Source organism: Hyla sarda, chromosome 5, assembly GCF_029499605.1.
Source record: "Hyla sarda isolate aHylSar1 chromosome 5, aHylSar1.hap1, whole genome shotgun sequence".
Taxonomy (NCBI): domain Eukaryota; kingdom Metazoa; phylum Chordata; class Amphibia; order Anura; family Hylidae; genus Hyla; species Hyla sarda.
In genome coordinates this window covers 38405940-38478028 of record NC_079193.1, presented here as the reverse complement: position 1 = coordinate 38478028, position 72089 = coordinate 38405940, and the positions used below count along the sequence as shown (strand labels likewise).

Sequence of the window (72089 nt, the reverse complement as noted above, 5' to 3'; positions counted from 1 at the left end):
AATGGACAGATTTATTGATGGGGCTCATAATAAGTGGGACAAAGTCCAGCTGAGAATGTTAGCGGTCCAAAACCCCAACATGCTTTCAAAAGACTGGCTATCCAAGTGATTGAGTTCGGGACTGAGTTAGAGGAAGCTTGTACACCCCTTACACCCGTTCAAGAGCCACTAGGGGCAGTAGCCAGACCTATACTACCACCGTCACCAGCCCCGGTGTCCTCTACTTTACAGAGTGTTAGGCAGGACATTGAACAACTGACTAAGGCTGTGAAGGAGCTTGCCACCCGGGCCGCTCCTCTTGACCGTGAACCACTCCTGCCTAGAAAACCTACCCTTGATCCTGCTCCCTGCAATTTAAATTGCCGCAATCCTCCATCCAATAGACCCTTGGGGACTCAAATACCCTTTTGCACTTATTGTAATAAGTCAGGACATTGGAAAATGCAGTGCTGGGATTTAAACAGATTTCCCCTGAGGTCGCGGACCGGTCCTCAGGAAAATAGTCATCAGGTCCAATCCATACCTAAGTCAGGACTCTCACTTTATGTCGCCTCCTGCCCCTATGTAAAGGTTATTGTAGAAGGTGTACCATTGATAGATACAGGGTCACAAGTGTCTATGTGGTAGCCCTTGGGGGGGGGGGGTGTATGGTAGTGGTGGTATGGTATCGGTATATGAGGGGTTAATGTTAAAGGGGTTGTGCGCTGCCCTGCAGTTCGGAGCTCCGCTCACAGCGTCCAGAAGTTCATTACTCCGAACGCTGTGTGCGGGCTTCCGTGTTTGCAGCCGCCGGGCATGACGTCACGCCTTACCCCTTTGTGACGTCTCGCCCACCCCCTCGTGACGTCACGCCCGCCCCCTCTACCAAAGTCTATGGGAAGGGGGCGTGACAGTGGTCGCGCCCCCTTCCCATAGACTTTCGTTGAGGGTGCGGGCGAGACGTCACGAGGGGGCGGGCGAGACGTCACGAAGGGGTAAGGCGTGACGTCATGCCCGGCGGCTGCGAACACGGAAGCCCGCACACAGCGTTCGGAGTAATGAACTTCCGAACGCTGTGACGCAGCTCCGAACTGCAGGGCAGCGCACAACCCCTTTAACCCTATAGTTCGTGATGCCAGGCTGAGGGCTGGTATGCTGAGGCAATGCTTCGGCCTATCGTCGCCCTTCCCAGTAACGATAGGTGCATGAAATGACTGAAGGTCCACAAGGAGATTGAACTTGAACAACTTTACTTAAGTGCTTGCGATACATCCAAGGCACAGTAACAGTCTCGTACAAACAGTCCTTATATTGCTCAGTGACTGAAAGTTGTTGCGGACCTTGAGCTATTTAGAAAGTCTCTGAATTTAGGGTAGATATTTGCAGATCCGTCCGGATTTAGGGGTTATATTAGGTCCGGTGATGCTGCAGAGTGTCTGGAAATTGATACACTCTATATTCTGAATTACTCAGCCGTTGCCACAAGGCTCGGGCCTAACTCACTGCGATACCTGCTGCGCAGATCCTTCTCGTTTGACAGCCCAGGAACAAGAGAGAGAAAAGATGGCCGCCGCTCCCTTATATGGGCAGGGGGCGGGGTGAATCCGATTGGTCCGAACATCTGTCACTCACCATTACACAGAGTGATGGGATTGCATACGTCACAGGGCCTCCAAAGGTCCTTAAGCAAAATACCATAGAGTTTACCTAGTCACGTGACCCGCAGGTCCTGCAACACCATGGAACCGGTAATTAACCATTTATCTACATATATAATACTATATTTACATTACCCTTACATAAATTACTAGGCTATTAGTTGGAATAGAGGCGACAAGGGGTAGGCTACACAACAGGGATTCCCTACGTCCTAGGGACTCTGGCTATGGGGACCCACACATACATAGGTACCGGATAAGATGCGGTACCGGGACACCACATCTACTAACCCTAAAAGTGTTTTCTATCAACATTGGAATGCTAGTTTATTGTGTGAGCCTGATGATGTTAACTTCAGAGTAGTTGCGGATAATGGGCAACCAGTCCACAGACATGGATACTGGGAGCCAACTATTCAACTGGGAGCACATGTACTTACCGGGCAGGGAGTGACTGTAACTAATGTGACAGATAAAGGTTCTGCTGAGTTTATATTGGGGATGAATATTATGAAAAATTGTTTCACTGAAGTGTTAGATGCCTTGTATGCCTCTCTTCTCCATATGTCCCCTTCAGACCAGCGGGCTATTCAGCGCCACTTGAGAGTTCTACAGGCGGGGCAGAAGTTTGCCAACAAGCAAGGTGAAATCTGCAGAGTACCAGTTCAAGACATCAGGTCGGTGACCTTACAACCCAACACTGAGACCATCATCTGGTGTCGTACATGTCCTGGTGTCAGGAATAGGGGCTATCAAGCCCTGCTGGAACCTATGCAATTGGAAGATCATCCTCTTGTTTGAGCTGCGAGAAGTCTCATCACTGTCACCAACGGGAGAGTCCCCGTGCGGTTAGTAAACCTGTCTGATTCTGCTACTGTCTTACCCAAATACACTCCAGTAGCCCAGCTGTTCCTCCTAGAGTCGGAGGACACTGTGACAGAACGTTTGGTGGCTCGACAGCGTGCAGCTCTAGTGGCCGAAGGATACGGTGTGAGCCCTCCAGAGCCCTGGTGGACGCAACTCCAGGTTGGGGACGACACTACCCCAAGGGACCAAGTCAATGGAATCATTAATGTTGCCAAGAGGCACCATGAGGCTTTCAGCAAGCACCCCACAGACCTCGGGCAGACTTCAATGATCCAGCACGGTATCCTCACAGGTGACAGTTCACCTATCAAGGAAAGACACCGTCCGGTCGGGCCAGGCATGTATCAGACTGTCAAGAAGATGCTGGCTGACACGAAAGAGGCAGACGTGATCCAAGAGAGTCAGAGCCCCTGGGCGGCGCCACTTGTCCTGGTCAAGAAAAAGGACGGAACCATCCGCTTCTGTGTCGACTACAGGAAATTTAACAATGTCACACACAAGGACGCTTATCCTTTGCCAAGGATCGAGGAGTCACTCACCCCCCTCGGGTCGGCTGCTTACTTCTCCACCCTAGACTTAACCACATGGCCGTGGAGGATCAGGAGAAGACCGCCTTCGTGATGCCTATGGGACTGATTGAGTTTAATAGTATGCTGTTTGGGCTATGTAATGCCCCTGCTACGTTTCAGCGCTTGATGAAAAGGTGCCTGGGCCATCTGAATTTTCAAAGTGTCCTATTGTACCTGTACGATGTCATTATGTATTCCAAGTCCTACCAGGAACACCTCAGTCATCTGTCATATGTCTTCCAAGTCCTGATCAAGCATGGGCTGAAGATCAAACCATCAAAGTGTCACTTGCTTAAACCTCAGGGTAACTACTTGGGTCATGTTGTCAGCACCGAGGGAGTCCAATCCAGTCCTGAAAAGGTGGAAGTTGTCAAGAACTGGCCTACCCCGCGCACTGTGAAAGATGTACGGAGCTTCCTGGGATTTGCAGGCTACTATCACCGCTTCATTCCCCACTAACCTCTTCACAGGTTTTCATAAATCTCCCTCATTGTCTGTGCGGAATTACGCTTACATTTAGTTACGCAAAGCTGGCAGTGAAATTTTTGTGGAATTGCAGAAATCCGGCTATGGTTCGGCGGAATTTCAGTGTACTCAAAACACAGAAGTCTGTCAAAATTCCTGGCCCCACAGAGTTCAATGGGATTCCACTCGCAATTGCGCAAAATTGAAAGGCAGGTCTTATATGTGGAATTTCCATAGGGGGAATCGCCGCTGTGGAAATTCCGCTGTGTGAATGGTACAGTGTAATCCCATTGAAGTCAAAGGGCAGTATATTTCAGAAATTCCGCTGTGTGAACATAGCCTGAGAAAACCATAAACTTTCCTCACCCTCTAGAAGGTGATGGGGAATTCCTATTTATATAAGTTGGTTAGATGCATAAATGCAAAATAAATAGATCAATTGTTTTGAGGGATTTATTTTTTAAATAATATTTTGAAATTAAAAATTTTACAATTTTATTAAAGGGGTACTGCAGTCAAAATTACCTTATCCCCAACCCACAGGATAGGGGATAAGTAGATGATTGTGGGGGTTCGAATCGCTGGGACCCCCTGAGATCTCAGAAAGGGGAGTGAGGAGCGTGTGCGGTAGACGGTACACTCCATTGACTTCTAAGGGAGCTCCGAAGAGACCTGAGTCCAGCACTCAGCAATCACCGGTACTCCCATAAAAAATTAATGGAGCGTGTGGCATTTACCGGTAGATGACACACGCTCCTCACTGAACGAGACGGGGTCCAGTCCCAAAGAACGCAGGGGGGGGGGGGGGGGGGGGGTCCCAGCAGTGAGACTTTTTAACCTGTTCGACAATTATGCTACTTTTTAATAACGCTCTATACAGTTAGTTTGTAAGCTCTTTTTTATTTGGTGGTGATTAATGCCCTTTTGGGTGCAGTTTCATAAATTAATGAATAGTGTTGCTTGCGAATATTCGCAATGCAAATTTTATTTGCGAATATCGCATATATAGCACTATATATTCGCAATTTCGAATATTCAGTTTTTTTTTCACAGTACACATCACAGTGATCATCCCTCTCTGCTTCCAGCTTGTGTGGTGTAAAGAAGGCTCTAATACTACCGAGACAGGCGTGCGAATTTTCGCATATGCAAAAATTTGCATATGCTAATTTTTGTAAGTGCTCATTTTCACATATGTGAATTTTACGAAATATTACGAATATGCAAATATTAGGAATATGCAAATATTACGAATATGACGAATATTCGTCCATATGTTACTGAAATATCGCGAATTCGAATATTGCCTATGCCGCTCAACACTATTCATGACCACTGCAAAAAGTCAACTCATAACACGGCTACCACAGCAAAAAACACCGTAAATGAAAAGTCACACAAAAAGTCCCAAAAATTGCACTGCGCCAAAAATATTGCGACAAATTTACCCTGTGTTATACAGTGCGCTCCCACCAGACACACCGGCCGTGAGCGCATCTCCCCGTTCATCTCAGTAGTGAGTGCCAACCCGTCACTCACCTCCGTCCTCTGCCTCTGTTCCTCAGCTCCGGCGTGCGTGCCCCCGCCTCTGAAATTTAAAGGGCCAATGCGCCTGTAATTAGCCTCCACACCTGCACCACTATTATAAGTTCAAGCACCTCCCCTCATACCCCTGCCAGATCTTTGTTTGCCTCAGTGCCTTAGACAAAGTGTTATTCTGTGTTCCTTGCCGTGTGCCAGACCTTGCATTCCGCGACCCGACCGTGTTCCTAGCCGCCTGCCTATTGACCTTCTTCTACCTTCCTGACTACACTACTGTGCTGCCTGCCCTGACCTCCTGCCATCCAGACTACGTCCTGTCTCATCCACTCTGTGCCTCACTTCACCTCAGCCTCCTGTGTGGTTGAGTCGTGCCAGGGGTAGCGACCTGGGTGCCCCTGCAGCAGCAGACTCTGGTGAAAACCAGCGGCACCTCAGACTCTGCTCCCTGTCATGGCCCGCATCATCTACCACACAGGTCCAGCAGATCTACTACCTCTCCAGCTCCAGACTACTGTGGTCCAGCGGATCTACTGCCTCTCGATTTCCCGTCCACTGCGGTGAGTCTAACAGTAAAATCCGGCCATGAATCCCGCTGAGGTACCTCTGCCAGAGGTTTCAGATCTTCCCTCCTTTGTGGTCCGTCAGTCGCAGCAGTTAGCCCATCAGGCGCAGCAAGTAAGTCAACTGACTGTCATGATGCAGCAACCGTAACCTGCTTCAGCCTCTCCACATGTTTCTACAGCTCCTTCCAGATTAAAGCTTTGTCTACCCCTTCCCACGAAGTTTGACAGAGATCCAAAGTTGTGTAGAGGTTTTGTGGCTCATGGCGGATCAGTTCCCGACGGAAAGAGCGAAGTTGGTGTTTGTGGTCAGCCTCTTGTCCTGAAAGGCCCTAGCCTCTCTGGGATTGAAGTGATCCGATTTCCTCTAATCTCACAGCCTTCTTAGCTGAATTCCGCAGAGTTTTTGAAAAACCTGTACTTGCCTCCACTGCCGAGATGGCTCTTCTGAACCTGAGCCAAAAGACTTCCTCTGTAGGAGACTATGCTGTCCGGTTTTGCACCCTCGCTTCGGAATTGGCGTGGAACGACGAAGTCTTGTGTGCTACATTTAAAAAGGACTGTCCAGCAGAATAAAAGATGCTCTTGCTGCACGTGATCCTCTGACCAACCTGTGTGAACGAATCCATTTAGCCACACGTATTGATGTGCATTTTGCCGTACTGAAAGAGAACCTGCCCAAACACGGAGTTTTTCTCGCTCGGCACCCGTGTTCCAACGTCCACCTCTACAGCCTTCTTTGCCTCTTGCCGAAGAGGCTATGCAGGTGGATCGTACTCACCTAACGCAGCTGGAAAGATCCCAATGATGCAATGGGAATTTGTGCCTATACCGTGCCAGACCGGAGCGCTTTCTCAAAGACTGTTCTACACGTCCTCAGGGTCCGGGAAACACTCGCACCTAGGACATGTACCTTGAATATCTCTGTTCAAGTCCACGCTTCTGTTCAGACTTCATTCTTCTTGGACTCCGGTTCCGCTGGCAACTTCATTGATGCCTCTCTCGTACATAAATATTGTTTTCCTGTTAATCGGCTTATCAAGATTTTGTTCTTCACTTCTGTCAATGGACAAAATCTGAACTGTAAAGTGCTATTTCGTACAGAGCCCCTTATCTTGCAAGTAGGAGCCTTGCATATGGAAAAGATTGAGTTCTATGTGCTTCCTCACTGTACTTCTCAGATACTTCTCGGTCTTCCTTGGCTCCAACGTCATTCTCCTCAACTTGACTGGAAATCTGGATAAATCACTCTGGGGACAGAGCTGTCTGGGGACAGAGCTGTCAAAATCATTGTCTTGTGCCGGTCCAGCCTAAAGTTGTTTTTTCTTCCTTTTCTCCTATGCCAGGTCTGGCTTCCCCTTATCAAAATTATACAGATGTCTTCTGCGAAAAGCAGGCCGGATCTTACTGTTAGACTCACCGCAGTCAACGGGAAATCGAGAGGTAGCAGATCCGCTGGACCACGGTAGTCTGGAGCTGGAGAGGTAGTAGATCAGCTGGACCTGTGTGGTAGATGACACGGGCCTTGCCAGGGAGCGGGGTCTAAGGTGCTGCTGGTTTTTACCAGAGCCCACCGCAAAGGGATGGACTTGCTACGGCAGGTGGCACCCAGGTCGCTACCCCTGGCACCACTCGACCACACAGGCGGCTGAGGTGAAGCGAGGCACAGAAGGGATGAGACAGGACGTAGTCTGGATGGTAGGAGGTCAGGGCAGGTGGCACTGGAGCATAGTCAGGAAGGTAGCAGAAGGTCAATAGGCAGGCGGCTAGGATCACGGTCGGGTCACAGAATGCAAGGTCTGGTACTTGGCAAGGAACACAGAATAACGCTTTCTCTAAGGCACCGAGGCAAACAAAGACCCGGCAGGGGTATGAGGGAGGTGCTTGAACTTATAACAGTGGTACAGGTGTGGAGGCTAATTACAGGCCCTTTAAATTTCAGAGCTCCAGCATGCGCGTGCCTTAGGAGGTGGGGGCATGTGCGCCGGAGCTGAGAAAAAGAGGCAGAGGACGGAGGTGGGTAATGGGCTGGTACTCGCATGCGGCGCGTCCTGCTATGCGAATCCCAGCCTCGTCGACTGCTGAGATGAACGGGGAGATGCGCTCATGGCCAGTGTGTTCGGCCGGAGTGCACTGTATAACACCCAGTAAAAGGCTTCATAAATACCCCCAAAAAACTCTACAAAAACCTTTCGAACATGGCGCCATTCAGTTGAACTCCTTTGACCAGTGGGGGTCCCAGTGCTCGTACCTCACCATTCAGCTAGCTATCCCTTATAACTTAATCTTAGGTACACATGTGAAGTCAGAAAGAGGTTAATCTTCGCTTGCACCCATGTTGAAGTCTATTTTGGGTGGCAATGCTCTATAAGCTTCCCCAATGTTGCTTCCATAAACCTAATATTTTGATGATTTTGGCAAAGAGGTTCATATACAATATCCCTGTTGCCTATCGTGTGTGGTTTGGAGCGATCTGCGGTTGCTTATTGACTCTGCATACAAATCCTGGGCCATGTTATTTATCTTTCCAGTCACCCTCAACCTTAAGAATAGGCCTGGATCTCCCGCTCAGCCTCTGATGTAGAGCGATGAAGGCTTCTGTGTGAAGTCGTCTTTGTTCCTGAGTGTGCCCGGCATCTGACTCACACCATGTCCCAGTCAACTCTTCACTTTCTAAGCCTGAGCTGCTATCACGGTCAACTTTTGTTTATACAATCACAGTATTTACCTTGGTGTCCTGGGTGTCTAGTGGGACTCGGGCGACGTAGATCAAAAATTCCTCAACTGACTTTGAACTTCAAAGACTGAAAATAAAAAGTGTGGAAAATGGTTCTGATGACGGTAATGGATGGATGGCGAAAGGAAAAGCAGCTGCACTGAGTTACGGTTATAAACGAGAGAGTTAGATATGAGATTTATAACAATTACATGGCCACCTGCCATAGGTTTCATCTGCGCTTTGAAGTTAGAGGGTGATACATTTCACATGTGAAGATATGTAGGAGATACTGGAAACCACAGCGCAGGCCTTTCATTGATGATAGTCAAAGTTTTGCTGACCAAAAATGAGCCATAGTAAAGAAGGCCTCATTCACTCAGAAATAGTAACCATAGTAGGGCCCCCATAAAAGTCTGGGAAAACTGCAAACGCCTCTGGTGGTGGATGATCTCCCCACAAGTCTAACATGCTCTCACCTTCTTTACCCTAACTTCATTTGTTGAGGGAGAGTCGGGAAGCCCCCATACACATTAAATAGTTGACTGATCCCACCAAATCGACCTTACAGTCATGGCCGTAAATGTTGGCACCCCTGAAAATGAAGTATTTCTCACAGGAGAAGATTGTAGTAACAATTTTTTTCCAATTCACATGTTTATTCCCTTTGTGTGTATTGGAACTAAACCAAAAAGGGAGGAAAAAAAAGCAAATTGGACATAATGTCACCAAACTCCAAAAATGGGCTGGACAAAATTATTGGCGCCCTTTACTTAATATTTGGTTGCACGCCCTTTGGAAAAAATTACTGAAATAATTTGCTTCCTATAACCATCAATAAGCTTCTTACACCTCTCAGCCCGAATGTTGGACCACTGTTCGTTTGCAAACTGCTCCAGGTCTCTCTTATTGGAAGGCGCCTTTTCCCAACAGCAATTTTAAGATCTCTCCAAAGGTGTTCAATGGGATTTACATCTGGACTCATTGCTGCCACTTCAGAACTCTCCAGCGCTTTGTTGCCGTCCATTTCTGGGTGCTATTTGATGTATGTTTGGGGACATTGTCCTGCTGGAATACCCAAGGTCTCGGACGCAAACCCAGCTTTCTGACACTGGGCTGTACAGTGCGACCCAAAATCTGTTGGTAATCCTCAGATTTCATGATGCATTGTACACATTCAAGGCACCCAGCGCCAGAGCAACAAAACAATCCCAAAACATCATTGAACCTCCACCATATTTCTCTGTAGGTACTGTATTCTTTTCTTTGTAGGCCTCATCCCATTTTCGGTAAACAGTAGAATGATGTGCTTTACTAAAAAGCTCTATCTCGGTCTCATCTGTCCACAAGACATTTTCCCAGAAGTTTTTTTTGGCTTACTCAAGTTCATTTTTGGTAAATGTAGTCTTGCTTCTTTATGTCTCTGTGTCAGCAGTGGGGTCCTCCTGGGTCTCCTGCCATAGCGTTTCATTTCATTTAAATATCGATGGATAGTTCACGGCGACACTGATGCTCCCCCTAGCCTGCAGGACAGCTTGAATATCTTTGGAACTTGTTTGGGGCTGCTTATCCATCATCCGCACTATCCTGCGTTGACACCTTGCATCAATTTTTCTCTTTCGTCCATGCCCAGGGAGATTAGCTATAGAGCCATGGGTTGCAAACTTCTTGATAATGTTGCGCACTGTGGATAAAGGCAAATCTAGATCTCTGGAGATGGACTTGTAACCTTGAGATTGTTTATATTTTTCCACAATTTCAGTTCTCAAGTCCTCAGACAGTTCTCTTCTCCTCTTTCTGTTGTCCATGCTTAGTGTGGCACACACAGACACACAATGCAAAGACTAAGTGAACTCTTCTCCTTTTTATCTGCTTTCAGGTGTGATTTTTATATTGCCCACACCTGTTACTTGCCCCAGGTGAGTTTAACTCCTTGGGGACGGAGCCCATTATAACCCTAGGGACGGGAGCATTTTTTGAAATTCTGACCACTGTCACTTTAAGCATTAATAACTCTGGGATGCTTTTACCTTTCATTCTGATTCCGAGATAGTTTTTTCATGACATATTCTACTTCATGTTAGTGGTAAATTTTTGTTTATACTTGCATCATTTCTTGGTGAAAAATTCCAAAATTTCATGAAAAAATTTAAAATGTTGCATTTTTCTAACTTTGAAGCTCTCTGCTTGTAAGGAAAACAGACATTCCAAATAAATGATATATTGATTCACAAATACAATATGTCTACTTTATGTTTTCATCATAAAGTTGACATGTTTTTACTTTTGGAAGACATCAGAGGGCTTCAAAGTTCAGCAGCAATTTTCCAATTTTTCACAAAATTTTCAAAATCATAATTTTTAAGGGACCAGTTCAGTTTTGAAGTGGATTTGAAGGGCCTTAATATTAGAAATACCCCATAAATGACCCCATGATAAAAACTGCACCCCTCAAAGTATTCAAAATGACATTCAGAAAGTTTGTTAACCCTTTAGGTGTTTCACAGGAATAGCAGCAAAGTAAAGGAGAAAATTCAAAATCTTAATTTTTCACACTCGCATGTTCTTGTAGACCTAGTTTTTGAATTTTTACAAGGGGTAATAGGGGAAAAAGCCCCCCAAAATTTGTAACCCAATTTCTCTCGAGTAAGGAAATACCTCATATATGTATGTAAAGTGTTCGGTGGGCGCAGTAGAGGCCACAGAGGGGAAGGAGCGACAGTGGGATTTTGGAGAGTGAATTTTTCTAAAATTGTTTTTGGGGGGCATGTCACATTTAGGAAGCCCCTATGGTGCCAGAACAGCAAAAAAAATAACACATGGCATACTATTTTGGAAACTACACCCCTCAAGGCTCGTAACAATGGGTCCAGTGAGCCTTAACACCCCACAGGTGTTTAACGACTTTTCGTTAAAGTCGGGTGTGTAAATGAAAAAAAAAATGTTTTCACTAAAGTGCATTTTTCCCCCCCCAAATTTACAATTTTTGTAAACGGTAATGGGAGAAAATGACCCCCAAAATTTGTAGTGCAATTTCTCCCGAGTATGGAAATACCCCATATGTGGCCCTAAACTGTTGCCTTAAAATTTGACAGGGCTCTGAAGTGAGAGAGCGCCATGCGCATTTGAGGCCTGAATAAGGAATTTGCAATAGGGGTGGATCCGGTTACCTACAGTAAAACCCTACAGCAGTGTTTCCCAAACAGGGTGCCTCCAACTGTTGCAAGACTCCCAGCCTACCAGGACAGTCTATGGCTGTCCGGCAATACTGGGAGCTTTGGTTTTGCAACAGCTGGAGGCTCTGTTTAGGATACACTGCCGTATGAGACATTTTTCATTTTTAGGGGGGGGGGGGACGTTCAAGGGGGTGTATATGTAGTGTTTTACTTTTTATTATTTGTTAGTGTAGTGTAGTGTAGTGTTTTTAGGGTACATTCACACAGGCGGGGGTTCACAGTAAGTCTTCCGCTGGGAGTTTGAGCTGCGGCGGAAAATTTGCCGCAGCTCAAACTTGTAGAAGGAAACCCACTGTAAACCTGCCCGTGTGAATGTACCCTGTACATTTACATGAGGGGGGGGGGGGCGCCCCAAACCTTCAGCTGTGGCAAAATGACAACTTCCAGAATGCACTGACAGACCGTACATGCTGGGAGTTGTAGTTTTACAACAGCTGTAGGCACACTGGTGGGGTACCACTGAGTTAGAAAACAGACTCTAGCTCAGTGATTCCAACCAATGTGCCTCCAGCTATTGCAAAACTACAACTCCCAGCATGTACGGTCTGTCAGTGCATTCTGGGAGTTGTAGCTGGAGGCACATGGGTTGGAAACACTGAGTTAGGAAACAGACTCTAGCTCAGTGTTTCCCAATCAGTGTGCCTACAGCTGTTGCAAAACTACAATTCCCAGCATGGCCAGACAGTCAGGGATGCTGGGCGTGTAGTTCTGCAATATCTGGCCCTTCATATGTTGCAGAACTACAACTCCCAGCATGCCTGGACAGTCTGGGCATGCTTGGAGTTGTAGTTATGAAACAACTGGGGAAGAACAGTTTGGAGACTGCTAAGTAGTGGTCTCCATACTGTGGCCCTCCAGATGTTGCAAAACTACAACTCCAAGCATGCCCAGACTGTGCAAGCATGCTGGGAGTTGTAGTTCTGCAACATATGAATGGCCAGATATTGCAGAACTACACGCCCAGCATCCCTGACTGTCTGGCCATGCTGGGAGTTGTAGTTTTGCAACATCTGGAGGGCTACAGTTTGGAGACCACCTTATAGTGGTCTCCAAACTGTGCCACTTCAGATGTTGCAAAACTACAACTCCCAGCATGCCCAGACAGTCAGTGCATGCTGAAAGTTGTAGTTTTGCAACATCTGGAGGACCACAGTTTAGAGACCACTGTACAGTGGTCTCCAAACTTTGAGCCTCCAGATGTTGCAAAACTACAACTCCCAGCATGCCCAGGCAGCCTTTGGCTGTGTTAGCATGCTGGGAGTTGTAGTTTTGCAGCTTTTAGAAGGTCACAGAGAAGATCACTTACAGTGATCTTCACTGCAGCCTTCTGCACGCCGCACTTTCCGGCCACTCCAACTGCTGTCGCCGCCGCTGGTCCAGGATGCCTCCACCGGTCCGGGTAAGCCGGACCATGCTCCCCCCTCGCCTCACGTGTCCCCCCCGCTCTGCCCTGACTTCCGATCGGTGGGCAGAGCGGGGGAAATGAACTCTAACCCCCCCCCCCGGCCCCCTCCTGCCATTGGTAGTCAGCCTGACCGACCAATGGCAGGGGATAGGAGGGGGTGGCAACACTGCCAGCTCGCTCCTATCCTTTAGGATGGTCAGAGCTGTCCGATCACGCTTATTTTCCGGGAGATCGGGTCACCAGTGACCCGATTAGCCCGGATCGCGGGCAAATCGCTGGTCTGAATTGACTAAGGCATTGCCATGGAATGCCTGCTGATAGATATCATCCCGGTCCGATCATAGCCCGGCGAGCGGCGGTGATCGGAAATGTGGAGGGCGTATGGATACGCCCTCCGTCCTTAAGTGACGGGACGTGAGGGCGTATGCATACGCCCTCCGTTCCCAAGAAGTTAAAGGAGCATCACATGCTTGAAACAATCTTATTTATCCACAATTTTGAAAGGGTGCCAATAATTTTGTCCAGACCATTTTTGGAGTTTGGTGACATTATGTCCAATTTGCTTTTTTTCCTCCATTTTTTGGTTTCTTTCCAATACACACAAAGGGAATAAACGTGTATAGCAAAACATGTGTTACTGCAATCCTTTTCTGTGAGAAATACTTCCTTTTGTTGAAAAATTTCAGGGGTGCCAACATTAACGGCCATGTTTGTATGTATGCTGCCGTGGTGTCGGGTGAGGTTAATGTGTGAATTAAGCAAATAATCGCAAGGTTACGGATAACTGGCTTTACTGAGGTTGGAAAGGTGGGACTATCCGTTATAGCTCAGATTAGCATGAAGGAGATGCAGGGTGAACTTTGTGAAGCTTATCGACTTGCTGGGACTTATAGTTGATTGTGCTGTATGTGACAGACTTGACTTGTATGCAACTAAGGCTGCATTCACATCTCGTTTTTGCAATACGGTTCCTGTATCCGGTTTCAGTGAAAAAAACGTATTAAACCATATTGCAAACTGTATGTATAGACATTTCATAGAACACCGTATGCCAACCGTAGCATCCGGTTGTGTACATTTTGCATCATTTATGGTTTTATCCGTTTTTTCCCGTACACAAAACCGTAGTCTACTACGTTTTTATGTCCGGCCAAAAAAACGGATTCAACCCGTATATGTTTTTTTTAAATGGTGGTCTATGGGAACCGTACTGAACCGTATGTGCGTATGGTTCCATCCGGTTTGCACAATACGGTTTTGCAGTTTGCACATACGCAGTGCACGCCGAAAATTCTTCCCACAAATAGAACAAGAAAAACTTTATCTAATTAAGGACAAACATAAAACCGTATCCGTATTTTTTTTCTTCAAAAAACTTATTCAACCGTATGCAACCGGACATCCGTTTTCAAACCTCATCCGGTTTAAAATAGTACAGAGGTCTATATGGTTGTACATGGTTGTATACGGTTCGGTCCGGTTTTAAAACATACGTTATTTTTCAAAAAACCTGATACGGGAACCCTAATGCAAAAACGAGATGTGAATGCAGCCTACCACTAGACTTTAGTTACTTGGACTGGACTAACTTGACTGACTTGACTTGAATTGATCCCCAGATTTTTGTGCTTACTGCCAGGCTTTGACTTTCACCCAGGCACAGGGGTTAACTGGTAGTAAAAGCGAGGTTGCTGGACTAGGCCTCAGGCCTCCTTCAAAATCACCTCAGAGACTCCTCAGACTTCTTTCAACTGTACCTCAGCAACTCTACTGAACTCTGAACTCTGGTTACACTATATATGGGAGCAATTTGGAGATATCCTATTGGGCAGATAAGTCACCTGGTTCACCTTTGCATATTCCCCTAACAACAAGGTCCATAACAACAGGTTTAAGGTTTAAAGAGACAAGTACATAGAAAATACCAATAACTTAACCATTGCATAACAGTTTGTAATATAGAGTCTTGAGAAATGTGGGCCCAAGATGCACATTGAAGCAGCATCTGGACAGATGGACAGAAGAACACCTTATTCTGTACTGGGTCACCACATTGCCAACTTCATCTCCTGTAGAAACTTTGGGGAATTCCTCATGATAATGGTGATGTGGTGTCCCGGTACAGGACATGGTCCTGTACCCTTCCTAAGTCCCCTCAGGAAGAGTCCCTGCAGTCCATAGGGCTCTCCTGCAGGGCTCACCCCTTGCTCACCTTATATAAATGCATTGTAAATGTATTGTGCATATTGTTCTTTGTATATAAAGTTTTACAAATGTATAGAACCTTCCTGGGTCATGAGATCTACTGTCATGTGATGTGCCCAGAGTTCCCTGGGTACAGGACCTACAGGCTTTGCAACCAATGGGCTTTAGTCCAGCCTCCTTAGTATATAGACTAAGGGGCTATAGTCTCTAAACTCGCTCTCTTATCTCCTGAATTTCAGCCAAGCACAATATCTGTACTATCTAAATTCATCTCATCTAGGCCAAAGCCTAAAGAACATGCAGAAACTACTCAACTCAAGAATAATATTAGTAGCACAGTGGCCTGCATAGATATTCTCAATACTACAAGTCCCAGCAAGCCTGTGAGGTATCCTGTGTCCCGGTTGCCCCTAGAGAAACTGCATAACTTTAAAGACTGTTTCATTACTGCTGTGGACATTCCTTTATTGCCTGCCATTTCTGGGTTAGTTGTCGACTAATCAGGGGTTAATAACACCTGACCCCACAGGGTTAATACCACCAGACCCTGCTACACCGTTGCAACCCCCCCAGACACCACAGTGACATATGGAGTGCCTATGGCTCGGTAGAATGCAAACATATGCACCAAGCCTGTATGCTGGCACGAGGGCTGCCATGTTGATGATTCCTCAGTTATATATCTACAATCAATGGTGACAAGTTCTATGAAGTCAAATTGTTGTCAGCAAATAAATCAATAAAACAGATGAATGTTTTTACATCCAGAGGTGACAACAGAAGGAGAAAAAAATCAAATATGAAGTGTACCAGACAAAACAAAGTGAAGAATAGAACCGTTGACATGCATCAAATGGCCACTTTATTCGCTTCCTATTGTAGTAGATAGTTGGATTGTTTTTACGCTTCAGCCGCAATGGGTGGTAAATGGTTCTGCAGGAATATTAGTCCATGTGGACATTATGGATTTTTACTCATTATTTGGAGGTCCTGGCATGCTCTTAGCAGCCTTTTCTACCTTATCCAGGAGATAATCTATACCAGTGGTCTCCAAACTGCGAACCTCCAGATGTTGCAAAACTACAACTCCCAGCATGCACGGACATGGTCCTCCTGTTATCTCCTATCCAAAGGATCTCTGCAACGGCACCCCTGTCATTCGGTGCACGGAGCGAATTCCGCTCCTTGCCCGATGACTGTAGAAGCAAGCCGCCAGACCCCCTCCATTCAGGTCTATTGGAGGAGGCGTGTACATAGCCGTCATGCCCCTCGCATAGACATGAATGGAAGGAGCGTGGCGGGATGTCATAAACACGGAAATCTGCAGCAAAAAAAACATATCCCCTATCTACAGTATAGGGGATAAATGCCGTGGCTTTCCCATGCAGGAGGCGTATCGGTCGCAGCATGACGTTGCAGCCAACATGCCCCCTCCATCAGGGCTGCCATCACGGGGGGTACAGGCAGTACCCATGTAAGGGGCCCGGGGCCTGTGACCTGCATCGATTGCTGGCGCCGGCTGGCAGGATGTGTGAATGACCTGAACATCCCTGTGTCTCAAAAGATCCTTTCAAGACTCAGGGATGTCCGGGTTATCACGGGCCGCGGCCTCTTTAAACTCGCAAAGGTGCCCGGGAGGCAGTGCGCACAGTTACGTCACCAACGTGATGTGCGCCCAGTATGGAGGAGCAGCGCAGAACAGAAGGAGGAGGACGTGCGGGGCGGCAAGTTTCCAGCACCTGGGCAGCTTCGGAGCTCTGATCACTGCTTCTACGGCCCAGGGACCTGCTGTAATGGCCCAGGACCAAAGTAGCAGTGATCAGAGCCCGGGAGCAATGCAGTACAAGTGCCTCCTGCCATATACTGTATATGACTGGAGGCAGTATGTCTGTGAAAGGCCAACAGCTATATATGGGGGCATGGGGGTCTACAAATATATATGGGGGAATGGGGAGGGGGATTCTAGAAATGTTTATGGGGCATAAAGGGGGAGTCTAGAAATGTATGTGGGGGCACAGTGGAGGGTCTACGAATATATATGGGGGCACGGGGGATTCTAGAAATATTTTCTTTGGGGCACAGATGGGGGGTCTAGAAATGTATATTGGGGCAGAAAGGGGGGGTCTAGAAATGGTATATGGAGGCACAGAGGGGGGTCTAGAAATGTATATGGGGGCACAAAAGGGGGAAATCAAGAAATATATATGGGCACAGGGGGTCTAAAAATATGGGGGCACAGATAGGGGGGTCCAGAAATCTATAAGGGGGCACAGAGAGAGGTTTATAAATCTGTATGGGGGCACAAAGGGGGGTCAAAAAATCTATATGGGGGCACAGAGGGTCTACATATATATGGGGGCACAGAGGGTCTACATATATATGGGGGCACAGAGGGGTCTACATATATATGGGGGCACAGAGGGGTCTACATATAAATGGGGGCACAGAGGGGCCTATAAGTATATGAGGACACAAAGCAGGCGCTATTGTTGTGTGGGGCCATACACATGGGGAGTTTGTAAAGTGGTGGGCATTGTGCTGCAGAATGGAGCCTAAAATGTTTGTCTGGCCGCTCTGACAGGTTCCGAGGAGTCACAAAGAGAAGTCTTCACAATGGCCCAGGTCAGAGAGGGGAAAAAAAGAAAAAATGAACAACTTCGATCAGAGAAGACGTCGCCTGTAAGTCCCTTATGTAACTATAATCACTTATACTGTCTGCATAGCGCTGCTGGTATCAAACTGAGTGAGGGAAAAAATAGTGATTTTCCTTTAGGAACCAATCACAGCTCAGCTAACGAGCTCTGGGAAAGAGAAACCTGATTGGCTGTTGTGGGAAAATCTCTCTTTTTTTCTCTCACACAGTTTAATAAATCTGGGCCAATATGTGGGAATATTGGCCAATTTTAGGGCGGTTTCAAAGTAACCAGAATAGGGTATATTAGTGTGGTGTCCCGGTACCGCATCCTATACGGTACTTGTTTATAGGTCCCCATAGCCAGAGTCCCTAGGACGTCGGGGTTCTTTTGTATAGTCCACCCCTAGTCACCTCTCACCCCTATAGTCATTGCTCTAATTATATGCTCCTTATTAGTGGAAGTCTAACTGTATAAAATGTATATAAATAGTTAATTACCTGTGGGAAGCGTAGCAGGACCTGCGGGTCACGTGATCAGGTAAACTCTATGGTATTTCTGCTTGAGGACCTTTGGAGGTCCTTGTGATGTAATGCACTCATTTCCTTTGTGACGGTGAGTGACAGATGGCTGGACCAATCAAAACGGCCCCGCCCCTGCCCATATAAGGGCACGGCGGCCATTAATCTCGCTCTTGTTCCTGTGCTGCCAAGGAGTAAACAGCTCTCTTGGTTCCTGGCTGTTGACGAGAAAGGATCTGCGCTGCTGTCATCAGTGAGTCTAGGCCTTAGCCTTGTGGCGACGGCTGTTCTATTCCAAATTGTGAGTGTATCAATCCCTAAACACTCTGCAAGACTACCGGACCTTATCTATCCCCTAAATCCGGTCGCAATATACCCTGAATTTAGAGACTATTATCTAAAGTCAAGGTCCGCAACATCTGTCAGTCATTGAAGTATATAGAGACTGTTTGATTGAGACTGTTACTACTCTGTGGATGTACCGCAAGCAGTTAAGTAAAGTTTATGCAAGTTCAAATTCAACTACCTTGTGGACCTTCAGTCTTTATTCTTATGCACCTATCGTTACTGGGAAGGGCGGCGATAGGCCGGAGAGTCATCTCAGCATACTAGCCCTCAGCCTGGCGTCACGAACTATAGGGTTAACATTAACCCCTGATATACCAAAGCAAATCCCTGAATGTACTACCCCTACCCCTGATGCCTACCACATTAGATTAAAGTTGGGGTGGGCTCTGGGGGCGCACTTGGCGACAGGCCACAGGGGGTCCAGGCCCTAAGCTGTGTAAGGGACCCTGAAAATTCTGATGGCAGCCCTGCCCTCTATATATCTCTATGGGAGAGGCGGGGATGCAGCGTTCATGCCTCTCCCATAGAGCTGTATGGAGGGGGGGGGGGTGTCTGTCGAGCTCATTGAGCTTGACGCTACGCACATTAGTCAGCGCACAGCACGGCAATGCCGTGGCCCCATTTGGGAGATCGCGGGGGGTCCCAGCTGTCAGACCCCCCCCATGATCAGACACTTATCCCCTATCCTGTGGATAGGGGATCCGTTTTTTTGCTGCAGATGTCCTTTAAAGGGATACTCCGTTGGGAACATCTTATCCTCTATCCAAAGGATACGGGATAAGATATTAGATTGCGGGGATCCCCACGATCTAACATCTTATCCCATTGTCCAAAGGATAGGGGATAAGATGTTTCCAACGGAGTATCCCTTTAAGGGCGGGGGAAGGTGAAGTAAGGAAGTAATTTCACCCGAATAGTTGTAGGTAGCAATAGTTGTAAATAGCTCAGGGTGCCATTTGATGGTTTTGACCGGTCTTTGGGGAGACATGGGGTCGGACATGGTACCTAGAGGGGGTTGGGGGTTATACAAAATTTATATGTTTGAAGTGGACAATTTATATGTATAATTCTTTTTTTTAGACCGAATTAAATAATAAAAAGAAAAAGAAAAAAAAAATTATAATAAAATAAAAAAGGTGAGTAGGGGGTATAGGGGTGTTTTTGTGGGTGTGTCCTACTTCATGTAGACTTGTTCTTTCATGCACTTTCTATAGAAACACATCTTGCAGCAAAAATAAATAATAAATAATAAATAAAATAGAGTTTTGAGTTTTTCCGTAGTTCCCTAGTCTATTGTCCATGCTGCGTGTGGCCATGTACAGTGTGTACAGAATGCAAACTTGTCTCCTGCTTTTCCAGATTTTTTGCATACAAGCCAAGTCCTGTGTGTGTGTTGCTCGGGAGACTTGTCAAAGACTAATTGTTACTGAAAGAGAGAAGCCCGAACCTGTTTTCCTATGTGTCTATAGCAACACCACATGAGCTCTGTTGTGCATTGACTAACGTGATTTCATCAAGGAACAGGTAGACCATAGAAAATCCTTGCACGTCCCCCTGTGTTCGCCGCTTCAATGGCAGAACCTGCTGTATCCCCCAGGAAGGAGAAACTATGCCTCTTGAGTCGCTTTGCACCATCTCCCTCCTTAGCAGAACTTCGGATGAGGGAGAAGAGGTTTGTCCTGGACTGTGTGGCTGTAGAAAGTGTTTCGAAGGATTACAGTGTCTCCTTACCGAAGCTGGGGTCCGTCATACCCCCTTACAATGCCCAAAAGGACCGCCATGTGCGCAATTATTTCCACAGTAGACCTGTGCCGCCACTACTGAGGAGCACAGGGCAGGTGAGTACATCGAATAGTCTCTGTTTCTGGAAAACCTCATTGAGTAGCCTTAGAACATGACTGGGGATTTAAGTAGCCAAGCCAAAATAGGTAGGGTTATTTGTAATCAAGGTTCACATAATTATAGCTATTATATCAGTGTTTCTCAAGCGGTGTGCTACCAGCTGTTGCAAAACTACAACTCCCAGCATGCCCGGACAGCCGTTGGCTGTCCGGGCATGCTGGGAGTTGTAGTTTTGCAACAGCTGGAGGCACACCGGTTGGAAAACACTGTATTAGTTCCTTCCAGGGGCTCTGCTCTAGAGGTAGCACTCACTTTGGGGGTCTGTTGTCTGCGAGGGTTCATTGCCCCATAAAAAGGCACCAGTATTATATATTGCACATGTATGGGGCGGGCTTCATTTTACGTCCCAGTTCTTTTCTATTTCACTGTATTTTGGTTTTGCAGGCATCTGGAGGGACATCAACACTCGGTCCTCTCGCTGACCGTTTCCAGCACAATGGCGCAGCTTCACTTTATCTACTAACCAGAAATAACTCCGGATCAGGTACAGTATTTTATCTCTTGTCTGCAGTATGACTATTATTTCCTTTACTTTTTTTGCCTTTTTTTCAATGTATACTATTTTTATGCTCCCCCCCCCCCCCCCGAGCCTCAATGCACTGATCTTTGCCACCCCATGCACCCCAGTAATAGTGATCTGCTATGGTTTATAATTTTCAGTAGTGATCTCTACCTCTGTGCGCTTACAGCAGTGATCTGTCTCCCTGTGCACCACTGATAGTAATCTGCTACTGTCCGTAACTTACAGCAGTATATTGTCCTTGCCTATAACTCAGCAGTGATCTGTGCACTAGTAATAGGCATCTGCCACTGACTTACATTTCCATCAGTGATCTGTGCTTTTATGTGCACCAGTTATAGTGATCTGTTATTGTCTTGTGGTGTCCCGGTACATGACCTGTCCTGTACCATCCTTAAGTCCCCTCAGGAAGAGTCCCTTAGGTCCATTGGGTTCTCCTGCAGGGCTCCCCCCATCATTGTCTCATATAAATGCAATGTATATTCATTATGTGTATCTATTGTTCATTTGTATAAAGTTGTACAGTTTATATAAAATGTATAGGACCTTCCTTGGTCATATGACCTACTGTCATGTGATATACCCAGAGTTTCATGGGCACAGGAACCCCAGGCATTAGCAACCAATGGGCTTTAGTCCAGCCCCCTAGTATATAAGGGGCTGTAGTCTTTCAGTTAGCTCTGTTATTTCCTGCTTCTCATCCTGTACACTAAATCTGCATAAATTCCTGCACAATTGCATCTAGGTCCAAGCCTAAAGGGGTTATCCAGGAAAAAACTATTTTTTTTGTATATCAACTGGCTCCAGCAAGTTAAACAGATTTGTAAATTACTTCTATTAAAAAATCTTAATCCTTTCAATAATTATCAGCTGCTGAAGTTGAGATGTTGTTTTCTGTCTGGCAACAGTGCTCTCTGCTGACATCTCTGCTTGTCTTGGGAACTGCACAGAGTAGAAGAGGTTTGCTATGGGGATTTGCTTCTAAACTGGGCGGTTCCCAAGACACGTGTCATCAGAGAGCACTTAGACAAAAAAATAACAACTCAACTTCAGCAGCTCATAAGTACTGAAAGGATTAAGATTTTTTTTTAATAGAAGTAATTTACAAATCTGTTTAACTTTCTGGAGCCAGTTGATATATAAAAAAAAAAAGTTTTTTCCTGGATAACCCCTTTAAGGAACAGCAGCCACTTCTAAAACATGTTACAATTCTCTCTACAAATCCAGTGACTACTGCTCAGGAATATATTAGTAGCACAGTGGCCTGCCTAAATATCTCAATAACTACAAGTCCAAGCTAGCCTGCGAGGTATCCTGTGTCCCGGTTGCCTCTGAAGGAAACTGCATTATTGTAAAGACTGTTCCCTAAGCATTTCAAGTAAAAGTTCCAGTTTATTCAGAATCCTTGTTGTGGACATTCCTTTATTACAAACCGTTTTTGGGTTGGTTGACGGCGGTTACCATACTGGAATAACCACATCCTGGCGTCACGAACACTAAGGGGTTAACAACATCTTGCCCCCAGGGTTAATACACCGGACCCTGCTACATACTGCAACACCCCAGTCACCACAGTCTATAACTGTTAACAGGGGGTATGTACCTTCCTGTGCACCCGTGATCTGCTACTGTCTATAACTCCCAGCAGTGATCTGTGACACCCAGTGTGTGGTGTGTGGGGGATGCAATGTAGGGCAGATGTTTTAACCCTGGAGGCAGATGTCATTAACCCCTTCTTGTCGTGACGCCAGGGCGTGGTTTAGCCTTAACCACCCGAAGGTAATACCGCTGGTCCTGGGCTAGGCACGGGGGCAATGAAGACACAGACGCCAAGTTACGGAGACAGGTGATACAGTCTATGCAGTACAGACAATATCCCAAGGAGGTGACCAGTGATACAGGGGGACCTCGCAGGCTTGCTGGGACTTGCAGTATGTAGAAAGACTTTAGTGCAGGCCACGGTGACTGTATAGAAGACTTGACTGACTTGACAATTGACATGAAGAGGACTTTGAGCTTACTTCAGCTGACTTTGTGTCCAGAGCATTGGAGGCCTCAAGCCTAAAGTCTGCAGCCACACACACTGAGATGACTGCACTGGACCTCAGCACGAGCAAGAATCCTGGAAAAGAGAGATTGTAGCTCCACCCCTGGTTTTTATAGGGATGTCTAGCAAAGAGCCCATAGGTCACTGCAGGGGTCACCTGGTCACTAGTGCTTCCTAGGTAACAAGTACAAGGTCACAGTAATTAAAGAAACATTACACTTTTAACATATAACATATGTACATAGGGGATAACACTGCAGGGGGCACTGGGGACATAAAGGAACTGTTACGCCGGGTGCTCCGGATCCCTGCTCCTCCCCGGAGCGCTCGCGACGTTCTCCTCTCTGCATCGCCCCGGTCAGACCCGCTGACCGGGAGCGCTGCACTGATATTCACGATGGGGATGCGATTCGCATAGCGGGACGCGCCCGCTCGCGAATCGCATCCCAAGCCACTTACCCGTCCCGGTCCCCGGCTGTCACGTTCTGGCGCGCGCGGCTCCGCTCTCTAGGGCGCGTGCGCGCCAGCTCTCTAAGATTTAAAGGGCCAGTGCACCAATGATTGGTGCCTGGCCCAATCAGTCTAATCAGCTTCCACCTGCTCCCTGCTTATATAACCTCACTTCCCCCTCCCTTCCTTGCCGGATCTTGTTGCCTTGTGTCAGAGAAAGCGTTTAGTGTTGTCCAAAGCCTGTGTTCCAGATCTTTTGCTGTTGCCCCTAACTACGACCCTTGCTGCCTGCCCTGACCTTCTGCTACGTCCGACCTTGCTCTTGCCTTGTCCTTTTGTACAGCGCCTATCTCAGCAGTCAGAGAGGTTGAGCCATTGCCGGTGGATACGACCTGGTTGCTACCGCCGCTGCAAGACCATCCTGCTTTGCGGCGGGCTCTGGTGAATACCAGTAGCAACTTAGAACCGGTCCGCCGGCACGGTCCTCGTCAATCCCTCTCTGACACAGAGGATCAACTTCCAGCTTGCCGAATCATAACAGGGACTCTGCCTGACAGGGTAGGAGAAGGGTACTGGGAAACACCATCCCGCACTGGGCCACCACAAACTCCCCCTCTTTAATGAAGTCGCCCTCCCCCTCTTTAAGGAAAAGCCCAGTCCTTGAGGGCAGAGGACCGGAATGACCACAGGGGCAACAGACAGTTCCTGGGGCATTTCAAACAACGTCCATATCCAGGTCTGGGGGTGATAAACAGGTGAACAAAAGGAGTCCATGTGGCATAAAAATGTCTGTACACAATCAAAACATGTGGAAGCTTAGTAACCTTGTAACTGCTGTGGTAACATGAGCAAAGGACAATATACATAACATTATACATGACTCTTTCGGATTGGGCTCCTGGAGGCTATATACCCAATGCCTTGGCTACTGGGGTCCCTCGGTTGGATACACTTCCCCCCAGAATGTCCATTGGACATTTGTTATGTTATTTTTGTATGTACACCGTGGGTTAACAAGAATACCTTCTGGTCAGTAAAGTAAACAGGAATGCCTACTTCTTTGGGAGCTCTTGATACAACGTGAGTTGGAGCCGGTTCTGTTTCATCAAACTCTAGAGAAGGTAGCTGTTCTGGACTGGCAGGACCTGTTGGCAGAGACATTGGTGAGACAGTTGATCTGGAGATCGGGGTGTAAACTGGTGCCAACGGTGACAGGACTGGGACTGGTGTGGCGACTAAGGTTGGTTTAACCGGTTCTGGGTTTGGCGACATACAGAAACCTGCAGGCTGACTTGGGGAGAACATAGAGACATCCATGGATGGGTGGATTCCCTCTCCCGGCACATACTCCCTCGCAGGTCTGACAGCGGTGGAGAAGCTGCTGGGAGATCGGGTAGGTCTTCCTTGAGACACAGCTTGATTCTGTTATGATGGACAACTTGCGGCTCGTACCCAAGTTTTTGTACCTCGTACACGTCAGAGTCTGGATAGGGTACGGCTGTCACTGTGTATTGTTCTGTCTCCCAGATAGAGTCCAGTTTATAAGTTCTCGGGAACTTATGCAGCCAGACTTTGTCACCTAGCTGGAGGGGTGTGGTGGAGGTATGACGGTTATAATCTTGCTGTTGTCTTCGTTGAGCCTTGCCCATCTTTTTGCCAACAATCTCTTTTGCTTATTGGATCCTCCTTTTATGGTCAAAGACCCACTCCATGGGGAGTTATTGAATGGGGCCTGAAACCCAAACGTCCGGTCCTTAGGCAGCGGCCCATGCTGCCCCATCATTAGGTAGAAAGGGGTGTACCCGGTAGAACAATGGGCCGTGTTGTTATAAATCGCCAACAATTCGGGCAACAATCGGGGCCACTCTTCATGCTTGGATACAGAAGCTGCTCGCAACATGTGGATGAAGACTTGATTGATGCACTCACATAGCCCGTTCCCTTGAGGGTGATAAGCAGCAGTCCGAAGTTTCTTACAGGCATGAAACTGACACAGCTCCTGGAAGAGTTGGGCCTCGAAGGCACCCAAGGGTTTGTAGCCAATTGGAGTAGAACTGCTGGGCCACTGTTTTGGCTGTGAGGTCTTTAACAGGTACTACGACAACCCATTTGGAGTAGTGATCCACCATGGTGAGAGCATAAGTGTACCTGGACCAGGTAGTAGACAACTTGACATGGTCTAGCGTGACCAACTGATTAGGCCTTTCAGTCTGGATGGAATGGAGGGGTGCTCTTGCGTCCATGCATACATTCTTGGTGACATTGCAGACTGCACACTCAATGCACCATTTCTCAATGTCGCTCCACATTCCAATCCAGTAGAATCTTTGTCTTAAAGTAGCCTCGGTCTTGTGAACTCCAAAGTGTCCCGACTGATCATGATATGTGTTGAGGACCATCACCGCATCTCTTCGGAGAACCAGAACCTGATGAAGTCAATCACCAGAGACCGGATCCAAAGGATTTCGGTACAACAACCCCTTGTGCACAAACAGCGCTTCCTCTGTCGTCACAGATGTTTCAACTCGTAGTCACACTGGGCCTGGCATAGACGGGTTGGTGCCTTTTTCGCCAGAAGGTAGTCCAAGAGATCCCCCATGACTCGACTTTCATCTTGTAGTGTCTTCCAGGTGTATAGGTCTTCTTAGACCTTCTCGGACATGGGTTCACCGTCCTCAAGGGCGGTCACAACATTCTGATTAACAAACTTTTGGTAAAATGGGGGCATCTCCACATCTTCCCACTCGTCTTTGACTTGTGGTTCTTCGCCTGGGGTCATCTGAGACAGTACATCGGCATTGACATTTGACTTGCCGCTCCTGTACTTGATGGTAAAATTGTAATTGGACAATCTTGAGGCCAAACGCTGGTCAATGGCACCCAATTTGGCCATATTCAGATGGGCCAACGGGATATTATGCGTGTAGACGGTGAATGGCGGGGCAGACATTTAGTCCTTAAACTTTTCAGTCACGGCCCATATGAAGGCGAGAAGCTCCAGTTTGAAGGAGCTGTAGTTTGCATAATTTTTTTTCTGCTCCTCGCAGGTTATGACTGACATAGGCTATAACACGCTCTTGCCCTTCTTGCACTTGGGACAGGACAGCTCCCAGACCTTCGAAGCTGGCATCAGTATATAGCCGGAATGGCTGACTGTAGTCTGGATACGCCAGGATGGGTGGTTCTGTCAGCAGACGCTTAAGAGCCCGGAACATTGTCTCTTGCTCTTTGGTCCATTCAACAGGTAGTCTTCCACTGTAGTTCTCCTTCGCTGTTCCCTGCAGGAGAGCTGTGTGGGGTTATGCAATCTTGGTGAAGTGGGGAATGAAGCTTCCCAGGAAGCTTCTGACATCCTTTACCGTGCACTGGGTAGGCCAGTTCTTGACAACCTCCACCTTTTCAGGATTGGGCTGGACTCCCTCGTCTCTGTTAACATGACCTAGGTAGTGTACCTGGGGCTTAAGCAAATGACACTTTGACGGCTTAATCTTCAACCCATGTTTGATCAGGACTTGGAAGACATCTGACAGGTGACTGTGGTACTCTTGGTAGGACATGGAATACACAATGAAATCATCCAGGTACAATAGAACACTTTGAAAATTCAGATGGCTCAGGCACCGTTCCATCAGACACGGGAATGTAGCAGGGGCATTACATCGCCCAAACGGCATACTTTTAAACTCGAACAGTCCCATGGGTGTCACAAAGGCGGTCTTCTCTCTCCCTTCATGGCCGTAGACACTTGCTAATATCTGCTGGTTAACTCCAGGGTAGAGAAGTAAGCAGCCGACCTGAGAGCTGTGAGTGACTCTTTGATTCTGGGTAGAGGATAAGCGTCCTTACGTGTGACATTGTTCAACTTCCTGTAGTCAACACAAAAGCGGAGAGTTCCATCTTTTTTCTTGAACAAGGGGCGCCGCCCAGGGACTCTGACTCTCTTGAATGACATTCGTCTCTTTCATATCGGCCAGCATCTTCTTGACAGTCTGATACATGCCTGGCGCGATCGGACGGTGTCTTTCTTTAATAGGCGGGCTGTCGCCGGTGAGGATTCTGTGTTGCATCATAGACATATGTCCAAAGTCTTTGGGGTGTTTACTAAAAGCCTCGTAGCACCTTTTGGTGACGTTGACGACTCCCTTGACTTGATCCGTTGGGGTAGTATCATCTCCAACTTGGAGTTGCGCCCACCTGATCCTTCAGCCACTTGGGCCGCACACTGTCGGACCACCTTGCATTCTGTTAGGATGTCCCTTGACTCTATGAGATACAGCTGGGCGACTGGGGTGTATTTAGGTAACACAGTAACAGCATCAGACAGATTGACTAACCGGACTGGGACTCTCCCGTTGGTCACTGTGACAAGGCTTCTCGCAGCTCGGACAAGTGTTTGATCTTCCCATTGCATAGGCTCCAGCAGGGCTTGATAGTCCATGTTCCTTACTCCAGGGCATACACGGCACCAGATGATGGTCTCTGTGTTAGGTTGCAAGTTCACCAACCTGATGTCTTGTACTCGAACTCTACAGATTTCACCTTGCTTGTTGGCAAACTTCTGCTCCGCCTGTAGAACTTTCAAGTGGTGCTGCGCAGCCAGCTGGCCTGAAGGAGACATGTAGGGGAGAGAGGCATGCGAGGAATGTACTATTTCAGCAAAACAGTATTTCATGTTCATCCCCAATATAAACTCAGCAGATCCCTTATCTGACACATTAGTTACAATCACTCCCTGCCCTCTAAGTACATGCTCTCCCAACTGAATGGTTGGCTCCCAGTATCCATGTCTGGGTATTGGTTGCCCATTACCCGCAACTACTCTAAAGTCAACATAATCAGGCTCACACAATAAACTAGCATCCCAATGCTTATAAAAAACATTTTTAGGTATAGTAGACACTTATGACCCTGTATCTATCAGTACCTCCAACTGTACAACTTATACAACAACTTTTACATAGTGGCAGGAATGAGAGTCCTGATCTAGATCGTTGGGGGATTGGACCTGATAACTGTTTTCCTGAGGGCCAGTCCACGTCCTCAGGGGAAATCCATTTAAATCCCAACACTGTATTTTCCAATGTCCTGCTTTATTACAATAGGCACAAAAGGTTCTGAGTCCTGGAGGGCCTATTGGGCGGAGGGTTGAAATTGCAGGGAGTAGGAGCGGGGACATATTTTCTATGTAGGGGCTGTTTACGGTCAGGTGGAGTGGCACGGGCGGTAAGCTCCTTCACAGCCTTAGTCAACTGTTCAATATCCTGGATAACACTTTGTAGACTGGATACTGATGCTCGCAGGTACTTGCAAAATCTGCGCCACAGCGGGTTCCGGGTAATAGACAGCAGAACTTCCAGTTTCGGACCGGCCTGTAATGTCTTCCCCTGTGCAACACAGTGCGGATCTTTGGTTCCTCCTCGCAAAACACTGAAGGGGCATCACCGCTGGGGACTGACGGGGCGGAGCTGCGACCGCTCACGTGCGCGGGAAACACCGGACCAATTTAACCCTTTCAGGTACCGACTCTTTACACTCCACAGCGGCAAACAACAGTCTTTCCTTCACCTCCCCCTCTATTTCACATGCGCCATGAGTAAAACACTTTTCAATGACAACAGTCCCATACACATTTTTCTGGTGCAAACTTCTTTCGCATCGGCATGCAATTTTTTGCAAACAGTATTGGACACAGTTCAGACTAGGGGGGAGGACTTGTGGCATATGGCACACACCCGCATCCTGTTAGTGATGCCAAAAGTTGTGGCGTGTGGGGGTGCAATGTAGGACAGATGCTGTAAGCCTGGGAGCACATGTTATTAACCCCTTCTTGTCGTGACACCAGGGCGTGGTTTAGCCTTAACCACCCGAAGGTAATACCGCATGTCCTGGGCTAGGCACGGGGGCAATGAAGACACTGATGCCAAGTTGGACATTGGTAGCTTTACTGAGGGTAGACAGGTGATACAGTCTTTGCAGTACAGCCAATATCCCAAGGAGGTGACCAGTGACACAGGGGGACCTCGCAGGCTTGCTGGAACTTGCAGTATGTAGAGACACTTTAGTGCAGGCCACGGTGACTATATCGAAGACTTGACTTGACTGACTTGACAATTGACATGAAGATGACTTTGAGCTTACTTCAGCTGACTTTGTGGCTGCAGACTTTAGGCTTGAGGCCTCCAATGCTCTGGACACATAATGAGATGACTGCACTGGACCTCAGCAGGAGCAAGAATGCTGGAAGAGAGGAATTGTATTCCCACCCCTGGTTTTTATAGAGGTGTCTAGCAAAGAGCCCATAGGTCACTTGAGGGGTCACCTGGTTACTAGTGCCTCCTGGGTAACAAGCACATGGTCACAGTAATTAAAGGAACATTACACTTTTAACATATAACATATGTACATATGGGATAACACTGCAGGGGGCCCTGGGTACACAAAGGGACTTTGCCTGACAGGGCAGGAGAAGGGTACGGGGAAACACCATCCCGCACTGGGCAACCACAAGTGCACCAGCAATAATGATTTGCTATTGTCTGTAACTTTCACCAGTAATCTCTGCCTCCCTGTGCACCAGTAATAGTGATCTGCTACTGTCTGTAACTTTCTGCAGTGATCTCTGCCTCCCTGTGCACCAGTAATAGTGATCTGCTACTGTCTGTAACTTCCAGCAGTGATCTGTGCAGGATGGGGTCAGCACTGAGGCATTTGCAATGCATTCCGCATGCTCATTGAGTCATCTGGCTGTCGTCGTTGCAGTCTATAGCCATGTCACCTATGACTGTGCCGTGTCATCAGTATTCATGTCATGTTCCAGGTCATTCTGCAGAGCACATTAGGGGCCATGGCTTGTTTCTATCTTCTATCAAGCCGGTGATTGGTTACAATGGATTCTATGGCTACAGACGAACCACCCCATCGCTCCGAAGAATGCCCTCCCCATTCGGAATTGTTACTAAGTCAGCAATTTACTAATATATTTACTTATATTAAACTTATTATAGTGATCCACACCCTGCTATACAGAGTGAAGGTTTTACAGATGGCTCTAATATTACAATATTGATTCTGTGTAAGAAAAGTAAAAAGCATCATAAACATTTCTGCTCGCAGTGCATTGTGGGATGAGCCAAAGGGGTATTTGTGATTTTTCATGACACTGAGAACATAAGATTTCATGACTCATAATAAAATTCACATATAAAGTCACTTCTGTTAATCTTTTGTTGTAATTCTTTGGATGTGATGATATTCTTTTACTGATCTTTATTGTCTTATTTGTTACTTTATAAAAAATATGTCATTTTGTGGGTGCAAAAATCTCATACAATGAAACCATCTTGTCTCATAATACCTTTTTTTTTTTTTTAAACTACATAGTCTGAGCCATCCGTATTTTGGGAAATATTTGCAGTTATTGAATATAAGGCCTGGGATGGATTTGAAAAGAGGAGAAGCCTCAGTCTTTACTTTATGTGTCCTCCGTGTATGATCCTTTCCCGGCTTTGTATTCAATAATAACAATTAAAAACCTGAATGTGTGAACATAACACTAAGTGGCATGAAGCATTGACAAGTAAGAAACCGTGTTGAGCAATTAAGTTACTAAATCTATTCAAATCTATTCTTGACTGTATAAAATTATTGCAATTAAAAACCTGAACAGGTGAACTGAACGTGTGAACACAGCCTAAGGTACTTGTGCTATTAATGGAAACGTGAGCCCAATAATGTCACTATGAAGAAGATTGATGGAGAAGGGGATTCTGAAAAGCGATTACTAGATATTGGCCATATGTATAGGGCTACAGGTACATAAACATCATTTTTTCTGCTAATTTAACCCGTTCAGGATGCAGGGCATACTGGCCTTGTGTCCTGGTACTTAAGGACCTGTGCATCCTGCTCTTTTCCAGTCACCGCCACGATAGTTGCAATTTGTCGGCCAATTCGGTGACCCGATAAAGGAGGGTGATCGGTGGTGTATGACACACCACCAATCACTCTGCTTACATAGCTGGGATGTGGCAGTGATGCCACCCCCCAAGACAGCCGCGATTGGCCAGTCGCAACTACCTGACCAATCACGGCAGTGAGGGATAGAGAGGGGAGCATGTTGCCCCGCTCTGCCCACCCCACAGCACCCCTACATGTGCTGATGAGCAGAACGGTGTCTCATGCTGCCATCTCCTCTCTTCAGTGAAAAAAAGAGAATTCAGTGCATCCTGTGTCATCCAGCACTTTAGCTGATAGGGACAGTTTTAGGTTAGGTAGGGAAAGCTTTTAGGTGGTAAAAAAATATATATTTCTACCCCACAGCACTCCTCCCACCATAGGTGTCCAAGGGTCCGCTGTGTGACCCAGTCCCTACCGGGGTGCTGCAGTCTGCTGCTAGTATTTTTTGGGGTGCAGATTTATTTATTTTTTTTAGCTAACTTTATAGCCAGATCATCTTCCCTATAAAAGAGCGGTCGGCTACTGTTAGCAAATCGCCTACCCCACTGCTGATCAGTGCAATATATGCTTTTTTTATGCAGGGCATTTTGCGCTAGAAGTAAAAAAAATTTTTTCAAATCTTTATTTAATATTTTATTTTTAGTTTTATTATTATATATATATATATATATATATATATATATATATATATATATTGGCCCACAGGGTGTTTTCGGCAGAGGAGGTACGCCATGATGCTCTCCGACACCAAAAGCGCCAGTGAGGACTAGGAAGACCCCACTTTCCTGTTGTCTTCCTCGTCCTCCTCATCATGAAGTAGTGATAATGAGCAGTGATGATGAGCCCACTAAACCCCCATGTTAGTGACCCAGTGCCCCACACTAGTACGAGTGACCCTGGCGCCCGTACTAGTCTGACCCCCAAGTCAAGTCCACCTGTATCCTTTACTGGTGAACTTGTCTGGACTGTCCCAGAGGACCACGAGCCCGTGATTCCTGGGTTTCTTGGTGACCCAGGAATCAAGATTGTCATTGTCAGATTTACTGAAATTGACTTATTAGTTATTTTTTCAGTGACGACTTTGTCAATCTGATGGTGGAGCAGACAAACCTGTACGCCCGCGCCCAGGCTTTTTTTTGACTAGGCCCAATGGAAGGACCCCGTCAGTGCAGATGAAATTAGGACGTATTGGGGCCTCGTGCTGCACATGGGCCTAGTCAAAAAACAGGTAATACTGGAGTGGGGACATCCTCTACCAGACCCCACTCTACAGTATGGCCATGACACATCCCCATTTCAAGGCCATACAGAAATGTTTGCATTATGCTGATAATGCAGCATGTTCCCCCCCGAAGTCATCCCGCGTATGGCCGCCTGTATAAAATCAGGCTGGTCATCAATCACTTCTGGGCAAAATTTTGGGAGGCCTATGTCCCTGGAAGGAAGCTCTCTGTTGATGAGTCTCTCATCAGCTTTAAGGGGAGACTCATCTTCCGCCAATACAGTCTCACTAAGCGGGCGAGATATGGGGTGAAAATTTATAAACTTTGCAAGAGTACCTCGGGGAACACTTACAAGTTTAGAGTGTACGAGAGACGGGATTCCCGCATTGAACCTTCAGAATGTCCCCCATTCTGAGTGTTAGCGGGAAACTCGTGTGGGACCTTTTGCACCCATTGCTGGATAAGGGTTACCACCTTTACATGGATAAGTTTTATATCAGTATCCCTCTTTTCAAATCCCTCGCCGCCAGATCCACGTACGCTTGTGGGAATCAAAGAGGCCTTCCAACCTATCCCTTCCAGACACCTATCCCCTGGGGCAGAGTCCCATGCCCTTACCCATGAAAACCTGTGTTGCTGGTCAGGTATTAGGATAAGAGGGTACCGCAACACAGGCCCTTAAAGAGTACCTGTCATCAACTAAACTTTCCCTGATCCCCCTCCCTATCTGTCCCTTACTCTAACTATGCCTATCCCTGTGTTTATTGAGGTTTAAAACGCTGTGGAAATACCTTTTTTTATCCCTCTTCATTAGCTGTCTTTCTGAGGGGTGGAAGGAGGCGGGTCCCGGCAGTCATGATGTCACATGAAGCTTGGCCGGGACTCTGCTTCTGCCAGTCTTCCTGTATGCTGCTCTCCCTCTGCAGCAGTGTTTCCCAACCAGGGTACCTCCAGCTGTTGCAAAACTACAACTCCCAGCATGCCCAGACAGCCAACAGCTGTCCGGGCATGCTGGGAGTTGTAGTTTTGCAACAGCTGGAGGCACCCTGGTTGGGAAACACTGCTCTGCAGTGTGCATACAGACTAAGTACAGGGGAGGGACGGCAGCCTCTGTCTCTCTCTCTCCTGTGTCTCTCTGCACTAAAAAGTCAATGCTGAGAACCAGGGGCGGTGGGAGCAATTACAGAGGCAGTAATTAAGATGAATGTCAGGCTGGGAGCGAGTTCTGAGCTGAGAGTACTGAACTTCCTGTGGAAGGACCAGTGCCCTTTCAGCATTAGTCCTAAAAGCTGTACATTTACTATGAAAAGCATAAGAAGCTGCCTGCAGACCAGGTATAGAAGAGGTACCCCTAGTGGCCAAAAGTATAAAATGAAAAAACTGGTATAAATGTTAATATTTTTTAATGAAGATATATTACAATATGTCTTCATTAATGATTATGAACAACATATTAAAAGTTTTTGTTGATGACAGGTACTCTGCAGGACATCTGCAGCCCTTTAACACTTATCCCCTATCCATTTTCCTTACAAGCAGAGAGCTTCAAAGTTAGAAAAATGCAAAATGTTCATGACATTTTGGAATTTTTCACAAAGAAATGATGTAAGTATAAACAAAAATGTACTACGAAAATAAAGTAGAATATGTCACGAAAAAACTGTCTCAGAATCAGTATGATAAGCATAAGCATCTCAGAGTTATTAATGCATAAAGTGACTCAGGTCAGATTTGCAAAAAAAAGTCTGAGTGCTTAAAGGGATGATCCGCTGCCCCTGCGTTCGGAACATTTTGTTCCGAATGCTAGGTGCAGGCGGCCAGGGGTCGTGACATCACGCCATGCCCCCTCAATGCAAGCCTACGCTCGCCTCCAGCGTTCTAAACGAATGTACATAGATCGTTGGGGTCCCAGCTGCGGACCCCCGCGATCAGACATCTTATCCCCTTTCCTTTGGACAATGGATAAGATGTTTAGGGGTGGAGTACCCCTTTAAGGTCAAAATGGGCTGAGTCCTTAAGGGGATAAATGGTAACTGACAGATTCAAACTTTTTATATGTTGTACATCTGGACAAAACATTAACCTTTCTAATATGGTTCATAAGAAATGTTATCTCATTTTTATAGAAATCATTACATATATCAAAATGACCACTAGGGGTCCCTATACCATCCAGAACATAATCCTGTCCGTCTGCAGCATCATCTTTGTCCCAGTTGAAGCATAGATTGGGACAAAGTCCAGGAAGGGAGAGTGGGACTAGCATTCCTCTGTGCTCACTCCTGTCCTATCAGACTGCAGCATGAAAACAGAGAGGAGGGGTTACAGTGCAGCCTGCAGTGATTGGATGAAAAGACCCATCACAGCACAGGAGACTCAGGGAGGAAGTGAATGCATGGTGAGTGAGGGTGGCTCAGTGTTTTCCTCAGACAAGCCCCTTCCTGTGCAGTGAATGTGGGAATGAATGAGCAGCAGAACAGAGGAATTTTTGAGCCAAATAGACATATAAGCATTATTGTTTTTCTGTGATATGACAGGTATGCTTCAAAGGAGAATTATCATGCAGAAAAACGTGTCCCCTACCCAATGGATAGTTTATGAGTTTTAAATCGAGGTGGATCCGACCGCTGGGACCCCCCAAGAACTCCTGCACAGGAACAGGGCGTGTCGACCTTCACAAGATGCAGCAGTCACCACACCCCTCCATGTATCTCTATGGGAGAGCCGGAAACACAGCCTTCGGCTATCTCCAGCTCTCCCATAGAGATACCTAGAGGGGGCATGTTGTCTGCCGCCTCGTGCGGGGATCGACACGCTCCGTTCCCGGGAGAGCTGTGGTTCTGTGCAGGAGATGTTGGCGGGTCCAGCGATCATGCACAGGAGATTCCATTTCTTAAAGGGTTGTTCAGTTTATAAAACAACATCTTCTTTTTCTTTTTCTGTCTCTTTCTCTGGAGGACCTTCTCTGTTCTATGTTACGTAGACAACCCATTACGTATAAGACTTCATTTTCCCTGCGGAGGTGCTGCTGGGGAATCGAACACCTACTTCAACACAGATTGCCTAAAGTGGAACTTCTTGGAAATAATCTCTGGTCAACCCCTTTAAAGGGGTCCTCAACCCCTAGACATTTTATCCATGTCTGATCGCGCGGGGGGGGGGGGGGGGGGGGTTGGGGTTCTGGCCGCTGGGACCCCCGCAATCCCCGGGCCGGCCTGGAGCTTCCGTGATCGTGACGTCACACCACTCCCCCTCCATTCATGTCTAAGGGAGGAGGTGTGACGGCTGTGTACTAGCCATCACACCTCCTCCCATAGACATGAATGGAGGGAGCATGGTGGTTTTGATCGCTAGTCATCCAGAACGGAGTGGCGGCTGTGGGTGCTGTGGCAGAGATAGAGTGGGTCCCCAGTGGTCGGACCCCTGTGATCAGACATGTTATCCCCTATCCTTTGAATAGGGGATTACATGTCTAGCGGTGGAGTAATCCCTTTAAATTCAACATGTCTGATCTTCCTCTCCACCAACATCATCTGTAAGAGGAAAGTTAAGAAGCCCTCATATATTTTAAAGGGGTATTTCCGGATTTTTGGTCCTTTGAATGTAAAACAGGGGCAGCAAAGTTAGTCTAGTCTAGAAGTTCATTTTGCAGCCTACAAAATGAGTGTTGTCTCGGACCTATCCCAGCTTGCTGTGTAGACAATACATCACAAGTCAGGTGCTGAAGGGAGCTTGGCTGCAATGTCTGTTGTGTGTGAAGCCGACCCCCAGACGTTACCGGCGCACATGTGCATTCATCATCACACAGATCCACAGCTTGTATCAGGTTGTGCTGTGCTGCAATGGGTGGGACGACCAATGTGTGGGAGGGAAATAAGTCACTTACCACCTTGAAAAAAAAAAGGATCCTCAAGATTGTAGTCTGAGGGAGGCCATAAAAAGAGAAAGTAGCCAGATCCCAAAAACAAGCCAGCAGAGTGATGGAGGACACAGGACACGACAATTTACCACCAACACAAGCACAGACCCTTGGTAAGCATGTCCATTACTGTATGAAACCTAATTACCATAGTCACCTTATATTGGATAAATCCTTTAGGATAATTGGCTGGAATAGCAAAATAAACTTGTTTTAGATGATCGGCCAGTGTCCTGTGTAAATGGGGATGTTCGGCCAACAGGGATGACGTTTATCATTGGATCCTTCCTGTGACCTGGTGGCACATTGGATTGAGGCTGAGAAAACGCCAATCACCAAGATCAGTGCCTGTTATGGGAAGCCCATCAGCCTGGGTGAAATGGAATTAAATTGAAGGGAAATGATCTCATGACATAAACGCTGAACAGGGACTGTTGTGTTTATCCAGCATCTTGAATGCCCCGAAGAAGAACAGGGAAGGAGACAAAGGATCCACAGGTGTATAAGGTGTAGAGCTGCCAGTCTCTACTTATTAATATGCAAATGAGCTTGTGCCAAGGAGCCTCTTCTCATTCATTTCCATGCCAATGCAGCCCGGTGATAATGTCAGCTACTTGAAGCTACCTTGTCCAATTACCATGAAAGGTGATGAGACAGCCGCGCGTATACAATATGTCTGAACAGAAACTCATCAAATTCAACTCCCGGCGTGTGCTCAGCCGCAAGACAATAATGGAGAGACCTTGTTTTCGGTTCTGTGTGTTTAATGAAGTCTGACTTTCCCATGGAATCCCAGGATATGTGGGAGAAATCCCACGATGCCCCCGGTGACCCCGATTGTCATAGAAGGTAATTGTCATCAATTCTAAATAGTCTCCACAACCAATGTGTTGTCAGCTTATATAAAGGCATAATGGGGATCTCTTCTGGACCAACTTAACATTATCTCCTAACCCCATTAAAATATGAGACAGCGGTGGAAGTGCTTATTATCTGCCAAAGTAATAGGGGGATGGGACTAGTGGGGGGGGGGGGGGGGGGGGTGAAGGCCAGCCTTGTAGAAGAAATCATCTTATTACTTACAATACACATCTGCATGATAACACTCAATGGACTTGCCGGTCGGCTACAAAGAATCAAATCTTAATGACCAATAAGACAAAAAAAATAAAATGGAGACAATTGGATGAGAATCATCTTAGAATCTCATCTCATGGACAATGCAACGCTCAATCGTCCTCTATAAGAAAATATTAACACCTTCATCTATGGAAATGATAGATAGTGGAGATTACAGTCATTTGCCATTGGCCCATGTTATTTGCCGGGGTGTAGCTATAGGGCTTCAAACTGTGGACCTCCAGATGTTACAGTTTGCTGTCTGGGAGAATTTCCACTTCTAACAAATTTTCTATGCAGTGAGGAGAATTCCTATGCTTCATATCATAGAGCAATGATCTCCAAACCGTAGACCTCCAGCTGTTGCAAATGTACAACTTCCAGCATCCCTGATAGCTGTGGTCTCCAAACCGTGGACCTCCAGCTGTTGAAAAACTACAACTTCTAGCATCCCCGATAGTTGTGGTCTCCAAACCATGGACTTCCAGCTGTTGCAAATCTACAACTTCCAGCATCCCTGATAACTGTGGTCTCCAAACCATGGACCTCCAGCTGTTGCAAAACTACAACTTCCAGCATCCCTGATAGTTGTGGTCTCCAAACCATGGACCTCCAGCTGTTGCAAAACTACAACTTCCAGCATCCCCGATATTTGATGTCTCCAAACCGTGGACCTCCAGCTCCTTTTTTGCGCAGTGATCTGACGTTTTCATTGGTACCATTTTTGTTTTGATGGGACTTTTAATACATTTTTTTAGGGTATACAAAGTGACCCAAAATTACATATACGCCATCGCCTGTGCAGTTTAACTAACTTTATATTTTTATAGTTTGGACATTTACACACGCAACGATACCACATATGTTTATTTTTATTTTTGTTTACATTTTTTTTTTTTATGGGAAAAGAGGGATGATTCAAACTTTTATTACTGAAGGGGTTAAATCCGATTTATTAACTTTTTTTTTTACACAATTTTATAGTCCCCATAGGGGACTATTACATGCAGTCTTCTGATTGCACACACTGATCATTGCTATGCCATAGCATATCATTGATCAGTGTTATCGGTGCTCTGCTGCTCCAGCCTGCATGGCAGGCTTGGAGGAATAGAACGCCAATTGGACAGTGAGGAGCAAGGTAAAGAGCCTCCCGCTGTCCTCTCAGCTGTTCGGGATGCAGCGATTTTGCAGCGGTGGTCCCGAACAGCCCGCTGAGCTAACCGGCAACAGTTTTTTTCTGTTTTAGACACCGCAATCAACTTTGATCGGGGCGTCTAAAGGCTTAATACCGGACATCACCCCGATTGGCGATGTCCGGTATTAGCCGCTGGTCCTGGTTGCTGATAGCAACCGGGACCTGCCGGGTATGAAGCGCGCTCAGCCCTTCACGTAAATATACATTGGCCCACAATAGTTTGTGGTCTCTTTACATGATGTATTTGCCATTGTCTGTATTAGGTATATATCCTTTTGTATAAATGCACTATAACTTTCTGTAGCGAGGCCATATACTGTATGGCTGGAGGCTGTAAGTATGTGGGGGCCACTGCATACCTAATGTGGGGGAACTATGCTGACTACCTAACGTGGGGGAACTATGCTACCTACCTAATGTGGGGGAACTATGCTGCCTGCCTAATGTGGGCGACTTAAGCTGCCTACCTAATGTGGGTAAACTGCTGCCTACCTGATGTGGGAAAACTGCTGCTAACTAATGTGAAGAAACTGCTGTCTAACTAAGGGTGCATGAACACTACGTTTCTTAACATACAGGACCGTATACAGCTGGGGAGAGGGGGAGCAGAGAGTCAGGGGCGGGGTGGGGCCCATAGCAACCAATCAGTTTGCTTTTTTCATTTTGCAGAGGCCTTGTTAAAAATTAAAGAAGCAATCTGATTGGTTGCTATGGGCAACTGGGCAACTTTTCCTCTGGACAAGTTTTGATAAATCTCCCCCTTGATGCTTTTCCTGAACAACATCCTTTTACAAGTTATGGATACTAGATCTATAGGGACAGAACGCTGATTTATTCTGATGTCATATTGGAGTCAAGGAATTTTACATCTGTCATGGGGCAATTGGCATTAGCCTCATGTTTTTATTTTTTTGTTGCCTTACTCTGGATCAACACAGTAGGGTTGTTGGTTGAACTTGGATATGGGTTATATCTGAACAGTTACCTAGAAATGACCTCACATGCACAAAGAAGGTTTACTAAGTAAAATATTTATTGGACAAGACTGTAGCTCTTTCATACAGCATCAATTTTAGGACATCATCAGTCGTAACTCCGTCCCGTGTCAGGCGAAACAGCGTCCCACCTCCTCCCTCGGACCAATCGCTGTCAGTCGCAACTCTGTCCCCCGTCAGGCAAAACAGCGTCTCGACTCCTCCCTCGGACCAATCCTCCGTCAGTTGTCAGCCACAACTCCCTCCTCCCTCATCCGAAACTCCCTCGTCCAAAACGCTGACATCCCTCAGATGATTCTCCCTCAGACGCAACTTCCTGCCGCATAGCAAAGCTGACGCTGCACAGCATGTATAACAGAGTCGAAACTGTGAAACGTGTACTACAGCCACTACATGTTCTACAGAGTCTGCATAGCAGAGCCGACACTGAATAGCGTGTATAGCAGAACCCGTATAGCAGAGAGCTGACACTGACTCGGCTCTGCTACACGGCAGGAGGAAGATTTTTCGTCTGAGGGATGAGGGAGTTACGGATGACGGAGAAGGGAGTTGCGGTTGATGGCTGGCGGAGATTGGTCCGAGGGAGTAGACGGGACGCTGTTTCGCTTGACGCGGGACATAGTTACGGCTGACGATGTCCTTAACCCCTTAAGGACGCAGGACGTAAATGTACGTCCTGGTGAGGTGGTACTTAACGCACCAGGACGTACATTTACGTCCTAAGCATAACCGCGGGCATCGGAGCGATGCCCGTGTCATGCGCGGCTGATCCCGGCTGCTGATCGCAGCCAGGGACCCGCCGGCAATGGCCGACGCCCGCGATCTCGCAGGCGTCCGCCATTAACCCCTCAGGTGCCGGGATCAATACAGATCCCGGCATCTGCGGCAGTTCGCGATTAAAATCTCCTTCCTCCGTGCGGCTCCCGGCGTCTCCTGCTCTGGTCTGTGATCGAGCAGACCAGAGCAGGAGATGACCGATAATACTGATCTGTTCTATGTCCTATACATAGAACAGATCAGTATTAGCAATCATGGTATTGCTATGAATAGTCCCCTATGGGGACTATTCAAGTGTAAAAAAAAATGTAAAAAAATGTCAAAGTAAAAGTAAAAAAAAAGTGAAAAATCCTCTCCCCCAATAAAAAAGTAAAACGTCCGTTTTTTCCTATTTTACCCCCAAAAAGCGTAAAAAACATTTTTTATAGACATATTTGGTATCGCCCCGTGCGTAAATGTCCGAACTATTAAAATAAAATGTTAATGATCCCGTACGGTGAACGGCGTGAACGAAAAAAAATTAAAAATGTCCAAAATTCCTACTTTTTTAATACATTTTATTAAAAAAAAAATTATAAAAAATGTATTAAAAGTTTTTTATATGCAAATGTGGTATCAAAAAAAAGTACAGATCATGGCGCAAAAAATGAGCCCCCATACCGCCGCTTATACGGAAAAATAAAAAAGTTATAGGTCATCAAAATAAAGGGATTATAAACGTACTAATTTGGTTAAAAAGTTTGTGATTTTTTTTAAGCGCAACAATAATATAAAAGTATGTAATAATGGATATCATTTTAATCGTATTGACCCTCAGAATAAAGAACACACGTCATTTTTACCAGAAATTGTACGGCGTGAAAACAAAACCTTCCAAAATTAGCAAAATTGCGTTTTTCGTTTTAATTTCCCCACAAAAATAGTGTTTTTTGGTTGCGCCATACATTTTATGATATAATGAGTGATGTCATTACAAAGGACAACTGGTCGCGCAAAAAACAAGCCCTCATACTAGTCTGTGGATGAAAATATAAAAGAGTTATGATTTTTAGAAGGCGAGGAGGAAAAAATGAAAACGTAAAAATTAAATTGTCTGAGTCCTTAAGGCCAAAATGGGCTGAGTCCTTAAGGGGTTAAAAAGGACACCGTACTTTCATATGTTTTGGCACCATCATACCCAATCTGCCTTGTAAACTCAGAGGCGGCCATGCTATTCACTGCATGTATAATCATCAGAAAACAGACGATTTGCTCACTAGGGATATATGACATTGTTGGGGTTAGAGATGAGCGAATTTACAGTCAATTCGATTCCTCACAAACTTCTCGGCTCGGTAATTGATGACTTTTCCTGCATAAATTAGTTGGAAAAGGTGGATACAGTCCTAGGAGACTCTTTCCTAGGAATGTATCCACCTTTTCCAGCCCACCGGAGCACCTGAAGGCTGAACTAATTTATGCAGGATAAGTCATCAACTGCCGAGCCGAGAAGTTCGTGACGAATCGAATTTACTGTAAGTTCGCTCATCTCTAGTTGGGGTCATTAAGAAAATTATAAGCTGCATAGCCGCCTCAAGAATACGTAGCTGACAGATATATTACCCTTTACAACAGAAAACACATGTAAATCATATATGACTGTACATAACGCAAAGTGACGTTTGCATATAGCAGTGTTTCCCAGCCAGCGTGCCTCCAGCTGTTGCAAAACTATAGCTCCCAGCATGCTGGGAGTCGTAGTTTTGCAACAGCTGGAGGCCCACTTGTAGGGAAACACTGGCATATAGAGAAGTGGCAGCTAGGAGAATCATATCAGTCAGTTATTGGGAGACATTGTTTCGCTGAGAAAATAAAACACCCCAAAGAACAAACAAAAAAATATATATACATAAATATATATATATTTATATTACCTAACTACAAGGTATTTTACAGGATTAGATAAACATGGCTACTTTGCTTGAGTTGTGTTTGGCATTGCAGCTCAGCTTTGCAGTGCAGGAGGCAGAGCTGAAATACCGCACACAACCTGTGGACATGTGTGGCGCTGATCAGCCACTTTTTTTTTAACCCAGGACTACTTTTTAAGGGCTACTCTGGCTGAATTTTTTGAATTTTTTTTATAAATGAACTTGTGCCAGAAAGTTATGCAGATTTGTAAATGACTTCTATTAAAAGATCTTAATCCTTCCATAACTTATCAACTGCTGTATGCTCCAGAGGAAGTTGTGTAGTTCTTTCTAGTCTGACCACAGTGCTCTCTGCTGACACCTCTGTCCATATCAGGAACTGTCCGGAGGAGGAGCAAATCCCCATAGCAAATCTCTCCTGCTCAGGATAGTTCCTGACACGGACAGAGGTGGTAGCAGAGAGCACTGTGGTCAGACTGATAAGAACTACACAACTTCCTCTGGTGCATACAGCAGCTGATAAGTACTGGAATGATTAAGTTTTGTTAATAGAAGTAATTTACAAATCTGCATAACTTTCTGGCACCAGTTGATTAAAAAAAAATTTATTTCGGAGTACCCCTTTAATTCAATTCAAAATCTATACAGTCACATGAAACTGATGTAAGGAGCTATTTTATTGGGACCTCATGCTGTAGAAACACTTTAGTTTTCCCTTCAAAGGAAAATTCATGGTCACTGGTGGTATAATTTCCCTGACTAACAAAATAGTTTATTTGCCTTTGGTTCTCCGGGCATGGTGGGAGTTGTAGTTTTGCAACAGCTGGGGGTACCCTGGTTAGGAAACACTGCTCTAAGAAAAGAGGATTGAACATGCTGAAATCCAACGTGCCTGACCCATTCTTCCTCTGACATCTATCATTGTAGAAAACCAGTGTTTTCCAACCAGGGTGCCTCCAGCTGTTGCTAAACTACAACTCCCAGTATGCATGCTAAGAGTTTTAGTTTAGCAACACCTGGAGGCACCCTGGTTGGAAATCACTGTACTAGACAGATTTTGGCTGACAATATAGTAATATTTTAAGCAAAGTCGCCCCATGTGGTTTACAAACTGGCACATGTAGAGATGTGCCATGCACAAGACACATGATACAGGACAATAAAAGTAAAAAAAAATGGCATCAAATTCTGGGTTCCCCATAAATACACTGGACAAGTTACACAAAAATATATTTTTTTTAAGGGATTATCCAGGTCTTCAGTATTGACAGCCAATTTTTTGGATAGATCATCAATGTCTGAACCCAGATTGTCTGGGTTTTTTTTTTTTTTGGGGGGGGGGGGTTGCATACCCCAATAATCAAATATTGACGGCTTAGCCCAGTGTTCCCAACATTTGGTTCTCCAGCTGTTGCAAAACTACAACTCCCAGCATGCTGGCTGTCCAGGCATCATAGGAGATGGAGATTTGCAACATTTGCAGAGCCACAGGTTGGGAAACGAGGGGCTAGCCTAATATTGTTCATCAAAATTAAAGTCCTGGAAAAGCCCTTGAAAGAAATTTCCCTTATTTCCCTCAATAGGTTTCACTGGAATTTAACTCGGTTTGAAGGTGAGTGCAACGCTGTTGATACAGAATCTGTGACCGGAAGGTTCGGGGCCATCATCAAACACGTGACCGAGGTGGGCGTCACACTAAGGAGAAAGGAAAGAAGAATAGGTTGGCATGTCAACTTCATAACACAGAAAGTAACAAATCTATTTAAGGGTCAGGTCAAACAAAGCGCATGGGCAGCGTATTTGACGCTGCGGATGCGCTACTGAATTCCCCTTAGAGTCAGCCTCCTACTTTGCCCGTGAGTCCTGGTTTGTCTGCACATAGCTGCAATCTGCCGCTACGAGCAGACAAAGACTTAGCTGTGAGTCGCGTGCTTGCGCAGTGTGCTCAGACATTGCGAATGCTCCCTCTGCTAGGTCAAGCAGCCGCGATGTCTGTGAGTACGCTATGACTGCACGCAACTCGCAGCTCAGTCTGTGTCTGCTTATAGCGGCGTATTGCTGCTACGAGCAGGAAAACCAGGACACATGGGCAAAGTAGGAGGCACACTCTAGGGGGGGGGGGGGGGGGGAAGGTCGATAGCGCATCTGAAGCATCAAATACGCTGCGGATGCGCTATGTTTGACCTTACCCTAAGGCCCCAAGAATAATGGAAATTCTGGACATGTCCATTTTTTTACCAGAATCTGTTGGGATATGCATTGCCATCAATGGAGACGGCGCATGTCCGAGCGGAACTAGCGGTGACAGATTGCCGTCAATGAGGACACGGTCTGCACAGTCATAACGCTAACTAATAAATGTAAATAAGCCCCTTCCCTAATAAAAGTTTGAATCAACCAACATTTCCCATTTTTCAAATAAAATAATGTAAACAGAAATAAATATAAACATATGTGGTATTGTCGTGTGCGGAAATGTCTAAACTACTTAAATCTAACATTAATAAAACCGTAAGGTGAAAAGGGTAAACATTAAAAAAAGTCCAGAATTGCTGATTTTTGGTTGCTTCATTTAACAGAAAGCAAACATGTAAAAAGCGATCAAAAAGTCCAATTAAAACAAAAATGGTAATGATAAAAAATAAATTTCAGTGCGCAAAAATCTCTCTCATACTGCCTCATATATGAAAAAACTTAAAGCGTTATAGGGGTCAGAAGGGGACAATTTTCATACTCATTTTCGTACTAAAGAAATTTAAATTTTTTACAGGTAGATAAATAAAACAAAACCTATATAAATTGGGTATTGTCGTAATAGTATGGACCTACAGAATAAATATAAGGGGTCATTTTAACCATAAAGAGCACTTTTTACATAAGGTAGAAAAGAACATTATACGTATATTTGTAACATACATTGGTTAAAAAATGTGTATATTTTTGTCCCTACAGATATTGCCTTTGTGTCTCTGTAAAGGACCAGGAAGCGTGGGTGGACAAGCAGGGCTCTGTACACTGAGGACAAGCAGGGCTCTGTACACTGAGGACAAGCAGAGCTCTGTACACTGAGGACAAGCAGGGCTCTGTACACTGAGGACAAGCAGGGCTCTGTGCACTGAGGACAAGAAGGGCTCTGTACACTGAGGACAAGCAGGGCTCTGTACACTGAGGACAAGCAGGGCTCTGTACAATGAGGACATGCAGGGCTCTGTGCACTGAGGACAAGCCGGGCTCTGTACATTGAGGACAAGCAGGGCTCTGTACACTGAGGACAAGCAGGGCTCTGTACACTGAGGATAAGCAGGGCTCTGTACACTGAGGACAAGCAAGGCTCTGCAAACTGAGGACTAGCAAGGCTCTGTGCAGTGAGGACAAGCAAGGCTCCGTGCAGTGAGGACAAACAGGGCTCTGTACACTGAGGACAAGCAAGGCTCTGTGCACTGAGGACAAGCAAAGCTCTGTGCACTGAGGACAAGCAGGGCTTTGTACACTGAGGATAAGCAGGGCCCTGTGCTCTGAGGACAAACAGGGCTCTGTGCACTGAGGTCAAGCACGGCTCTGAGCAAAGAGGATAAGCAGGGCTCTGTACACTGAGGACAAGCAGGGCTCTGTACACTGAGGACAAGCAGGGCTCTGTACACTGAGGACAAGAAGGGCTCTGTATACTGAGGACAAGGGCTCTGTGCACTGAGGACAAGCCGGGCTCTGTACACTGAGGACAAGCAGGGCTCCGTACACTGAGGACAAGCAGGGCTCTGTACACTGAGGATAAGCAGGGCTCTGTACAATGAGGACAAGCAAGGCTCTGTAAACTGAGGACAAGCAGGGCTCTGTGCAGTGAGGACAAGCAAGGCTCTATGCAGTGAGGACAAGCAGGGCTCTGTACACTGAGGACAAGCAAGGCTCTGTGCAGTGAGGACGAGCAGGGCTCTGTCCACTGAGGAAAAGCAGGGCTCTGTACCCTGAGGACAAGCAGGGCTCTGTGCACTAAGGACAATCAGGGCTCTGTGCAGTGAGGACAAGCAAGGCTCTGTGCAGTGAGGGCAAGCAGGGCTCTGTACACTGAGGACAAGCAAGGCTCTGTGCACTGAGGACAGGCAGGGTTCTGTGCACTGAAGAAAAGCAGGGTTCAGTGCACTGAGGACATGCAGGGCTCTGTGCACTGAGGTCAAGCAGGGCTCTGAGCAAAGAGGGTAAGCAGGGCTCTGTGAACTGAGGACAAGCAGGGCTCTGTGCACTGAGGACAAGCAGGGCTCTGTACACTGAGGACAAGCAGGGCTCTGTACACTGAGGACAAGCAGGGCTCTGTACACTGAGGACAAGCAGGGCTCTGTACACTGAGGACAATCAGGGCTCTGTACACTGAGGACAAGCAGGGCTCTGTGCAGTGAGGATAAGCAAGGCTCTGTGCACTGAGGACAAGCAGGGCTCTGTACACTGAGGACAAGCAGGGCTCTGTACACTGAGGACAATCAGGGCTCTGTACACTGAGGACAAGCAGGGCTCTGTGCAGTGAGGACAAGCAAGGCTCTGTGCAGTGAGGACAAGCAGGGCTCTGTACGCTGAGGACAAGCAGGGCTCTGTCCACTGAGGAAAAGCAGAGCTCTGTGCACGGAGGACAGGCAGGGTTCTGTGCAGTGAGGACAATCAAGGATCTGTGCAGTGAAGACAAGCAGGGCTCTGTCCACTGAGGAATAGCAGGGCTCTGTGCACTGAGGACAGGCAAGGTTCTGTACACTGAGGACAAGCAGGGCTCTGTACACTGAGGACATGAAGGGCTCTGTACATTGAGGACAAGCAGGGCTCTGTGCACTGAGGACAAGCAGGGCTCTGTACACTGAGGATAAGCAGGGCTCTGTACACTGAGGATATGAAGGGCTCTGTACATTGAGGACAAGCAGGGCTCCGTGCACTGAGGACAAGCAGGGCTCTGTACACTGAGGATAAGCAGGGCTCTGTACACTGAGGACATGCAGGGCTCTGTACACTGAGGACATGCAGGGTTCTGTACATTGAGGACAAGCAATGCTCTGCATACCGAGGACAAGCAGGGCTCTGTACACTGAGGACAAGCAGGGCTCTGTACACTGAGGACAAGCAGGGCTCTGTATACTGAGGACAAGCAGGGCTCTGTACACTGAGGACAAGCAGGGCTCTGGGCAGTGAGGACAATCAGGGCTCTGTCCACTGAGGAATAGCAGGGCTCTGTGCACTGAGGACAGGCAGGGTTCTGTACACTGAGGACAAGCAGGGCTCTGTACACGGCTCTGTACACTGAGGACATGAAGGGCTCTGTAAATTGAGGACAAGCAGGGCTTTGTACACTGAGGATAAGCAGGGCTCTGTACACTGAGGACAAGCAGGGTTCTGTAAACTGAGGACATGCAGGGCTCTGTACACTGAGGACAAGAAGGGCTCTGTCCACTGAGGACAAGCAGGGCTCTGTACACTGAGGTTAAGCAGGGCTCTGTACACTGAGGACAAGCAGGGCTCTGTCCACTGAGGACAAGCAGGGCTCTGTCCACTGAGGACAAGCAGGGCTCTGTACCTGAGGACAAGCAGGGCTCTGTGCACTGAGGACAGGCAGGGTTCTGTACACTGAGGACAAGCAGGGCTCTGTACACTGAGGACATGAAGGGCTCTGTACATTGAGGACAAGCAGGGCTCTGTGCACTGAGGACAAGCAGGGCTCTGTACACTGAGGATAAGCAGGGCTCTGTACACTGAGGACATGCAGGGCTCTCTACACTGAGGACAAGCAGGGCTCTGTGCACTGAGGACAAGCAGGGCTCTTTACACTGAGGATAAGCAGGGCTTTGTACACTGAGGACAAGCAGGGTTCTGTACACTGAGGACATGCAGGGCTCTGTACATTGAGGACAAGCAGGGCTCTGTCCACTGAGGACAAGCAGGGCTCTGTACACTGAGGACAAGCAGGGCTCTGTACCTGAGGACAAGCAGGGCTCTGTAAACTGAGGACAAGCAGAGCTCTGTACACTGAGGACATGCAGGGTTCTGTACATTGAGGACAAGCAATGCTCTGCATACCGAGGACAAGCAGGGCTCTGTACACTGAGGACAAGCAGGGCTCTGTACACTGAGGACAAGCAGGGCTCTGTATACTGAGGACAAGCAGGGCTCTGTACACTGAGGACAAGCAGGGCTCTGGACAGTGAGGACAATCAGGGCTCTGTCCACTGAGGAATAGCAGGGCTCTGTGCACTGAGGACAGGCAGGGTTCTGTACACTGAGGACAAGCAGGGCTCTGTACACTGAGGACATGAAGGGCTCTGTAAATTGAGGACAAGCAGGGCTCTGTGCACTGAGGACAAGCAGGGCTTTGTACACTGAGGATAAGCAGGGCTCTGTACACTGAGGACAAGCAGGGTTCTGTAAACTGAGGACATGCAGGGCTCTGTACACTGAGGACAAGAAGGGCTCTGTCCACTGAGGACAAGCAGGGCTCTGTACACTGAGGTTAAGCAGGGCTCTGTACACTGAGGACAAGCAGGGCTCTGTCCACTGAGGACAAGCAGGGCTCTGTCCACTGAGGACAAGCAGGGCTCTGTACCTGAGGACAAGCAGGGCTCTGTGCACTGAGGACAGGCAGGGTTCTGTACACTGAGGACAAGCAGGGCTCTGTACACTGAGGACATGAAGGGCTCTGTACATTGAGGACAAGCAGGGCTCTGTGCACTGAGGACAAGCAGGGCTCTGTACACTGAGGATAAGCAGGGCTCTGTACACTGAGGACATGCAGGGCTCTCTACACTGAGGACAAGCAGGGCTCTGTGCACTGAGGACAAGCAGGGCTCTTTACACTGAGGATAAGCAGGGCTTTGTACACTGAGGACAAGCAGGGTTCTGTACACTGAGGACATGCAGGGCTCTGTACATTGAGGACAAGCAGGGCTCTGTCCACTGAGGACAAGCAGGGCTCTGTACACTGAGGACAAGCAGGGCTCTGTACCTGAGGACAAGCAGGGCTCTGTAAACTGAGGACAAGCAGGGCTCTGTACACTGAGGACATGCAGGGTTCTGTACATTGAGGACAAGCAATGCTCTGCATACCGAGGACAAGCAAGGCTCTGTACACTGAGGACAAGCAGGGCTCTGTACACTGAGGACAAGCAGGGCTATGTACACTGAGGACAAGCAGGGCTCTGTATACTGAGGACAAGCAGGGCTCTGTACACTGAGGACAAGCAAGGCTCTGTACACTGAGGACAAGCAGGGCTCTGTGCAGTGAGGACAATCAGGGCTCTGTCCACTGAGGAATTGCAGGGCTCTGTGCACTGAGGACAGGCAGGGTTCTGTACACTGAGGACATGAAGGGCTCTGTACATTGAGGACAAGCAGGGCTCTGTGCACTGAGGACAAGCAGGGCTCTGTACACTGAGGATAAGCAGGGCTCTGTACACTGAGGACATGCAGGGCTCTGTACACTGGGGACAAGCAGGGCTCTGTGCACTGAGGACAAGCAGGGCTCTTTACACCGAGGATAAGCAGGGCTTTGTACACTGAGGACAAGCAGGGTTCTGTACACTGAGGACATGCAGGGCTCTGTACATTGAGGACAAGCAGGGCTCTGTCCACTGAGGACAAGCAGGGCTCTGTACACTGAGGACAAGCAGGGCTCTGTACCTGAGGACAAGCAGGGCTCTGTAAACTGAGGACAAGCAGGGCTCTGTACACTGAGGACATGCAGGGTTCTGTACATTGAGGACAAGCAATGCTCTGCATACCGAGGACAAGCAAGGCTCTGTACACTGAGGACAAGCAGGGCTCTGTACACTGAGGACAAGCAGGGCTATGTACACTGAGGACAAGCAGGGCTCTGTATACTGAGGATAAGCAGGGCTCTGTACACTGAGGACAAGCAAGGCTCTGTACACTGAGGACAAGCAGGGCTCTGTGCAGTGAGGACAAGCAGGGCTATGTACACTGAGGACAAGCAGGGCTCTGTACACTGAGGACAAGCAGGGCTATGTACACTGAGGACAAGCAGGGCTCTGTATACTGAGGACAAGCAGGGCTCTGTACACTGAGGACAAGCAAGGCTCTGTACACTGAGGACAAGCAGGGCTCTGTGCAGTGAGGACAATCAGGGCTCTGTCCACTGAGGAATTGCAGGGCTCTGTGCACTGAGGACAGGCAGGGTTCTGTACACTGAGGACATGAAGGGCTCTGTACATTGAGGACAAGCAGGGCTCTGTGCACTGAGGACAAGCAGGGCTCTGTACACTGAGGATAAGCAGGGCTCTGTACACTGAGGACATGCAGGGCTCTGTACACTGGGGACAAGCAGGGCTCTGTGCACTGAGGACAAGCAGGGCTCTTTACACCGAGGATAAGCAGGGCTTTGTACACTGAGGACAAGCAGGGTTCTGTACACTGAGGACATGCAGGGCTCTGTACATTGAGGACAAGCAGGGCTCTGTCCACTGAGGACAAGCAGGGCTCTGTACACTGAGGACAAGCAGGGCTCTGTACCTGAGGACAAGCAGGGCTCTGTACACTGAGGACAAGCAGGGCTCTGTACACTGAGGACATGCAGGGTTCTGTACATTGAGGACAAGCAATGCTCTGCATACCGAGGACAAGCAAGGCTCTGTACACTGAGGACAAGCAGGGCTCTGTACACTGAGGACAAGCAGGGCTATGTACACTGAGGACAAGCAGGGCTCTGTATACTGAGGATAAGCAGGGCTCTGTACACTGAGGACAAGCAAGGCTCTGTACACTGAGGACAAGCAGGGCTCTGTGCAGTGAGGACAATCAGGGCTCTGTCCACTGAGGAATTGCAGGGCTCTGTGCACTGAGGACAGGCAGGGTTCTGTACACTGAGGACAAGCAGGGCTCTGTACACTGAGGACATGAAGGGCTCTGTACATTGAGGACAAGCAGGGCTCTGTGCACTGAGGACAAGCAGGGCTCTGTACACTGAGGATAAGCAGGGCTCTGTACACTGAGGACAAGCAGGGTTCTGTAAACTGAGGACATGCAGGGCTCTGTACACTGAGGACAAGAAGGACTCTGTCCACTGAGGACAAGCAGGGCTCTGTACACTGAGGACAAGCAGGGCTCTGTCCACTGAGGACAAGCAGGGCTCTGTCCACTGAGGACAAGCAGGGCTCTGTCCACTGAGGACAAGCAGGGCTCTGTCCACTGAGGACAAGCAGGGCTCTGTACCTGAGGACAAGCAGGGCTCTGTACACTGAGGACATGCAGGGTTCTGTACACTGAGGACATGCAGGGTTCTGTACATTGAGGACAAGCAGGGCTCTGTATACTGAGGACAAGCAGGGCTCTGTACACTGAGGACAAGCAGGGCTCTGTACACTGAGGACAAGCAGGGCTCTTTACACTGAGGAAAAGCTTGGCTCTGTATACTGAGGACAAGCAGGGCTCTGTACACTGAGGCTCTATGACATGTTCCTGGCTCACACAGCAGAATGATTGATAAGCCAGAAGCCTGCACAGAGCCCTGCTTGTTCTGCCCTCACTTCCTGTATTTGGACTCCTCATAGAGACACACACAGACAATAGCTGCAGGGACAGCATTTTGCCACCCAAAAATATACACATTTTGTAACCAATGTATATTACAAGTATACATATATTGTTATTATCTACATTATATAAAAGGTTTTTGCTAACGACAGGTACACTTTAAGGGGTTAAAAGTTATCAGCACTTTATGATAAAAATTTTCAGCCCCACCCTAGTTATCACCATGGTCAGTGACCTTCCTATAGCTATAGATTTACCTCTTTGCAAATGACTTCTGTTCCTGCCCATCCTAAGGAGTTATCCGGCCTCCGTATTACATTGGTGTTGCTTTCGTCATTCCCAACGGTGCCATAAGCTTCCCAGAAGGAGGGCCAACCTGTTCCCGAATTATATTTTGTCTCTGAGCTACAAATGAGAAAAAACATGCAGAGTCTTTAAATGGCGTGTTCTATTAAACCAGTGTTTCGACTAGTGAATCCATCTGACCACTTCAGATATTTTCAATGTGATGAATATAAAAGTCACAGAAGACAATGGGGGGGGGGGGGTATTTATGAAGCATGTCACCCTTGTTTTCTGGGGTTAATTTGGCACAAAAATTTGGTGCAGTGCGTTTTTTGCGCCTTTTGTTGGGCCTTTTCATTTACGCACATTCCTTTCCTTGGTGGCAGTATGTGTGTTTTCAGGCGGATTTTTACAGTGGAATTTATGAAAATGCGACTTTTTTAAAAGGCGCAAAATTTGTCGCAAACCCTTTAAAAAGGCGCAAATCCATAAAAAGAGTGGCATAGGAAACACACATTACAAAAATTTGTTGAAATTACTCATTAATATAAGCAGATCACCTTGTTGTTGAAATAAATATATATATATATATATATATATATATATATATATATATATATATATATATATATTTATGTATATATTTATTTCCTATAAAAAAAAATAACTAACATTTTTCAATAGGGTTAGTCTGGATATTTGGTACAATTAAGTTTAACACACAAGGAATCACCTGTAAAAGAGCTTCCTGTAACACTCACCTGTCAGGGGGGTAAATTCACACATATGGGGATAGGGGATAGAATATCTGAATGCAGGGGTTCTGGGCCACTGGGACGCCCCCCAGCATTCTGAATATTTATGTTCAGAACACCGGCTTGGGAGCTTCCGTGTTCGTCACCACAGCCATCACGCCCCCTCCATTCATGTCTATGGGAGGGGCGTGACTGCTGCTGTCGCCTGTCATCTGGCATGGAGTGGAGTGGAGACCCTCTGTAATCAAACATCTTTCTCCCTATCCAAAGGATAGGGGATAACATGTCTGGGGAGAGAGTACCCCTTTAAGTTTCTTCCTTCCATTAAATCTGTTGTTTCTTTATCTGTTTCTTGAAGAGCTGGCTAATGGCCCATATGGTCACCGTTATACCTCTCCCGATGTGAGGGTCTAATATTTATCTGGTATTCCTGGCCTATATAAGACAACGTTTTGTTCAATATTTACAGGGCTGTAAACGTTAACAAGAGGGCGAAGGTTCGAGCACAGGATGAGAAGTGAACGGTTTGTGTACGCAGAAATTCCATCTAATGTGTATGGAGGCCTCCTGACTTTCCCCAGGCAAATGAAGTCGGGGGGAAGTGAAGGATTGGACTTGTTGAATTTGAAATAAACATGACCATCCTGCCAGGGCGAGTGCTCAAATGCATGGGGGATTGGGAGAGAAAGCTATTGGCCGATTGAACATCTATCGTATGTGTGTGACTGCTTTACACGCGTGAGGGATGTGCTGTCCAAGGATGTTTGTAGGCCAGTGGTGTATTAGGATTTGCCCCCCAATACGGAAGGGCCTAACGTTCTTTCCCCTCTCCATGACCCAATTCACCACTCCCTTGCTAACAATGCAGTTCTTTTGGAAAGGGCACAGTACAGGTTCTCATCATTACATATCAAAAGGGTTGGACTAATAAGGGCTGGGCTTCCCTCCCCCAGGGCCCCATTTTCTGCCTCTTTGATATGTACAAGTCTTTGTAAAATGCAATCACAGTAGCAGAGCCATATTGCCGGGCAGCAAGTAACAATGGACACCTGGAGACAATGTTACCTGAACAATGGGGTGTTACAGCACACGCAGTGATACATTCCTTCTTCTGTGTGGTTAAGGTAGATGCCACTGAAAGGCTAAGCAGACGACATGACATGATTACAATATAACATAATATATATGATATCTCAATTATAAGTCTATGAATTCTTCCATGGCAGTGTGGCAGGAGTAATGCCCCAAAGTGATGTGTAGTGCTCACCAGTTCTGTGCCCTTCTCCCTGGTCACATAGTACTCCTCGGGGGTGAGCTTCTCTTGCCAGTCAGTGGAGACAACAGACTCGTCGTATCTTGTCAGTGACCCTAAGCCTTCAAAACAAGAAGAAGAAAATAGGAAATCTCTGCGTCAGATAATCATAAGTTAGATCTGTCGCTGTCACTGTTATGGGGACCTATATGCAAAGAGAGAAAAAACAGGGAGACAGAGGACAGCGCCTCGTGTATTATCATTGACACCAGCAGTCCAAAACAGGACTCTAGGGGCGTAGGCTCTATAGAGTGTTCGCTCACCAGATGTTAGAAGAAATAAGCATATAAACACTTTAGGGGTTACTCAAGTTGAGATGGTGGGTGAAGGCAAGCTGCAAGCCCGAGGTCCGGATAGGGGAGGAAGGAGTCTTCTCCCATAAATAAGTAGACAGGAAAACAGGAAAAAAGGACCCAATAAGGCGCTGCTGCTCCCGACCAAAAACAGGCAGTACAAGGTAGTAGACGGAAATTGCCAAAAAGAACTGTATTTATTTCATCCAATAACGCGTTTCGGAGGGTATCTCCTCCTGGAATCTCCTCCTCCATCAGATTGGCATCATGCCAATCAATCTGATGAGGGAGGAGATACCCTCCGAAACACGTTATTGGATGAAATAAATACAGTGCTTTTTGGCACTTTCCGTCTACTACCTTGTACTGCCTGTTTTTGGTCGGGAGCAGCAGCGCCTTATTGGGTCCTTTTTTCCTGTTTTCCTGTCTACTGTTATGGGGACACTGGCTTTTATTAATAGGGAGACACTGTAGCTGTCATTATTAGGGAGACAATGTGGCAGTCACTCTTATGGGGACACTGTGGCTGTCACTCTTATGGGGAAACGGTATCTAGCACTGTTATGGGGACACTGGCTGTGATTGTTAGGGAGACACAGAGGTTTTTATTGTTATGGGTATACTGCGGCTGTCAATATTATGAAGACACTGTTGCTGATATTGATATCAAAACACTGTGGCTGTCACTGTTATTGTAACACTTTGGTTGTCACTGTTATGGGGACTCTGTGGCTGTCATTGTTATGGGGATTCAATATCAATGTGAACAGAGCCTAATAGAGTGTCTGTATAGAAATACAGGATATCAGGATAGTATAAACAGGAATAGTAATTGGGGACAAAGTCAGTGTCCTGGATCTGACTCACTTTACAGCAAGAAGTGTTCCCCCTTGTATCATTATTATTATGGAGATTATCCATGTAATGTGCAACCTCTTGGCACAGACCACAAAAATGTAATGTTATGTACTTTGGAATAATTCTACCAACCTGTTCAACCTCCAACCTACAGGGATGAGTGCACAGAGGGTGGATGGCAGGAATCAGAGGAGCCATGAAACATTGGCGCAGTACCTTTGGTTAGGAGACTGTGCTCAGGGGGGCCTGCTCCTCGCTCCACACTTCCTTCCATAGGCTCCCCGATATGTGCACCATCAATAATGTGGGACAGTGACACAGAGGAATGGTCACCAGTAGAGATGAGCGAAGTTGCAGTAATTCGAGTCTCCTAGGACTGTATCCACCTTTTCCAGCCCACCAGAGCACCTAAAAGCTGAACTAATTTATGCAGGATAAAGTCAGCAACTGCCGAGCCGTGAGGTTTGTGACGAATCGAATTACTGTAACTTCGCTCATCTCTAGTCACCAGGGATCGCTATACAGTGATCCCTCAACTTACAATGGCCTCAACATACAATAGTTTGAACATACAATGTTTTTTTCTGGACCATTGTAACTTGAAACCAGACTCAACATACAATGCTACAGACAGTCCAGATCTGTGAAACGTGTCACAACTGAAGCAACTGACCAATCAGAATGGGCATTTTACTGGTAAATCACCTCTATTACTGAAGTGCATGCACTGACTGGCTGTCTGGTAGCGCCCCCTACAGTACAGGGAGGAACTACAAGTTCTGTACTACTCCTTACCTGTGCCAGGGTTAGCTGCTCCTTTGGACACCAAGTAAGGGCGGCTCCATTTAGGACACTGGGTGTACTGTATAGGACCCTGAAGAAGCTCCTGTCCTCTACATAAACCATTATTTCCCAACCAGGGTGCCCCCAGCTGTTGCAAAACTACAACTCCCAGCATGCCTGGACAGCCGTTGGCTGTCCGGGCATGCTGGGAGTTGTAGTCTTGCAACAGTTGGAGGCACCCTGGTTGGGAAACACATAGACAGTGATATAAAGCTCCCAGCCGGGACCGGCAAGATCGCGACCCTGGCAGCTGCGGCGGGACTCCTGCTGTGATTGACAGCCGGGTCCTGCCGACGATCTCCTGCACTGCCCGTGGCAGTGGCGGAGATCGCTAGGATGTATGCATATGTCCCAGCGCGCACACTTAGCCCCGAATGAGCAGAGCTTTGCATGAATAAATGTCAAGTTATAAATATATACCAGCCCAATGGAGGCCTCCGTCTGGTCAATGTGGTCTGAGAATATGTTCTACATATGTGTTATAAGGTTTCTCAGCACATATACAAATACAGTGTGAATTCAGCCTAACACGTGTCATGTGACTGGAGTGAAGAATGCTGATATTCTCGACAGAGTTATGGTAGAAGTCAGTTCAGGTCACGTCTTGTTGAGGCCCTTCAGCTTTGTGTCTGTATCATTACAGCAAGGACACAGATAACATTATCAGACACCACAGTCCCCAGTTCATGGTTATATATAACCCACATAAACTGTCATAACAAATTATGAAACAGACGACTGACATCCAGGTATAAATAGAACACGGGAGCTATAAAGGTCATTTAAGAAATTACTATAATATTATAATATTTACTACTGAGCATAGGGCAAAGGTCTCCTGGTACAGTCACATAAGGTCACTCCAACGCCCCCTGTTGGCAGCTCACAGACTTCACTATACTATTTTTCATAACAGTTAATGAAGTAGGTAATGTTCATTATTGGTAGGTAGGTAGCCAGGAAGCTAGGAAAGTAGCTATGTAGATAGGTAAGTAGGTATCTAACTTCCAAAGAAAAATAGCGCATCCCTCTGTAAAATGTGTCTTATGGTTGGTGCACCCAGATGCTAGGGTTGGCGCAGCTATAGGAAGACCAGGTTGAAAGACCAGTTTTTTTTTTTTTTTTGCTATGGGATAAAACCCCCATTTTCTTAATCTATTGTGTGCTGAAGAGAGATTTTGTTTTCTCTTAGATAATTATCTCTCTAGGTTGGTAGGTAAATAAGTAGGTAGGAAGGTAAATAAGTAGATAGGTAGCCAGGCAGGAAGCGATGTAGGTAGGTAGCCAGGTAGGCAGCAATGTAGGTAGGTAGCCAGGTAACTATGTGGGTAGGTAGGTAGTAAGGTATACCTGAGCAGATCTAAAGGCCCCTGTGCCACATAAGAAGATATGTTATCTTTTGAAGAAAGCCTTTGACCTACAATAACCCTGTAGGCATTATTTAAAGCATGTAGAAAATCACTTCACCCAAATTGATAAATTCCCTCTATGTGTCTTAATGCCCCATTATCTATAGGGCTCATTCACACTACAGAAATTTAAGGTGGAATATATGAGGAATATCTGTGCAGATTCTGTCTTACATCCCATTCCTATGGACTGCAATGTGTTCTCCTCTGCCGTGTTCAATACAGTGGAATTTCTGTGTTCAATTTTCCATTGGAATCCGATAGTAAACCCGTAAGTCAAAGGGACTTTGAATTTCGGTGCTTATTTCCACAGCAAATTCTGCGGATTCAGCATTATTTCTGCTCCATTAACCATGAAGAAGAAAGAATGCTGATCAACAGAGGGATTCCTTGCTGAAATCCATAGTGTGAACTGACCCTTACAGTCTTTGTATCGGATTCCCTTTATATAGTTTCCACTTTTTTTGTATACCAGGTTGATTTATACTGAATCATTTCTTAGTTATTCCAAGAATAAAACTTATTTCTTATCCCATTGTTTCCAGCTTGTGCCTCCACCTGATGCAAAACTGGGAGATGATGGTAGTTGTAGTTTTGCAACAGCTGGAGGCACCCTGGCTGGTAAACACCACACCTGTGCAACCACTGGGACTCATACGATCATGAGAACAGGGGTCGCTTGTCCCCCAAGTGAAGGAAGTGGCGGCACATATGCCCGATCTACTCGCTATATGACTGCCACAGATAGTTGAGCACACGTACTGCTGCCCCATTCTCTCGATGATAAAGGGTCCCAGCAGTAAGACCCACATCAGATACTTATCCCCTTTCCTATAAATAGGTAACATAGTAACATAGTTCATAAGGTTGAAAAAAGACCAGAGTCCACCAAGGTCAACCTATAACCCTAATGAGTCCCTACTGAGTTGATCCAGAGGAAGGAAAAAACCCTCATACTAGAGGTAAAAATTCCTTCCCGACTCCAAATACGGCAGTCAGGTGATCCTCTCTAATTTTTTAAATAACCCCTTTAGTATACATTTATGATAGCCAAAGCCATTTTATTCCTAATACAGAGCTTCAAATCCTCTGCATAGATGATTGTCATTACCTCCCCCTTTACTGTTTTATTATATAGTTTAATATATATGTAGTATGCAGTAAGCTTCTAAGCTCCCTCTAGTGGCGACTGCAGGCAGTGAGAATCCCATCATTTATCTCTACGATTATGCAGGGATTTGGAACTCTGTATCAGCAAAAAACTAATCTCAAGATACACGTTTCATAAATAGAAATTAAATAGAAATTAATGAAATCAATATAGACTATTATATGGGAGCATTATACATGTGCATATGTGTGTGTCTTATTTAATATGAGAGTTATCGGGGGTTCTTTAGTAATAAGGGGATTCAGAGCTCTGTTTAAGGAATAAATGAGACATATGGTGCAGTGTATAGAAACGTTTCCCAACCATGGTGCCTCCAGCTGTTGCAAATCTACAACTCCCAGTATGCAGTAAGCTTCTAAGCTCCCTCTAGTGGCGACTGCAGGCAGTGAGAATCCCATCATTTATCTCTACTATTATATGGGAGCATTATACATGTGCATGTGTGTGTGTGTGTTATTTAATATGAGAGTTATCGGGGTTCCTGGATAATAATGGGATTCAGAGCTCTGTTTAAGGAATAAATGAGATATATGATGCAGTGTACAGAAACGTTTCCCAACTATGGTGCCTGCAGTTGTTGCAAAACTACAACTCCCAGTATGCAGTAAGCTTCTAAGCTCCCTCTAGTGGCGACTGCAGGCAGTGAGAATCCCATCATTTATCTCTATGATTATGCAGGGATTTGGAACTCTGTATCAGCAAAAAAAAATAAGCTCAAGATACACATTTCATACAGAGAAATTAAATAGAATATAATTAAATCAATATAGACTATTATATGGGAGCATTATACATGTGCATATGTATGTGTCTTATTTAGTATGAGAGTTATCTGGGTAATAAGGGGATTCGGAGCTCTGTATAAGGAATAAATGAGACATATGGTGCAGTGTATAGAAGTGTTTCCCAGCCATGCTGTCTCCAGCTGTAGCAAAATTACAACTCCCAGCATGCCCGGACCGCCAAAGGCGGTCCGGGCATGCTGGGAGTTGTAATTTTGCAACAGCTGGAGGTGCCCTGGTTTAAAAACACTGATATAGGCAGAGCGCTATGGACTTTGGACCATTGCCAGTGTCCAATTGCCTAAATGGTCAATATGCATTTACAGAATTGTCCCCATTTAAATTACACATTCCCCGAATACTGTGGAACTGATATATCATTTCCTATGTATCCAAGTAACATCATTAATACCCTTAGCAGATGTGAAGACCTCTTATTAGTAAATCCATATAATCAATATATGCTAATATCAGTTATATCTCTTGGTATTGACGCCCAGCACTCTAAATACAGGAGATAACTCTTCAGCCATGACGTTTCCTATTAAAAAAAAAAAAACACAGGGCTTTTGGGTTAATTAACCTTCTGGATGTAATTCCCTGGAAATGACCACAGATGGTGCAAAAGACAGTGGAAATTTCCAGCTAATGTATGTCTATGGATATACGGTTCAGCTCAGCCTAAAACTATCTAGGAAGGATGTTTTTGCAACAATAACATTGACTCGTTACAATGTGTGCAATATTTGGAAAACATCAGAACCTTAAGTAACAAACGCTCAGGAGTTGCTACATTAAATTAAAGGGCACATCATGTAACAATGAATGCACTTGGGAAGATGACTGGATTGCAGAAATGCTCAGTGCAAGATATATATATATATATATATATATATATATATATATATATATATATATATAAACACAATAACAACAAACATGCAAGAGCTTGCATCTTACCAGCTTCTGAATGCTGCAACCTCCTTGCCTTACTCCATGTGTGGGTGACAGGTGACAGTCTCCTTTGCCTCATCACAAGGATACCAAAGCTTCTCAGTAGTCTGGCCATGTTGTAGGATTCAATATAAAGGCTGCAGAGAAACAGCAGAGCTGAGTTAGAAGCATACACAGTGCTGCAGTGCCAGGCTCACCCTGCAGATCAGATGTGTGAGCTCTGCAGTGCCTCTGTGCTCCTGTCACTCCCCCCTCTGATGTCATGCACACAGCAAACCAGTGGGGAATTAGTGGGTTAAAGGGCACAGAGGATCCCCTTTCTGAATTCCTCTACAGTCTATGTACATAAGGGGATCATGTAACTGAGAGTAATAGTATCACCATTGAGCAGTGTGGGAGAGTAGCATGTCTATGATATGATAATAATACAAATATTTATAATAATAATAATAATTAGAGATGAGCGAACTTACAGTAATTTCGATTCGTCGCGAACTTCTCGGCTCGGCGGTTGCTGACTTTTCCTGCATAAATGAGTTCAGCTTTCCGGTGCTCCCATGGGCTGGAAAAGGTGGATACAGTCCTAGGAGACTCTTTCCTAGGACTGTATCCGCCTTTTCCAGCCCACCGGAGCACCGGAAAGCTGAACTAATTTATGCAGGAAAAGTCAGCAAACGCTGAGCTGAGAAGTTCGTGACGAATCGAATTTACTGTAAGTTCGCTCATCTCTAATAATAATAGAAATAATATTAATATGGAGGGAGGTACAGTGGCATTACTGATATTATAATAATATTAAGGGAGAAGGGAACATAGTTGCATTAGGCCCCTTTCACACTGCTGCTGCTCCCCGTCGAAAACGGATGTCAAAGTCTTTTTTTCTTCTTCTCATAATGGGGAGCAACGGGCAACATTGGGTCCCGGCGGCTCCCATTTACTATTATGGGGGCTACCGATGCCATTATAAAAAGCAGGAGAAAAAGACGGCACAAGCAGTAATTTTTCTCCCACTATTCTGCCCGACTCCCCGACGGCCGTCACTCTACCTTGAACTAATGGCAGTGTGAAAGAAGCCTTACTGATATAATAATATTTATAATAATAATACTAATGAGGGGGGTTTGGAGGAATACAGTGGCATTACTGATATAATAATATTTATAATAATAATAATGATGATAATACTAATGAGGGGGGTTTGGAGGAATACAGTGGCATTACTGATATATGACTTATTATGTACCCTGCATTTGACAGGCTACTTATTTTGCCCTTGTATGTACAGATGTTGTTCTTAGTGGGATTTGAACCCAGGACCCCAGTGCTGCATACTAGACCCTCCTATGGATTTTGTCAATGGAGCTTACAATCTAACGATCAGGAACAGAGACACATGATCCTCTATATCTAATTCTTTGTCACTAAAGGGGTTCTCCACCACAAGGTGATTTTAGTATGTACCTGCCAGACAGTAATGGACATGCTTGGGAAGGATCTGCGCTTGTCTTGGGGCTAAATGGAGGTGTTGTGAGAAAACCATAATGCTGTGCCTATCTTTTTGTGAATTGGGTATTTCCTGTTGAATTTCGTTCTCAAACTACACATCCCACATCAGCCACCCCACCCATTGAAACACAAACGAGCTGCATTCCATTCAAAACACCAGTGTTTTCTAACAAGGGTGCATACAGCTGTTGAAAAATGATTTCTCTCCCACCCAGCGGTCGTTCCACCCATTGAAGCGGACAGGCTCCCTTTGCCAACCTGACTAGTGAAGTCTAGTCTCAACACACTGCAACCTGGGAAAACTCGAGACCTGAGTAATTTTGAATGCTGTTAAAAATAAATATTGGGGGGAAAATCACAAAAGAATTGCGAGAAAACCGTCACACACAGGTACAGACACTATATTATGAACTACACTAACTTTACAGCCCCTGTAGCATAGTCAAATAAAACAAAATCGTGGAATACCCCTTTAACAGCATTATTATCAAACCACCTACAAACTATGGTTAAAGGGGTACTCCGAAGGAAATTTTTTTTTTTAAATCAAATGGTGCCAGAAAGTTATACAGATTTGTAAATTACTTCTGTTTAAAAATTTTAATCCTTCCAGTACTTCTCAGCTGCTGTATGCTCCACATGAAGTTCTTTCTTATTGAATTTATTTTCTGTCTGACCACAGTGCTCTCTGCTGACCCCTCTGTCCATGTCAGGAACTGTCCAGAGCAGAAGCAAATCCCCATAGCAAACCTATCCTGCTCTGGACAGTTCCTGATATGGACAGAGGTGTCAGCAGAGAGCACTGTGGTCAGACAGAAAAGAAATTCAAAAAGAAAATAACTTTCTCTACAACATACAGCAGCTGATAAGTACTGGAAGGATTAAGATTTTTATATAAAAGTAATTTATAGATCTCTTTAACCGCTTAAGGACCAGGCGTTTTTCATTTTTTGCACTTTCGTTTTTTCCTCCTTACCTTTAAAAAATCATAACTCTTTCAATTTTGCACCTAAAAATCTGTATTATGGCTTATTTTTTGCGCCACCAATTCTACTTTGTAATGACGTCAGTCATTTTGCCCAAAAATCTACAGCGAAACGGGAAAAAAATCATTGTGCGACAAAATTGAAAAAATACAGCCATTATGTAACTTTTGGGGGCTTCCGTTTCTACGTAGTACATTTTTCGTTAAAAATGACACCTTATCTTTATTCTCTAGGTCCATACGGTTAAAATAATACCCTACTTATATAGGTTGGATTTTGTATTATTACTGAAAAAATCATAAATACATGCAGGAAAATGTATATGTTTAAAATTGTCATTTTCTGAGCCCTATAACTTTTTTATATTTCCATGTTCTGGGGGCTATGAGGGCTAATTTTTTGCGCCGTGATCTGAAGTTTTTGTCTGTACCATTTTCGCATTAATTGGACTTTTTGATCGCTTTTTATTCATCTTTTCATGATATAAAAAGTGACCAAAAATACGCTATTTTGGACATTGGAATTTTTTTGCGCGTACGCCATTGAATGTGCGGTTTAAAAAGCGGTATATTTTTATAATTCGGACATTTCCGCACGCGGCAATACCACATATGTTTATTTTTATTTACACAGTTTTTTTTTATTCTTGGAAATGCCGGGTGATTCAAACTTTTATTAGGGGAAAGGATAATTGAAAGGGTTTATGCAATATTATAGCTCCCATAAGGGTCTATAACATTGCATTTACTGACCTTTAACAGTGTTCAATGCATCTCCATAGAGATGCATTGATCATTGTTTTTGGCGATTGATTGCTCAAGCCTGGATCTCAGGCTTGAAGCATTCAATCGGCGATCGGACTGCAGGAAGGAAGATACGAGACCTTCCTCCTGTGCTACAGCTGTTTGGGATGACACGATTATACTGCGGCGATCCCGAACAGCTCCCTGAGCTAACTGGCAACTTTCACTTTCGTTTTTAGCCGCGCGGCTCAGCTTTGAGCGCGCGGCTAAAGGATTAATAACTGTTCACGGTGCCGCGCGCTATTAGAGGCGGGTCCAGGATTCACTATGACGCCGGGCCCGCCGTGATATGATGCTGGGCTACCGTGTAACCCCGCGTTATATCACGGGAGCGGGACTCAGGGCGTAAGTTTACGCCCTTGGTCCTTAACAGGTTAAAGGGGTACTCCGGTGGAAAACCATATTTTTTTTTTAAATGAACTGGTGCCAGAAAGTTAGGGTGGGTTCACACTAAGTTTTCTCCCATACGGGAGCGCATACGGCAGGGGGGAGCTAAAACCTCACGCTCCCGTATGTCACTGTATGCGCTCCCGTATGTGACCGTATGCGCTCCCGTATGTCATTCATTTCAATGAGCCGGCCGGAGTGAAACGTTCGGTCCGGTCGGCTCATTTTTGCGCCGTATGCGCTTTTACAACCGGACCTAAAACCGTGGTTGACCACAGTTTTAGGTCCGGTTGTAAAAGCGCATGCGGCGCAAAAATGAGCCGACCGGACCGAACGTTTCACTCCGGCCGGCTCATTGAAATGAATGACATACGGGAGCGCATACGAAGGCATACGGGAGCACGAGGTTTTAGCTCCCCCCTGCCGTATGCGCTCCCGTATGGGGGAAAACGTAGTGTGAACCCAGCCTTAAACAGATTTGTAAATTACTTCTATTAAAAAAAATCTTAATCCTTTCACTACTTTTTAGCAGAGGAAAATCTTTATGTTTTGAATTTCTTTTTTGTTTTGTCCACAGTGCTCTCTGCTGACAGGAATTGTCCAGAGCAGGAGAAAATCCCCATAGCAAACCTATGCTACTTTGGACAGTCCCTAACACGGACAGAGGTGTCCGCAGAGAGCACTGTGGACAAGACTAAAAAGAAATTCAAAAAGTAAAGAATTTCCTCTGTAGCATACAGCTTCTAAAAAGTACCAAAAGGATTAAGATTCTTTAAATAGAAGTAATTTACAAATCTGTTTAACTTTCTGGTGCCAGTTCATTAAAAAAAAAAAAAAAGTTTTCCACCGGAGTACCCCTTTAACTTTCTGGCACCAGTTGATTTAAAACCCAATTTTGGGAGGGGTTGATCTACCTACCTAAGGATATCTACTTGCCTATATACCTTCCAATAGGGGGACTACCTAATATGGAAACTAACTGCTGTGGGACATCCCTACCTAATGGAAAAAACTACTTGCCTACTGGGGGGATATACCTACTTAATGGGGAAACTAATATTCTACCCACTTTTACTATGCATATGTAGGATACCGAGTGGGCATCCTCACAGTTTGGGGGCCTATGGATGGGAAGATTTTGTTTGGGGGCCTATGGATGGGAAGATTTTGTTTGTGGGCATATGGAAGGGAAGATTTTGTATGGGGGCCTATGGATGGGAAGATTTTGTTTGGGGGCCTATGGATGGGAAGATTTTGTTTGGGGGCCTATGGATGGTAAGATTTTGTATGGGGGCCTATGGATGGGAAGATTTTGTATGGGGGCCTATGGATGGGAAGATTTTGTTTGGGGGCCTATGGATGGGAAGATTTTGTATGGGGGCCTATGGATGGGAAGATTTTGTATGGGGGCCTATGGATGGGAAGATTTTGTAGAGGCGAGGAGGGCATTGGACAAATACAGAAGTTTTTCCTTCAGATATGTTGAAGTGATAAAGTTCTGGCTGGAAGAAGTCATCATGGAGAAGAAAAGGAAAGAGGACGACACCGATCAGAAAACTGTATAGCAAAGGGGGTGGGGGTAGGGCGTTGATGCACACGTGCGGGGGATGGGTGCTGACACAGCACCTCATCTGGGTTATAAGGGGCACTCTGGGTCTGCTGTATACTCCTGATTGTGGACATTTAGGTCATTGCTTAACCATCAATTCCTGGGCATTAGATAAGAGTTATTATTCCTTATGCTTGTAAAGGGAATGAACAATATTTGTTCTTAGAGATAAAAAGTTTTATTGTGGCTCAAGTTAAAGAAGACTAAAGAATGTGTAATGATAAACACCAATCATACAACATCAAATGTTCAGAGACAAAATGAGTCCTTCTATTATCTACCCCACAAAAGTCACACAGTTTGATTAAGTAGGTCTGCTTAGATGAGTGTTTCCCAACCATGGCTTTGCAAAACTACAACTCCCAGCATGCCCGGACAGCCAAAGGCTGTCCGGGCATGCTGAGAGTTGTAGTATTGCAACAGCTGGAGACACCCTGGTTGGAAAACATTGCTTTAGACACCGACCACTTTATAATATCCCAGGACCGGCGAGGTCTTTTAATAAAATTCAAGGTGATTATTACTTTTCTCGAAGTTGCAGGAAGCGTTCCGGGGAGACAAGATGTTCATCAATAGAAGAAGGAAAGCGCGTGTCCAAAACAAGCCATGAGGTGTTAGTCTCTCCATGGAGACCGGACAAGTCTCTGAGTAACTCGCAAATCTGGTTCATGGTGGTACAAGTCGCACTGCCAGTACCAGCTAGTACATCTAGATAAGAGTGAGATGGTAACTGTGTGCATTGTGTCCTACGGACAAACACTCCATGGGAGTTATCCAGGCTATCAAGGATAATTTCATCCTAAAAGAGCGCCATTCCTGTCTTTAGGTTGTGTATGGTATTGCAGCTCCGTTCTATTAAAGGGGTAACATTAAAGTGGACTCATTTATGGGAGATACTGTATATAATGTGAGGGGTGGAGTCACTTATGGGAGATACTGTATATATAATGTAAGGGGTGGACTTACTTATGGGAGATACTGTATATAATGTGAGGGGTGGACTCACTTATGGGAGATACTGTATATATAATGTGAGGGGTGGAGTCACTTATGGGAGATACTGTATATATAAGGTGAGGGGTGGACTCACTTATGGGAGATACTGTATATATAAGGTGAGGGGTGGACTCACTTATGGGAGATACTGTAAATAATGTGAGGGGTGGACTCACTTATGGGAGATACTGTATATATAATGTGAGGGGTGGACTCACTTATGGGATATACTGTATATAATGTGAGGGGTGGACTCACTTATGGGAGATACTGTATATATAATGTGAGGGGTGGGCTCACTTATGGGAGATACTGTATATATAATGTGAGGGGTGGACTCACTTATGGGAGATACTGTATATATAATGTGAGGGGTGGACTCACTTATGGGAGATACTGTATATATAATGTGAGGGGTGGACTCACTTATGGGAGATACTGTATATATAATGTGAGGGGTGGACTCACTTATGGGAGATACTGTATATATAATGTGAGGGGTGGACTCACTTATGGGATATACTGTATATAATGTGAGGGGTGGACTCACTTATGGGAGATACTGTATATATAATGTGAGGGGTGGGCTCACTTATGGGAGATACTGTATATATAATGTGAGGGGTGGGCTCACTTATGGGATATACTGTATATATAATGTGAGGGGTGGACTCACTTATGGGAGATACTGTATATAATGTGAGGGGTGGACTCACTTATGGGATATACTGTATATATAATGTGAGGGGTGGACTCACTTATGGGAGATACTGTATATAATGTGAGGGGTGGACTCACTTATGGGATATACTGTATATATAATGTGAGGGGTGGACTCACTTATGGGAGATACTGTATATAATGTGAGGGGTGGACTCACTTATGGGATATACTGTATATATAATGTGAGGGGTGGACTCACTTATGGGAGATACTGTATATAATGTGAGGGGTGGACTCACTTATGGGATATACTGTATATAATGTGAGGGGTGGACTCACTTATGGGAGATACTGTATATATAATGTGAGGGGTGGGCTCACTTATGGGAGATACTGTATATATAATGTGAGGGGTGGGCTCACTTATGGGATATACTGTATATAATGTGAGGGGTGGACTCACTTATGGGAGATACTGTTTATATAATGTGAGGGGTGGACTCACTTATGGGAGATACTGTATATAATGTGAGGGGTGGACTGACTTATGGGAGATACTGTATATAATGTGAGGGGTGGACTCACTTATGGGAGATACTGTATATAATGTGAGGGGTGGACTCATTTATGGGAGATACTGTATATATTGTGAGGGGAGGACTCACTTATGGGAGATACTGTATATATAATGTGAGGGGTGGACTCACTTATGGGATATACTATATATAATGTGAGGGGTGGACTCACTTATGGGATATACTGTATATAATGTGAGGGGTGGACTCACTTATGGGATATACTGTATATAATGTGAGGGGTGGACTCACTTATGGGAGATACTGTATATATAATGTGAGGGGTGGACTCACCTATGGGAGATACTGTATATAATGTGAGGGGTGGACTCACTTATGGGATATACTGTATATATAATGTGAGGGGTGGACTCACTTATGGGATATACTGTATATATAATGTGAGGGGTGGACTCACTTATGGGAGATACTGTATATAATGTGAGGGGTGGAGTCACTTATGGGAGATACTGTATATAATGTGAGGGGTGGAGTCACTTATCGGAGATACTGTATGTATAATGTGAGGGGTGAAGTCACTTATGGGAGCTACTGTATGTATAATGTGAGGGGTGGACTCACTTATGGGAGATACTGTATATATAATGTGAGGGGTGGAGTCACTTATGGGATATACTGTATATATAATGTGAGGGGTGGACTCACTTATGGGAGATACTGTATATAATGTAAGGGGTGGAGTCACTTATCGGAGATACTGTATGTATAATGTGAAGGGTGGACTCACTTATGGGAGATACTGTATATATAATGTGAGGGGTGGAGTCACTTATGGGAGATACTGTATATATAATGTGAGGGGTGGACTCACTTATGGGAGATACTGTAAATATAATGTGAGGGGTGGACTCACTTATGGGAGATACTATATATATAATGTGAGGGGTGGACTCACTTATGGGAGATACTGAATGTCAGGAATAAGGCCTGATTATTAAAATCCTATATGTGTATTATAATTATAACTGTGTGTGATGGATTGTCCAGGACATGGGTGAGAGGTCATTCAAACGGTGTGTCCTTTTGTGTATTGCATTTTATGGGGGGGGGGGGGGTCTGGCTGTGTGTTTACATCTCCTTTGAAGTCATGCACTCTGGTCCCATCATATAATCAACCAGATAAGAGGGCCAGGAAGAGAGATGCCCCCCTGGTGGGATCAGAGGGGAGGGGGAAATGGAGTCTACCTCCAAAAAAGGCATATATAATATTTAACAATGCTAGACTCAGTGTGTTCAATGCTGTGGAACAAGCTGACAAGACCATCTTAAGAACAGCTGGAACTCTCTCATGGACTGCTAATATCATCATGCTGTAAGAACTTAATTTTTGCTTTCTGAACTTGTCTTGCTAAACTCTTTTATACATTTTTGTAACTGTATGTCATATTGTTTATTTTTATGCATAGCACTGTGATACCCTTTATCAGATGAAATGTTTAATTAATCAGCTCTGGTCTTTGATCTCTAAATATATGAGCTCACCTTTCTGAAGGCCGCTCTGGTGGAAACATGTATCTAAGTGTTAATTTGGTGACTTGCTGGGACTAGTAGTGGATACCCAGAGGTCTGGCGGCTTTAACCCTTGCACCATCACACTCTCTCTAGCGTCTTGGCTGGACCAATAGGGTGTGATCGTGACAACTGGTGGCAGCGTCGGGATATATTTAGAGATTTTTAGTGCTTGCTGGATTTTACCTGTAAGGAAATCTTAGCACTAAAAAGAAATTGCATACATATTCTTGTGTGTAAATTCCAAAGACAGAGCACAGTGCTGGTTTAAAAGACATACAAAAAGAGTGCAAGACAGTTCTGTCCTCCCCATCTCCTGTTTTACCTCCTCTGTCTCATCTTGGAAATATGGAGGCATATCGCAAGCAGTCCAAGCCTGCACTGGAGCTAATGTGCCAAGAAAAAGACATCCATACTGCAGGAAAGAACAAGAAACAACTTATTGCTGATCTTGTGGAGTATGATGCCCGTGCAGAAGAGCTGAGTGACATGAGACAAAGTCCTACAGCTGGAACTGCCATCCAAGGACTGATATCTCCTGGGGAATACAAAATTACTCCCCATCAGGACAGTACTCCACATGAGGCCTTGGACTCTTATATGCGGACTGCCTTACAACACCTTGGGAATGTGGATGCCAATATGAATCTCCAACTGCTTCTCCAGTACCAAACTGCAGAGAGAGAGGCACGAGCCACAGAGAGAGAGGCCCAGGCACGAGCTGCAGAGAGAGAGGCCCAGCGGAGGCATGAACTGGAGGTTCTGAGGCTGAGAGGGGATGCTTCATCCGCACGGAGTGATGTGCAGGATCAAGGAGACCACAACCCCCGCTTGGAACATTTCCCCATGTTGGAGAAAGATGGTGATCTGGATGTGTTCCTGAGGGGATTTGAAAAGGTTTGCTGGCAGTTCCATCTACCTAAGGAACAGTGGGGATGATATCTAACCCCACGGCTGCGAGGGAAAGCTCTGGATGTGTTTGCTTCGCTTCCCTCTGAGAGTGACCAGGACTATGGGGCAATAAAATCTGCCCTGCTAAAAAGTTTTAATCTGACTCCAGAGTCTTATCGGAAAAAGTTTCGGACTTTGCAACAAAGTGCCACAGAAAGCTGCACTGAACGGACTGCATTCAGGCAATGGACTGGGGGCCTACAAGTCACTACCTATGAGGCCCTGGAGGACTTGATGGTCCTGGATCAGTTTCTCCAAACACTGAGCTTTGAAGCCAGAGAGTGGATTTTGGACCGCAAGCCCAAGATAGCCATGGAAGCAGCAGAACTAGGAGATGACTTTGCCAACAACCGGGCGCCAGCAGCAAAGAGTGGATCTGCACAAGCTGGAGCAAGTACCTGGAGGGGAGCCACACAACCACAAAGCACCACCAGGTCAGCCGGGAAACTCTTGCCATCATTCCCAAAAGCAACAGGAGCCACATTGGGTCAGGAGGACACCCGCCGATTTTACAGATGCAACAATATTGGGCACCTGAGTGCCACTTGCCCCAACAAGCTGGAGGACACACAGCTGTTCTTCTGGTGTCCGGAGCGGTGGAGAAAGGAGCGGATAACCTGCAGAGTGTAACTGTGGGTGACCGGGTGACAGTGGGTTTGCGAGATTCTGGAGCCTCCTTTACCTTGGTGCGGCCTGAAGTGGTGGATACAGAGGACATCATCCCTGGAAGAACCATGGCCTTAAAAGGAATTGGAGGTGTGCGGCCTGCTGTGCCCATGGCCCGTGTGTACCTGGATTGGGGTACAGGCAAAGGTTTGCGGGAGGTGGGGGTCTCTGAGGACATCCCTGTTAATGTTCTGCTGGGGAATGATTTGGGTCAGATGCTCTGTCATTATGCTCCAAAGGACACTACCTGCACACCGGATGGGCTAAGAGAGAGCCCTGTTCATTCTGAGGTACTGTGCGAGACTTTGGGAGACACTGCGAAATGTGGTAACTGGGAGGGAGTGCAGGGTATTGATAAATGCTTACCTGTGACTGAACCAGTAATGTTTTCCAAAAGTGAAATGGGGTGTATTGTAAAATGTGGTGACAATGCATTGCCAATGCCAAAACCTAGTGGAGATGGGCTAGGGGGAGGGGTTGGTGTGCCCCTGGTGACATGTAAGGATGAGGGACCAGCAGTGA

At 46.0% G+C, this 72089-nt stretch overlaps 2 protein-coding genes across 2 annotated transcripts; one reads left to right on the top strand and one right to left on the bottom strand.

The window, feature by feature from the left end:
- The first annotated feature begins 20243 nt into the window (after positions 1-20243).
- SPMAP1 (sperm microtubule associated protein 1) lies at positions 20244-31514 on the top strand. The gene is made up of 3 exons (XM_056519286.1): positions 20244-20542; positions 20991-21090; positions 30441-31514. Exons 1-3 carry the CDS (start codon positions 20276-20278, stop codon positions 30596-30598), a joined length of 525 nt encoding a protein of 174 aa, XP_056375261.1. The 5' UTR covers positions 20244-20275; the 3' UTR covers positions 30599-31514.
- An 11738-nt stretch (positions 31515-43252) lies between these two features.
- MSRB2 (methionine sulfoxide reductase B2) lies at positions 43253-66893 on the bottom strand. Its single transcript, XM_056519285.1, has 6 exons — positions 66711-66893; positions 60902-61032; positions 54541-54647; positions 54339-54415; positions 52491-52638; positions 43253-44415 (listed from the first exon to the last, which is right to left on the bottom strand). Exons 1-6 carry the CDS (start codon positions 66854-66856, stop codon positions 44317-44319), a joined length of 708 nt encoding a protein of 235 aa, XP_056375260.1. The 5' UTR covers positions 66857-66893; the 3' UTR covers positions 43253-44316.
- Between the last annotated feature and the right edge of the window lie 5196 nt (positions 66894-72089).

Bases quoted from the DNA above. Each gene is read 5' to 3' on its own strand.
- SPMAP1 (XM_056519286.1), top strand. From the start codon at position 20,276: ATGGCAGAACCTGCTGTATCCCCCAGGAAGGAGAAACTATGCCTCTTG. The intron at 20,543-20,990 runs GTGAGTACATCG...TTGGTTTTGCAG, and splicing joins TACTGAGGAGCACAGGGCAG to GCATCTGGAGGGACATCAAC. The intron at 21,091-30,440 runs GTACAGTATTTT...GTCATGTTCCAG, and splicing joins CAGAAATAACTCCGGATCAG to GTCATTCTGCAGAGCACATT.
- MSRB2 (XM_056519285.1), bottom strand. From the start codon at position 66,856: ATGAACCAGATTTGCGAGTTACTCAGAGACTTGTCCGGTCTCCATGGA. The intron at 54,416-54,540 runs GTGAGCACTACA...TCGTCTGCTTAG, and splicing joins GGGAGAAGGGCACAGAACTG to CCTTTCAGTGGCATCTACCT. The intron at 52,639-54,338 runs GTAACATTGTCT...TCTCATTTGTAG, and splicing joins TGTAACACCCCATTGTTCAG to CTCAGAGACAAAATATAATT.